The sequence below is a fragment of the Babylonia areolata genome, chromosome 4 (assembly GCF_041734735.1).
Source record: "Babylonia areolata isolate BAREFJ2019XMU chromosome 4, ASM4173473v1, whole genome shotgun sequence".
In the NCBI taxonomy this organism is placed as follows: domain Eukaryota; kingdom Metazoa; phylum Mollusca; class Gastropoda; order Neogastropoda; family Buccinidae; genus Babylonia; species Babylonia areolata.
Window position 1 is genome coordinate 17,642,208 of NC_134879.1, and position 66,528 is coordinate 17,708,735.

Sequence of the window (66,528 nt, forward strand, 5' to 3'; positions counted from 1 at the left end):
GTGCGCTTAAGAATACTCCAGCTCCTGTTTTCAGAATAATGATGGCAGTGTTTTCATAACTTACTCTGATAAACAGACACCAGACTTGTTTGTTACATTTATGACAACTATATCGTAGAGTTGGGATGAACAAGACTATTAGCCTATTCTTACGGATATTCCAGGTAAATTCAAATGAGGAGCTGCATAACGCCTATATTGAAGATTTTGCAGTTCATGACTGTGGATTCAGCTCAAGCTTTAGTCTTCAACGAAAAAAACATGAATCTCATTCGGTTTATACATTCTGTCTCTCAAGCCTGTTTCAACAACAAAAACAAAAATGTGTGTATATATATATATATATATATATATATATATTCCTCTTCAGATTCACACGCGTTTTCGATCAACAGTAATAGTATTAAATGTTCAGATTTAGTAACATTTAGTATTCAATGTTCAGATTTTGTAAAAGTTTTAAATAGAGAAATCCATTTCTCTAAAAAAAACAACAAAAAAACAAAAACAAACAAAACAAACAAACAAACAAAAAACAAATTTTATCAGTAATAAATGATTATCCAGACCACATCAGCAACCATAATATCAGTGTCAGGCGAAACTAATCAAGAAGAGAAGCGGAAATGCGGGATTATATTTCCCACTGGTGGAATACTGATCGCCCCAAGGGGCATCATTCACACAACGCGAGTCCCAGTCGATCGTTTCTGCTGTCCGGGTGTGTTCACGAGGACGGAACATTATCTTTGAAAAGCCTGAATGCTTTATTGAAGCTTCACGCAGCGGGAGACAGTGATGACAGAGGTATCATGATGGTGTTGACGATCAAGTGACGTGCTGCTCCTACGGATCTTGCCAGATCTAAGTAGATGATCAGTTTCCGTATTTCCCTGGAACAACAGCGCAACAATAGTTTTAAAAGAAGCTTGTAATTATTGATTGACTGATTTATTTATGTATACATATTCATGTATTTAACTATTTGTATATAAAAGATACCCCAAAACACAAGAGTTTTTTTTCCGAATAAACAAGCCGCGAACAAACAAAGACCCAGCATTCTAAGTAACTCCCTACACCCCCACCCCCACCCACCTCTTACCCTACAACCCCAAGTCAATGCAATTCCGCCGCTGTAAAAACAGCGAAAATCGGTTACTTTCAGCAACGTTAAAATTCTCATGACCATTTTTTCTTTCCGAAAGTAATGTCCTTGTTTTTGTGTGGGTGGGTGGTGGTGGGGGGGTGGGAGCTGGGGTGGGGGGTGGGGGGTTCTTTCGTGGGCTGCGACCTCCAACGTTCACTCGTATGCACGAGTGGGCTTTTACATGTTTGACCGTTTTTAACCCCGCCATATACGCACTCATACACCGTTTTAGGGGGGCGGGGGTGGTGGTGGGATGTGGGGGTTGGGTGGAATGTATGCCGGATATGTTCTTGTTTCCATAAACCCACCAAACCCTGACATGGATTACGGGATCTGTAACGTGCGCATTTGGTCTTCTGCACGACGGGCGCAATAGCCGAGTGGTTAAAGCGTTGGACTTTCAATCTGAGGGTCCTGGGTTCGAATCACTGTAACGGCGCCTGGTGGGTAAAGGGTGGATATTTTTCTGATCTCCCAGATCAACATATGTGCAGACCTGCTAGTGCCTGAACCCCCTTCGTGTGTACGCGCAAGCAGAAGATCGCACGTTAAAGATCCATGTCAGCGTTCGGTGGGTTTTGGAAACAAGAAGATACCCATCATGCACACCCCTGAAAGCAGAGTATGGCTGCCTATAAGGCCGGGTAAAAAACAACAACAACCGGTCATGCACGTAAAAGCCCACTCATGTGCATACGAGTGAACGAGGGAGTTGCAGCCCACGAACGCAGAAGAAGAAGAAGATCTTCTGCATGCGTACACACACGAAGGGGGTTCAGGCACTGGCAGGACTGCACATCTGTTGACCTGGAAGTTCGGGAAAAAAACCCTCCACTCTTTACCTTCCGGGGGCCGTCACCGGGACTCGAATCTGGGACCCTCAGATTGAAAGTCCAACGCTTTAACCACTCGGCTATTGCGCCCCGTCATGGTAAAGATGGGCGCTGCTTCATACGGACAAAAGAAACATGGACTGTAATGATGACTACGAGATCGAAGAGACGAAAGTCTACTCTCTCTCTCTCTCTCTCTCTCTCTCTCTCTCTCTCTCTCTCTCTCAGTCTCCGCCATCATCGCAATCGTCGTTGTTGCCTTCGTCGTCCTCCTCCTCCTCGTCATCCTCCTCCTCGTCGTCATCATCCTCACTACTGATATTATTAATTAATGTTTAAGCAACCACAAGAAAAAAGAAAGAAAAAAGAAGAAGAAGAAGAAAAAAAAAAAGCTAATGTCTTGTTCGATAGTTCGCTGGAAACAGATTCAGGGAGATGACCTACTCAGCTGAACCCGTAAGCCTATCAGGCCAATTCCATCCGTCCGGGGATTCTGTGCACTGATGATGGAATCATTGTAGGCTTTTGGGTCAGCCCTGTGGTCGCTATATCCGAACAAGACGGACAAAGAAAACGATCGTCTTTTTTTCGGAACCTTTTTTTTTTCCTCCTTTAAATTAAAAAAAAAATTATCTGAAGGAACCAGGTAATGAGCTGTGGAGTTTATGGTCAATATATATTAGCGCCATGGAGCGCGTATTCTGTCTGTTTGTCTGTCTGTCTCTGTCTTTCTCAACGACTCTCTCAAAGTCTGTGTGTCTGTCTGTCACACACACACACACACACACGCACACACACACACACACACACACACACACAGAGACAGAGAGAGATGTATACTGGTCTATTTTTAAGATTTAGCCTACCCACGTACACAGTCTGATGGTATTTGCCCCTGTCTCATGGATATAATACAAGTTGGAGGAACCGGAATTATACAATTTCATCACAACGTTTTCGAAAGAATCTCTAAGAAGCTGGTGGGAAATAATATAAACATTACTGTTTAACATTACTGTTTAAATTCATCCCCATTTATTTTGGGATAACAGCTTTTGTTCAAAATGCGCCGAAGAATACATTGTTTTTGTAAATGTTTAAATCATAAAGGCCTGTTGCAATTCCCGACTTGCTGAACGGCATTACTGACTCAACACTAAATGTTGAACACATATAAACGAAAAAAAAAAGGCACATCAGTAACTGAAAAACCAGCAAAAGATGGCTTATTCTACTTTACAACCATGACCAACAACAAGAAGAAGAAAGGATTTTTTTCGACACCCTGCCTCACCCCCAACAACAACAAATATACAAACAACACCAAAAGCAATGCAAAAGAATAAAAAGAAACTATCAACAACAACCAACAAACAAAACAAACAAACAACAAACAAACAAAAACAAAAGAAGCAGAAGAAAAAATTACTTACACAAGCACACACACACACACACACACACACGCATGCGTGTGCGTGCGTGTGTGCGTCACACACACACACACACACACACAAACACACACTAGCGAAATGATATTAAATAAAGTGAGGTAACACAGTGTGTTTTGTGTTTGAATGTCTCATTTCGAATAACAGAAATATAGCTTACAGGAAAACAGTCAATCGATATTTTTTTCTGCTCGTCATAAAATAATCATTCCCAGCAAGAACACGTTGATTCCATATAATGGACAGGCCTGGAGATCCCAGTCAATGTCAAGTTTAGGTGAAATGAACGGAATGTGCGTACAAGCCAGAGAATGGCATCTCAGCCTGCTGGTATATCACTCGAAATACAGTACAATACAGTAGCCATTTACTGTCTGCCATTTTTAATGCTATTTTGAATAATTACAGGAAATGTCATCTTGAAAGATACTCCAGAGAAGGACCGCTTACAGCCGATAATTGGTGGGTGTTTTGCTTTTGTTTTTCTTATACGCAATAGATATTACATGGAACTAGCTGCAATTTTCGCCTGATAATAATATGAACAAAAATATGCACAACATGCAAGTTTAGATGAGTCATTCCTCTTCATAATCACTATTAGTTCAAGTGAGAATCTTATGCTGAGAGTGAAGACCTGCTATTTTTAGTAACAGAATTACTAGAGAGATAGACAGAGGAGAAGGAAGCGGGGGGGGGGGGGGAGGGGGGGAGGGGGGGAGGGGGGGGGGGGGGGGGGGGGGGAACAGGAATAACACAGTAGGTATACACGAACTGTAATTCAGCTGAAAAAAAAAAAGGAAGGAAGGAGGGTGGCAGGATGGTTAAGATGCTCATCTGCCAATATTGTGTCCGTGGTGGTCTGGGTTCGATTCCCGTTCTCGCCCTTTCTCTCAAGTTCGACTGGAAAAATAAAACTGAGCATCTAGTGGAGTGATGGCCTAGAGGTAACGCGTCCGCCTAGGAAGCGAGAGAATCTGAGCGCGCTGGTTCGAATCACGGCTCAGCCGCCGATATTTTCTCCCCCTCCACTAGACCTTGAGTGGTGGTCTGGACGCTAGTCATTCGGATGAGACGATAAACCGAGGTCCTGTGTGCAGCACGCACTTAGCGCACGTAAAAGAACCCACGGCAACAAAAGGGTTATTCCTGGCAAAATTCTGTAGAAAAATCCACGCCAATAGGAAAAACAAATAAAACTGCACGCAGGAAAAATACAAAAAAAAAATGGGTGGCGCTGTAGTATAGCGACGCGCTCTCCCTGGGGAGAGCAGCCCGAATTTCACACAGAGAAATCTGTTGTGATAAAAAGAAATACAAAATACAAATAGTCATTCGGATGAGACGCTAAACCGAGGCCCCCGTGTGCAGCAATCACTTGGCGTACTTGAAATAACCCACAGCAACAAAAGGGTCGTCCTTTGGCAAAATTCTGTAGGTCAAATCCACTGTGACTGGCGCACAATATGTCAGTGCATGCACTCGAGGCCTGACTAAGCACCTTGGGTTGTGCTGGTAGTCAGGAATCTGCCTAGCAGATGTGGTGTAGCGAATATGGATTTGTCTGAACGCAGTGACGCCTCTTAAAGAAAGTGGGACAAGAATAGATTGATAATGGGACACTTCTGACGTACACTTCTATACAATTCTATTCTGTACTCTTACTATTCAACATTGTTGTATTATCATTATTGTCGCTGTTGGTTTCTGTTGAACAATATACCTTGGACATCAAAGCGTGCCGATAAGTATAGTAACAACCTGTATAAGAGTAGAATACTGTGCGTTTAGAACAAGGTATAATAATTTATGTAAGGTAATTGACTGTCATATGTGTTTCGAATTTTTACAGAAGAAGAAAACACGTAGAAGAAGGAGAAGAAGATGGTGATGATAATGAAGATGATGATGATGATGATGATGATGAAAAAAGAAGAAGAAGAAGAAGAGAGGAAGAACATTCATGTTAATGTTAGAAAGAAGAAGAAAAAAGAATGATTTTAATGTTAATGCTAATATTATGTCTTATTTCGATATATCTCAGTTTTTCGTCAGTTGTAATAAATATTAGTGATCGGAGTTAGGATGAAAAACAAAACAAAATGGAGTTCAAACAACGGAGAGAAAACCCACATGAAAACGAATGGAAAACATTAAAAAAGAAAAAGAAAAGAAAAAAAAAAGAAAAAAGAAGAAGTCTGCATCGGACAACACACCCAGGAAGAAGAAGGAGAGAAGAAGACGATGAAGAACAACAACAACAACAAGAACAAGAATATTGTTAATGTTGTGTCTTATTTTTTCGATATGTCTCGATTTCTCGTCCCACGGTTGTAATGAGGTATTATTGATCGAGTTAGTGTGAAGAAGAAAAGAAAGAAAAAACCCACCAAAACAACAACAACATGGACGTCAAAGAAACGAGAGAAAACCCACAAGGAAAACGATTGGAAACAGTTACAATAAATAAATAAATGAATGAATGTAATAATAATAATAATAATAGTAATAATAATAATAAAAAGAAAAACCACGACTGCATTGGAGAACACGTTTTATAGGTAGGAACTTAGAACAGAAATAGTACGCAGGCCTACGTGTAACAAATTAAAATTGTAATTACACCAGAACAAAACAACAACAACGACAATCAGCAACAATTGTAGACGCGCGCGCGCGCTGTGTGTGTGTGTGTGTGTGTGTGTGTGTGTGTTGCCTTCCAGTTCCATTTATATTATTTCAAGTGTTTCTTTGTCATTTGGGGGCCAATTTTGTGCACATACTATTCTGTTTTAATAGTACGACTCATAACATCTGCTTATTGTGCTCACAATCAGTGTTTCAATGCAGTTTATTGGTGCATTGTCTTCTGCTTGTTGTGCTCATAATGTTTTGATGTTAGTGGCTGCAATGTATTGTCCTTAAACGAATCACATTTGTTTTCGCTCAACAATCAGTAAACCAACAACAACAAAAAATAACCACTCACTGTCCGAGGCACTACAGCTGGTGGCATTGATGATACAGCAGCCAGCAGCAGAGGCAGCAGACAGCCATCAGTGCCTAGCGAGGATGGACGATCGATCTCTAAGTGGCCTTTGTCGCACATACGCCAGGGTTTTGTGTGACTGGCCCACCGTCGCAAAAGGCCGCCGGCGGCACCAGCTTCCATCTCATCCATCCATCAGTGTCACATTCCGCACAGCTTATCCGCACGTGCTGTCAGTCACGTGCTGTTGGTCCAAGCACTGACATGTTGAGTAGGATAATGCACACACACACACACACACACACACACACACAGAGACACAGACACACACACACACACACACACACACATACACACACGAAAATTGTAAAAGCAAAATGAATGTATTTTCCTGCGGCTCACTGCACACATTACGGTAAGACTATCATCCAAGCAGCTGAACTGGTTGAATTATTTCACAATCAGTAATAAAGTGACTGCATGAACCGGGCTAGGCGATAGATTAGTTTTGGGGAAAAAAATGTCCAAAGGGCCAGATTCAAGTAACCTGCCAGCCAGTTAATCTGTTCAGCCATCCACTGCACAGTCAACATACCTAGCTGACTAGTAACTACCAGTCAATAAGCCAGTCAAGCAACTTGTCAATCAACTGACTGCGCAGACTGTTCAACAAATGAACTGTCCATCAGAACCCTACCTACCAACCGGCCAGCCAAACAACAGAAGCGGCTGCAACCAGTCAAGCTGCTAAACAGCAGCAACAACAAAAACAAAAACAAAACAAAAACAAACAAACAACGACAACAACAACAACAAACATTATTTCCAAACTACCAATGAACCTGCCATATATCACATCAAATCAGTAAAAAATGCAGCCGGGTTTCAGCTTAGCTAACTTCAAGAGCGATCGTAGGATTTTCAAAGTATCAGTATCGGTATCAGTTGCTCAAGGAGGCGTCACTGCGTTCGGTCAAATCCATATACGCTACACCACATCTGCCAAGCAGATGCCTGACCAGCAGCGTAACCCAACGCGCTTAGTCAGGGCTTGAGAAAAAAACAACAAGAACAACAACAAAAATAATAATAATAAATAAATAAATAAATAAATAAATAAAATAAAATAAAATATTTTTTTTAATGAAAATAAAAAATAAAACAAGTCTCGTTCTAGGTAAAACACACCATTCCGTGTTCGAGTGGACCATCAATGATGAAAACAACAAAAAAACAACAGCAACACAAAGAACAGCAACAACAACAAAAAACCCAACAACAAAGAAACAATCAAAAACAAACAAACAAACAAATCGCGACAATTCTTCATTAAATTGGAACATCACTCAAAACAAATCCCTCAACACATGATCGGTTGAATCGAACTACCATCCATCCAATCAACAAACCCAACTGACCGAGCACGATGTCCGAGTGGTCAGAGCGTTAGACATGCATTCAAACTCAGTGAGGGTCTTGGATTTGAATCCCGGAAGTACATGATGTGGCGGACCTGCCAGTGTCTATATCCGTCAGTCTTTGCGTGCATGTGCATGTGCATGCAGAAAATCAAACGAGCGATTTAGAATTGTGGTTCATACAAATAGGTAGGCAAATACTTAGCCAGCGTGAACTAGAACTATTCTTGACACGACTACGCCTACCACTACTGCCACTCAGCAAAATTGATGTCCTGTTACAATAACAAAAATGATGGTAATAAAATAGTTATCAAACCATTATGATTATAGTAATCATAATATAAATCATAATAATAATAAGTTGTCATAATGAAAATGTAATAAACAGAAAGAAGAAGTTGTACGAATCTTGAGCAGTAACAGTGTCTGCAAGTTCTACCAGCGATACTTCACTTGGCCATTCTCACTCAGGGCCGTACGGTGACATCCTCCTAATCATTCACGGAACCAGCTCCGAAAGAGGTTGTCACCCTAATGGACTGCGTGCATTTCTTAGTTCAGTCACCGGAAACTTGACATGGGGCTTCGGTGACTGAGAGGCTGGGGTGGAGAGAGTAATGGAGGGATGGGTGGATGGAGAGAGAGAGAGAGAGAGAGAGAGAGAGAGAGAGAGGGGGGGGGTGGGGGGGTGGGGGCGGCAGAGACAGAGAAGAGGCAGAGAGATAGACATACTGACAGACCCTCTACCCCCCCCCCCCCTTACCTCCCCCCTCCCCCACACACATACACATACACAGAGCAAGAAATAACCAACTCGGGCACAACGCGGAATCCAGCAGTTGTATGGGTTGTGTGCCGTGTGTGTGTGTGTGTATGTGTGTGTGTGTGTGTGTGTGTGTGTGTGATGTGCGCGCGCGCGCGCATTGTGCTGTATAAACCATCAATGTTGATCGATGGAACAGGACGACCAGACAAGGAAGCTGAGGGGGAAGACAAAAGCGAGACAACCTTGATTAATTGGTTCAACATCAAGTTAGGCTGCTGTGCCACAATGACGAAATCCGGTGGTAATTCCGTCCACTTTGCCGAGTCAACAGCACTGCTTTTAATCCTTGTTTCCATTCTTTTTGTGCGTTTATCGTATGGTTTTGTCGGCACAGTTGTGGCTCAGCTCATGATGTGAAAAATCATTTCTCTGTCCATGTCTCTCTCTGTCTTTTACGTGCACACACACACACACACACACACACACACACACACACACACACACACAGACACTGTCTGTTGACTTTATCTCTCTCACTCAGTGTGTGTGTGTGTGTGTGTGTGTGTGTGTGTATTGTTGTGTACAGACCATCAGGTGATGGATGGAACTGAACGCCGAGACAGAGTGGGAAAGGGAGGAGGGCCGGGGTGGGTGGGTGGGGGACAAAGGGAGGCAACCTTTGGGTGTTGATTAGCTGGTCCACTTTACTTAGTGCAATGACGAATCCGCTGCTAATTCCGTCCACCTTCGTTAAGTCAACAGCCGCATGCATTGCTTTGATCTTTTTGTCTCTTTTGTCTTATTGTGCTATCATCGTATGATTTTATTGGCAGACTTGTGGTTTCTGATGGGTCATTGTGACGGATGCATGCGGTCAAGGCGCGTTTGTGTGTGTGTGTGTGTGTGTGTGTGTGTGTGTGTGTGTGTTGTGTTGGCTAGTCATCAATTTAATGTCTGTTCACAAAAGTGATATCAGACGGGGGAGAAAGGGTGTGTGGTGTACTGATGTGTTTATGTGTGGGGGAACGTGTTCGAACTGTGTACAATTACAAATGTGACAGAAATAGAAATTTAGAATGGAGAAGGAAATCAGGGGATTGTCACGGCTCGTGACGGTTGCTATGCTCGTGTTCATGTGCAACTCTTTTCCATCCCTTCTCCCCCTTTCTCTCCTTCCCTCTCCTCTCTCTCTCTCCCTTCTCCCCCTCTTTCCATCCCTCTCCTTCACCCCCCTCTGTCCCCCTTCATGCTTTTACACGTGCATATCTGAAGATATGTGTATGTCATGTCCCTTCTCCTGAACGTTTTGTGAACTCTGAGTGAGTTCAAAGTCTATATGGTGGGGGAGAGAAAGATTTCTCTGGGCTTTTGATGCCAAGCTCTGTCAAGAGACGGATCACCGTTCCAGCGAGGGAGCTGTTGGGTGTCGTCTTACAGAAGTAGTGGGGTGTGTTCGTTGTCACCCCCTTCTTTCTGTGTGTGTGTGTGGGTCTGTGTTTCAACCTGGGCCAGCAGTGTGGCCCATTTACCTGGTGACAGGTGAGGGAGGTCTGTGTTTGTCTGCGTAATATTAATGTAGTGTTGTGAATTGTGATATTGGTTGACATTAAAGTGAGGTTTAGGTTACTTGCAAGGTCGGGGTGATTTGTGTTTTTTAGTAGAAATCTTTTAAATCCAGCATTCTTTTATCTTCTAAATATTATTAATTAGTAAATTTGTTGTGTTTGGGGTGTATCATTTTGCCATAATTATATTCAGCTCGGATTGGTTCAGGTCTGTAATGGTGATTGTCTAAGTGCAGTCTGTAAACTTTCCCAAACTTTCCCAAACATTTTTGTGAGGATGGAAATGTGATGTAATTGTAATGTAGCCCGGCTGGTGCTGTTTATATTATTCGGAACTAGCATGATGGAAAATGAATATTATTGCCATTTGTGGTTAGTCGTAATGTACGTTTGGGGTTGTGTGTTGGTTTAACCCTTTTATTATTTGGAAAGCGAAAACAGACGATCAAATACTTTTCAAGGCGATAGTTTTGTACGCCGAGGCTGATAGTTCATGTAAAGTAAAAATATCCACTTGCTTTGTTTAGCGTAATATATATTGCTTAAGGAAGAGATAAGTGGGGAGGGGTGGGAATGTACTCTTTTACAACTAGTAAAAAAGAACATAGTCTACAGAGCCAGCGAGGTGTTACAGGTTTCCTGTTTCCCTCCCTTCCGTGCCACTGCCTTCGACGGGACAAGTCTGGAATGGTACCTCGTCCCCCTTCTAACGTGTCACCCCGAAACTCCCTCGTTCCCGTTCCCGCTCCCGCTCCACTTTCCCCACTGTCCCTCTTGCCCGACCAGCTCCAGCCAGCAACTACCATCGTGGTCCGTCTTTGGCTGTCAGCAAATGACTGAACTCTGGCTTCGTGTTTGAGCAGAACTGGCGCTGCAGTTGACAGCAAGTTGTGTTGTGCAGTAGTTAGAGGTTATTTTATTTTATTTTGTGTGTGTGTGTGTGTGTGTGTGTGTGTGTGTGTGTGAGTAATGCTTGGGTTTGAGGCGTTCATTTATTTATGTATGTTTACATGACCATAGTAAAACGAGCTGAACTTTTTCTGTGTCTCCGTGTTTGTGTTGTTGGGACGTTAGTTAGTCTGGAAGGGGCGGGGGTTCATGGCCAACCCCTTACGGGTTGTGACAGGGATGGAAAAAAGAACGAAAGGTATCCAGTGAAATAGTCCATCTGAAGAATGAAAAGAAAAACCATAAATCAACTAGATAGTAGAAACAGGTAGAATAAATGTCAGAAACTTACAAGCAACTGAATTGGCTAATTATTTCTGTCTCTTGCTTTCTTTCTCTTTCTCTGTGTGTGTTGTGTGTGTGTGGTGTGTGTGTGTGCGCGCGCGCGCGTGTGTGTGTATGTGCGCGCGTGCCAGTGCGCGCGTGCAGTGTGTGCGTGTGTGTGTGTGTGTGTGTGTGTGAGAGAGAGAGAGAGAGAGAGAGAGAGTGAGAGTATGTACACGTGCACACGTCTCTTTCTCGCTCTCTCTCGGCTCATCACCATAGGAGAGTACTGATCAAAAAGATTCAATAGGTCATCGAAATCCTAGTTGTAATGGCCAGAGTAGGAACAAAAGAAAATCGTGCATTAGGGTTTGTTCACAAATATCAGTTAATGCCTGTTTGTCAGGCTTCGTGTTTGAAGCGAATCAGTTTTGACAAAATCACCATCAACTGAAGTTAAAGTCGACTGAAGAGACTGCAAGCATGGCTGTCTATCTGTTTCTGTATCTTGCCGCTTTTTCTGTGTTAGCTCCTTCATCTGCGCACACACACACACACACACACACACACAGAGGAAGGGGTTGGGGGTGGGGCCAGTAAACAGAGACATTCAGCCGGCCAGCCAGGGATGAAGATTTCCACCTTGCTGTTCGTGGCAAGTTCACATGCACTGGCACACAGTACAAATTAAACAAGGCTGTTGTTATGGCCGACAGCCATTTCCTATCAGTCAGTCGCAGAGACATAGCAATACAATCAGTTCACACAGTCTGGGTCCAGTCGAAATGACAACTTTTTGTCACCCGTGTGCCGTGGTGCACCTGTGTCCTTCAGAGAGGACAACTAGTGCTTCAGTGGTCTATCATCTGTAATTATTTTCACAGATAAATACCACGTGCTTCAGTGGTCTATCATCCGTAAATTATTTTCACAGTAAATACCACGTGCTTCAGTGGGTCTATCATCCGTAATTATTTTCACAGATAAATACCACATCCTTTTTTTCCGGCAGTATGACGTGGCCAGTCATTGCCGGTACGCTCCGTTGTGATCTGGCGTGCATAGTGACAGCAGTTCCCCTTGCAATTATCATGAGAGTTGGCTGCTATCAGTCAAGTGTCCACAACGTTGCGGCCGGATTCACGGTTGGGAGGACACGGGTTCGAACTCCAATCAGAGGTGGGTTTTTCGGCCCGCGGCCGGCTCCTACCCAAAGTTGAGTGTGCTATGGGCTTAAATGGGTAGACTGGGACCACATAGTCAAGTATCGTCCATTTCACGGACGCGTTTTTGGGTGTGTTGCTCTAATTTCCTGACCAACACTGCAAGTGTCTGTCTCTCTCGGGCCTGGTAGACGCCGGGATGTCATTATGACAGGAAGCGTAGAGTATAGCCTTGTCACGTTGTCCCAAACCTAAATGGATCTCCATCGCAGAATCGACGAACGCGGGTGTGGCTGTGTAAGGGGGATCCGGAATGAGCGGCGTTGGAGTGATGCTACTGAAACGATGCAGATCATGGGGCAGCACCTAAAAAAAAAAAGAATTATTAAAAAAAGAAAATAAAACAACAACAAAAACAAAAACCACCAAAAAAAAAAAAGTTTCAACAAAGTTACACATTGCAAATGTGCGATTCTGACAATGAATCACACAAATTTTGCCGGCGTTGTAATTCAGTTGAGTCCTTGATCCCCCCCACTTTCCTCAGAGTCAAACTGAAAAGGTTTGATCTATTCTCTTCCGGCAAGATTTATTGTGATGAAAAAAGAAAAAGAAAAAAAAAGAAAGCAGTAAATCAATACAAAATATGCCGGTGTTAGACTGATGCCAACGTTGGTACTCGTGTAAAGTTTAAGAAATCGAATCCCAGAAATTGACGTACTCTGTTATCATAATTATTTATCATTATAAACCTGATTCAAATTCTTGAAGAAAGTCGCCGAAATAATTACTGAAGCCCATGTCGTACGGAATTGTGTTTGTTTTTATTCGGTGCGGTGGTAATGACCCTGTAAATCATCAGTCAGAAACTGAACAATTTGGAGAAAAAAAAGAAGAAAAGAAAAAAAAAAGGGGTGGGGGTGGGGGTGGGGGGGGGGGAGACACTGAAAAATCTAACATTCGACCAACAGGCCTACTCAAACACACACACGCCCACACAGTAGTAGTAGGCCTCCTTCGGTCATGGCTGACCATGGATAGAGTATACCCGACCTAATGTCTAACTGGGCTGTCTGCTTGGACCATGCAGCGTCGCCTGTGACTTTAGAGACCGATGCGAAGAGAGACAGTATCTGTCGCAGCGGTCACATGTGTAAGCTGATGCTGGTCTGTCGGCTGCCGTCCCTTTTCTGCGAGCTCGCTTTTCTGCTGCAGCAGCTGACAGTTTGTCCTCACCAATCCGTAGCTGATTCCTGAGAGTGCTTCTCCATCTGTTGCGGACATCTGCAAGGCCCTCCCAGGAATCAGTGTTGATCTCAAGTGCCTTCATGTCACGTTTGTAAACGTCTTTGTATCTCAGCTGTGGGCGGCCGATGCTTCTCTGCCCCGTGGCGAGCTCTCCATAAAGGGTGTCTTTTGGGATGCGACCATCTTTCATGCGGCGAACGTGGCCAGCCAGCGCAGCCGACGCTGTCTCAGCATGGTATACATGGTCGGGAGGCCAGCGCGAGTCAGGACTTCGGTGTTTGTCACCTTGTCTTGCCAGGAGATGCCGAGAATGCGCCGTAGGCTTCTCAGGTGGAAGGTACTGAGACTTTTCTCCTGACGAGCATGTGTGGTCCATGCCTCACTGCCATACAGCAAGGTGCTGAGGACGCAGGCCTTGTCTACAGCCATCCTTGTCTTCGTGGTCAGCTTGGGATTTGTCCACACTCTTTGTGTGAGGCGGGCTAGCGTTGTGGCTGCCTTCCCGATCCTCTTGTCGATCTCGGTATCAAGGGAGAGGTTGTCGGTGATGGTGGACCCAAGGTAAGTGAATTGATGGATGGCTTCAAGCTCGTAGTCATCAATGGTGATGGCTGGCGGAGGTGGCGTGTCTTGGCCTAGGACATTTGTCTTCTTGAGACTGATGGTCAGACCGAAATCTTTGTAGGCCTGGAGAAGCGGTCCATTAGTGACTACAAGTCCCGCTGGGTGTGGGTCACAACTGCGGCATCGTCAGCAAAGAGCATGTCTCTGATGAGGGCTTCGCGGACTTTTGTCCTTGCTCTGAGACGGGCGAGATTGAAGAGCCTGCCTTCTGATCTGGTCCGCAGGTAGATCCCTTCTTGCGCTGTGCTGAACGCATGTCTCAGGAGAAGAGCAAAGAAGATTCCAAACAGGGTGGGGCGAGGACACAGCCTTGTTTGACACCGCTGCGTACGTCGAAGGGCTTGGAAAGGTTGCCATTAAACTGCACCGTCCCTTTCATATTAGAGTGGAATGACTCAATCAAGCTGTGCAGTTTGGGGGGCAGCCGATCTTTCGAAGAGCCCTGAAAAGGCTGTCTCTGCTGACTAGGTCAAAGGCCTTGGTGAGGTCAATGAATGCGACATACGGGGGCATCCTCTTGCTCTCTGCACTTCTCCTGGATTTGGCGAAGGGAGAAGATCATGTCTACCGTGGGATCTCTCTGCTCGAAAACCGCACTGTGATTCCGGGTAAACGCGTTCGGCCAGTTTCTGCAGGCGAATTTGGAGGACCCGAGCGTAGACTTTGCCTACAATGCTGAGAAGTGAGATGCCTCTGTAGCTGTTGCAGTCGCTCCTTTCACCCTTGTTTTTGCAGAGAGTGATAATCTTGGCGTCCCTCATGTCCTGCGGTACAGCTCCCTCATTCCAGCACTGACAGAGGACTGTGTACAGAGGATGCAGAAGAATAGTCTTGCAGTGTTTAATGAGGTCTGGGGGAATTCCGTCACTGCCAGGTGCCTTGCCTGATGTCAGGCTGTTAATGGCCTTGCTGAGTTTGTCCTCAGTTGGCTCTGCGTCGAGTTCTTCCATGACCGGCATGCACTTGATGGCATCGAGGGCCGAGTTGGACACTATATTTTCTGTCGAGTAGAGGTCGGAGTAGTGTTCTGCCCATCTCTCCATCTGCTGGCTAGGATCGTTGATTACTTCCCCCGTGGATGATTTGAGGGGGGCAGTCTTGCTCTGTGTTGGTCCCAGTGCCTTCTTGATACCATCATACATCCCTCGGATGTTGCCTCTTTAGCAGCATTCTGTATCTCTTCGCTGAGCTCTGTCCAGTACTCATTTGCACATCGCCTGGCGTTAAACTGAACCTTACTCCTGGCGGCCCTGAGGATTTGCAGGTTCTCACTGGGTGACCGTTTGTACTCAGTGAGTGCAGCGCGCTTGGCCTCAATACTGGGAGTCATCTCTGATGATTTGGCCTCAAACCAGTCGTGGGACTTCGCGGTTTTCTTCCCAAAGGTGGCCATAGCAATGCGGTGCATGGTGTCTCGTTGCGTTTCCCATCTTTCTGTGGCAGAGTCTCTGGGCTGCAATGCATCGAATCCTCTCTCAAAGGCCTCTGCAAACTGTTCTACAAGGTCTGGCTGAGACATCTTGCTGACGTCAATGCGAGAGTTCCCTTGTTTCTTTGAGCAGTGGAACTTCTTTGGTTGCAGTCTGTGTTTGTGGATGGATGGACGGATATAAGCCTGGGCAATGTAATATGGAAGACAGGCTGTTGCCCATGCAGCTTGTCCCCCCTCTCCACCTCGCTGACAGATCCAAAGGAACAGCAAGGCTGTTACGTTTTGGTGCCAACGCGGCCGCAGGAGCTGCCGGAAAGTGACAAAGTTTGCCATCCAACCGCCTTAGGAGCCCCACACCGGATTTTCTGTCAGGGTTTACTCCTTTAGCTAGGTGGCCGCAGGTAGCTCTCCAGAGCTGGCGCCCTTTGATGGGTCATTTAATTCCACCAGGGTGTCTAGCCACCCTCCCTCACCATCCTCATGAGAGGACTGGTGGGGGTGCTGGTTTAGGTCGCCAGCAATTTGACCCTGTGACAGGTAGTACTGGGATCCAGGTTACCAGTAGCAGATATATCTATCTGACCTGACCATTGCGCCCACACACACACACACACAAAGAAAAAAAAGGGGGTGTGTGGGGTGTGTGTGTGTGTGCGTGTGTGTGTGGGGGAGGGGGGGGGGGGGACATAAGCTGCAGTTAGTACCCAGGTCAAATTAGTCTAAAGGTCGATAGGCAAGATCCAGGTTCAACTGGAAGATTTTAAAGCTCTCCGGCTTTAAACGTCTTTTCAAACCGTACTACAGACAGTAAAAGATCGACAAAACCTTGCAGTCGACAATGTGATTATGCAGATGATGGAACGGTGATAACTGTGTGCTCCATTGAGCCGATCGAGTTTGTGATGTTATATATAGATCTATCTATGTCTATCTATCTATATATTATAGCTCCCGAGGCATGCATGTATGATATTGATAAACTGATGTTTGTGCTGATGATCATGGGGCTTTTAATAGTCTGTGGGTGCCGCCGTGTCAGTGCTGAGAACTTGAGGAAGGGTTCGCCGGGTGGGCATGAGATATTCCTGACTCGTCATTAACTGCAAGACGTCAGCCTTTGTTTCATTCCATATTCATCCACATGCTTCCCGGCACGGCAGTGTTTTATAAACCCATTGCTGTCAGGCCGTGTGGAAGGGACCTTATGAAATCTTCACTGAATAGGCGAGTTTATCTCAGTGAGATACCGCCATGTTCGTGAGATATCCAAGCTCCAACTTACCTACTGCTAGATGTAGCTGCGATCAGGATTTCTTGTCATTGGCAGCTGTTTCAACCATAATGCTGTTGCGATTGAACATGCAAATCTGCCCTTTTCAGTTATTAATAAATCGGCGAGGCCCCCACCTTCAGGCCTACGTACGTCACTGGTGCGTGCCAGTGCGTCGTGTGTGCGCATGTATTGGTGTGTTTACATTTTAAGCGTATCTGAATGTGCACGGCAAACCGTCCATGTATTGAGTTTTGCGCATGTACAAGTGGGTCCCGCACGTTTAACTACGCAGTTGAACGTTTTTTCAACTGAAGTTCATCATTTGATTCGCAAATCCGCGAAATCGTTCTATACACTCATAACGCGTCATCTGAAAGATAAACGCGTGCAGAATAAGTGCTGTGAGTGTCATTCCTCAAATGAAACCACAGCGTTGGTTTGATGGGTCAAAGTGTCATATTGTTTCAGAGAAACCTTCCGGAAGTGACCCCGTGACAAGGGCGATAACAATCGTTACAAAACAACCCTGACCTTTCTTGCCATCATCATTACACAACCTTGGTGCAGATGTGAGCAGTTCGTTTCGTTTGATTTAACGTGAGTATGTGAAGGTAAACTATATGGGAAGATGATGTCGGTATATATTCCGGTAGTCACAGGAATGCGAGCTCGGAAACTACGGCTGACGGGAGTCGCTGTAATGGTGAACGACAGTATCACTATCAGGCCAGCTGTCTACAGCCCGTTCGAGTGTCATTGGTCACTGAACTTCGACAACTTAAAAAGGCCAACGAACTGCACATGAAGTCCTCAACTTGAAGTATCAGAAACAATGTATAACCTAACTGATTTATGGAAGATGACAACATTGAGTTTTGATATAAAGTTTCCCAACACTCCCAGCAAGACTAAAATTTCAGAAATATTCTTTTGTGTTGTTGTAGTCATGATCACAAACACATAATGTAGTAGTCCTTTCCAGCTAATGAAAACGTATCACCATTTATGTGTGAACTATCTGCACATAGAATATATTTACTGCCCTCACAAATAATCAGCCCATAGTCATGTGCAGAAGGAATATGACAGGGTCATTCTTCTGTGCTGTTCACACAAAGTTAGAATTAGAAGCAAAAATTTAAACTGGTTGAATACAGTTTAGACTTATTAAAAGTCTAAATCCTCTATATATTTTAAGGCACAATTGGAAGAAAACAACAAAAGCAATATGTCCATGTTGTGTATGGATAATGTAGTAGGTAGGACCACTAATTTTTAAATTTGATGTGATCCGACAGGAACAGAACTTTACAGGCACATCTGTATCTATATCTGTTGAGTACATCGCTGTCGCCAAGATTATGGCATTATCACGATGGGTGGGGGGTGTGCACAGCTTGGCAAGTTCACTGTTGGATGTTAATAGCTTTTTGAAGATCTGAGGAGTTGGTGCTCTTACTATGTTTTCAGGCACATAAATATTGATGAGAAAAAAAAGTGCAAAGTTTCAAGGCTGCATCCTTAGAAGTTGAGATATAGCTTCTTGAATTTTCCAAAAGCATATTTTTACAAATCGCAAGATATGCTACATTTCAGAGAGCATGAAATTGAAACTACTTGTACTACAAATAAAATTTGATAAATTATTTATTTATGATAAATGCTTTTAGCTTATTTTTTTTATTTTCTTTAGCTCCATCAGTATTCATAATCTGTAGATAAATGCATTAAAAAATGGCCCATTTTGCAGTTATCACAACAGAAAAATGGGTAACGAACAAAAATTATTGATAAGATGATATTTCATCTGTAAATGGTTCAAATCGCATTTTCCTGTTGGAAAGTTAAAAAAAAAAAAAAAAAAAAAAAAAGTATCAAATGATTATAAGTGTGTTATTCAGCTGTTTTCGTGCCATTGAAAGTTTGTGTGTGTGTGCACTTGAGTGTGTGCATGTATGTTGGGAGATCTATATTTATGTGTACGCGTGCATGTGTGTGTGTGTGTGTGTGGTAGCAAGGAGGGGGTGGGGGGAGGGGGGGGGGGTTGTGTGTGTGCGTGTGTGTGTGTGTGTTTGTGTGCATGTGCGTGGGTATGCATGCAAGGTTACGTGAATTATATAATTGTGGATGGATTTTAAATACTGTTGAATAACAACTGTTTTTTTTTAATCATGTATGTCATTGTTTTAACTATGGTATGATATTTTCATAATTTCTCTTACAGTGCTTATCTCACTGGTTGATTTGTGATTACTGTATGAGACTGATTAGTATTAACTTTGTATCTATGCATTGTATGTTCCTTATGTATTTATGATGAATGACTGTGAAAGTGTGTAATCATTACATGTGTGTGATAGTGATAATTGTACAAAAGATCCTTATCAAATTAGCATTTCAGCATTTTTTGGTCTTTTATGTGTTTACTTTGAGTGACTGTGATTTTCGTGTATTGTTTACGTAGAATGCATCACACATGAATTTCTCATTGAGATAATAAAGTATTCTGTATTCTATGTACATGTAAATTACTTTTACTTCTAGCTCTCCTTGAGAAAAGTGCTGAATAATGTGTTCATTATATAAGGCGGTTGAGGAGGAAGGAGGTGGAGAGGATAAATACTAAGGGGCTACTCCCTTATCATTTGTCTTATTCATTTTATCTATTTATTTTATTGCTCTTTATATATATCTTTGAGGAGTCTTTTTTTGTAATGATGGAAGAGTTGTTACTTGCACTTATTTTCCCCTGCTTTACTACTGTATTTCAGAAATAGGATGGCAGCCCTTCTGTTTATCATAATATGGTCCATTTTGCTTGCTAGGAATAGAAGAATGATCACTAAGTTAATGTCTGCTGTTAATAGAAATATTGTGATGAAGTATTGGTGTAATTGTTGAATTATATCCTCCTTGCTGCTCCTAAGCTAGAGCCATTGTGTTGCAAATTTAAGCATTGTATTTGTAGTACCGGTAACAGGTTTCCTTTTTACTTCCTGTCAGAATGGATGCTCCTTGAGGCAGATAAAAAAAAAAAGTCAGAGAGACAAACATCAGCATTGGAGGGGAACACTGTCAGAGCATCAGTGAGCAGAATGCTGAATGCTGTGTTGGCTCAGGCCCTGGTCTCTGGTCGACTGCTGTGTCCCCAGTGCCAGTCCTGTCTGGTGGCTGTTGGTTTGAGGTGAGGCAGCTCAAGGGAATTCTTTAATTGTTTATGTTGGTGTGTATCTATACACTTCTTTGTGCTATGCCAACTGTTTGTGTGATTGGCTGTGAGTGGTTTTGAGGGATTATGAAAAAGAGAAAGAATAAAGTGAGCAGTCCAAATTCCATGCCAGTATGATCATATTGTAAGCAATGTCTACAAATTTAAAAAACTGATTACAAACGAGGCAAAAGCATCACTGAGGACTGTGTGAAACCAGTTTGTGAAAGATAGCTACAAAGAGCATCAGTATATATGGATATATGCAGATCTTAAGCTGGCCAAGAAATGGTAGGAGTGGAAGGCATATATTGATGTCGGTTGAGCTCCCTCAACTTTCCAATGTGAGGTCTGCGACAGAGACTGCTGCTACAGGATTGAACTGTTCAGCCATTGCTAATATCATTCAGTCTTCACAGTGCAAACATCAATCTTCATAGTGCAGACATCAGTTGGCACAGTTCATTGTCTTGCGAGACGGACAGAGGCCATAACTATTAAGAATAATAGAAGGTTTTTAAGTAGAAAGAAGTATTTTTTTAAAATGCTTTCTTACCAAGGAAAACTGCAGTATGCAGATTCTGTTCATACAGATATGCCTCTTCACAGAGCCATTACGACACCTTGGGAATTGGAAAGTCAGCATCCCAAGCTGAGGTCAGATCTGCTTTCCTCACAAAATCTAAAAAGGTAAAGTATGGACACAGTGTGTGAGTGTTTGTGTGTGTGTGTGTGTGTGTGTGTGCGCGCGCGGGGGCGCGTATGTGTGTGTGTGTGTGTGTATGCAGTGAGTGCATGTGTGAGTATGCACAAGTTTTTATATTGATTTGCACTTGTATGTATTCTAATTTCTACTGTATCTGTGTTAGTGTATTATTTTCGATTTGTGTTCGTACGTTGTTATGTACTATCCCCCCCCCCCCCCCCCCCCCAATATTCCTTGTGACACCGGTACACTTGGTAATAAAGACATATTCTATTCTGTTCTATACTGCAAAGGTGTGAACATGAGAAGCATGCTGTGTTCTTCCTGGTTTGGCTAGTTGACTCGAAAGAGCATGATTTTCAGTTATTGGAAATTATAATTCAGTATTGATTTAACTGGCTATAACAGCTGCTATGGCAAAATGGTTAGCGTTGTGAATTGATGAAGGGAAGATTAGGTTTGGACCTTAATGGAGACGTTTGAATTTGCAATTTTTTGGCCCTCTGTTTGGCTCCTACCCAGAGCTGAGTGGTTTTGTGGGATCAAAAGGTTACAGACTAAATGGAAGAGTTGAATGTCATCCACTTTCTTGACGTGTCTTTGTTAGTGTGACACTAAATTCCAGTCCAGCATTGCAGGTGTAAGTATTTTGCAGCCCCATTTGATGTTGGGATGCAGTATGAAATGAAACATTCAGTTCAGCTTTGTCATACAGTCTGTTAACTAAATGGAACTCCATTGAACAGTGTCATCATCTTCATCCTCATCCAACATATAAAGAGTACTCTTAATTCTGTGATCATGTTGTCATGGTGACTTCTAGTATAATTTTTCCTCCACTTTCACCCATGTGGTGATTTTGTGTCAAAGTTTACAACGTTGGCAGATTTGTCAGACATTCATTGAAGGGATAGGGATGGTGGTCTCCACTCCGTGAGACATGTTCACTCACTCCACCTCTGCAATTATGTGATAATTATCAGTTGGGAGCTTAGTAAGCGCTGTCCTGTGTATTTTGAGTCAGAACAGTTAGTCCCAAACGTGACTACTCACCAGTGCTGGGTCTCTTTTAGTGTGTTGAATCTTATAGTGATCTAAGATTGATAGTTTCCTGTGGGTGTCTGGCAGAATGAGGTGGGGTTTGTCTTATGCATCAGAATCAGATGAGCAACATGTGGGTATTGCCACTGAAAGAATGGATCAGCTGTAGGAAAAAAAAGTTCACTACAAAAGCAAACTAAAATAATTTCTGATGATACACCTGTGGAGAGTTCATGGCTATCTTGGATCTTGCACATGCGCATCTAACTTTCATTCCAAATGCCAGCAATGCCAAAGGTGATCGACTTCGACAAAAGAAGCAAACATGTTCGACCTTAACACTTTGTCTCTTCAGTCCCCACATTTGTGAACCCCAGAAGCATTGAATTTGTTTTTACACATGGGGGAAAAGGCAGTGGAGGGTCCCTTTGATGAACATGTCATCAGATAGATATTTTTTGTGTTTTTTGTCATCGGAACACAAGAATGATTTCCGCTTTGCATTTGATCATACCTGGCTGCTTTCATTGTCTCATCAGTCAACAGGATATGACGTTTTGACTGCAGCTGGTGCATGATAAGCACACTTTTCTCCCCAAAGTTCGCACCAGGTGAAACTTACAGATTGTGGATGTATGATGTAATATGTGAATCTGTTATGAGTGTTTCACCCCTAAACAGGCAACTAAAAGTCATTTCATCTTCCACATCTGGATAATATCTGTTCACTCTTTATTTTTTACTGTTTTTACAGACGATTTCTTAAAGGTATATCGAGCAAGCACTCTGGAGTTCTGTGCAAAACGTCATGGATTTCACAGTTTGCTGTCCTCCATTTCTTCAGTTGATAAACTGCATTTCTACTAACAAGCATTGTACAATGAAGAGCCATCATATGCGCAATAAGAAAACTAAAATATGAAGCAAAAACTAAAAAAAACAACCCACAGCCTGCTGCTTGCACATTCTGCCTTTCTTGATTGCCATTGTTGTTTGCAAAATTTGCAAAGCCAATCAACTTGAAGAGTACAAATCATGTGACACGCCTCTATAAGTCATGTAGGCGTGAACTCTCCAGGGTCCATTCCAAAATTTCAGGATGCGGCTCAATTTTTTTTTTTTTTAAATAGATTTTATTTAAGGAAAGAAAAGTTGAAATTGATGATGCTTTTCACTTTTGTTGCAACTGTTTCTCTGTATGGAGCACATGCTCATGCTTACATGCACACACACGAACATGTGCTCACACATTCATGCATGCATCCAGAGGAACACTCAATAGTTCACTCACACGCGCGCACACACACACACACACACACACACACACACACACACACCACTTGCACACATACCATATAGATATATACACATACACATAGATATATTATTTTTTAATAAACAGATAACATCAAGAATGCACTGATAACATCAAAAATGCACAGGTAGCATCATGAATGCACAGATAACACACATAATTTTCTTTTTAACACACACTATGATCCTTTTAGTGATAATAGAATTTTAAAAAAATCTTTATGGTGTTGTTGTCATTTCAGTTGCATCCAGATGTGAACCGGAAAGACCCCCAGAACACGAGAAGTTTGTGAAGCTGAACGAAGCGTACATGGTGCTGAGCAAACCCGTGGCCAGGAGAGAGTATGACATGAACCTGGCTGTCCGCCTGCAGATGCAGCACCAGGCTCGCAATGCCTCCTCTTCACATGGCTATGGGTCCTCTGAGTGGCCCGGGAACCAGTATAACAAACAGTGAGTTTCAATTTCAGTCCTCAGAGTGGCCCGGGAACCAGTATAACAAACAGTGAGTTTCAGTTTCAGTCCTCAGAGTGGCCCAGGAACCAGTATAACAAACAGTGTGTTTCATTTTCAGTCCTCTGAGTGTCTTGGGAACCAGTACAACAAACAGTGAGTTTCAGTTTCAGTCCTCCGAAGGGCCCAAACTAAGCGCGTTGGGTTACGCTGCTGGTCAGGCATCTGCTTGGCTTGGTAGATGTGGTGTAGCGTATATGGCTTTGTCCGAACGCAGTGACGCCTCCTTGAGCTACTGAAACTGAAACTGAAACTGCCCAGGAGCCTTCTTCTTCTTCTACTTCTGCGTTCACTCGTATGCACACGAGTGGGCTTTTACGTATATGACCGTTTTTACCCCGCCATGTAGGCAGCCATACTCCGTTTTCAGGGGTGTGCATGCTGGGTATGTTTCTTGTTTCCATAACCCACCGAACGCTGACATGGATTACAGGATCTTTAACGTGCGTATTTGATCTTCTGCTTGCATATACACATGAAGGGGGTTCAGGCACTAGCAGGTCTGCACATATGTTGACCTGGGAGATCGTAAAAATCTCCACCCTTTACCCACCAGGCGCCGTCACCGTAATTCGAACCCGGGACCCTCAGATTGAAAGTCCAACGCTTTAACCACTCGGCTATTGCGCCCGTCGCCCAGGAACCAATATAACAAACAGTGAGTTTCAGTTTCAATCATAGTCTTCATCTCATGTGTGCTAGTTTCCGTGCCTGAGACGTTGTTCCTGTCCTATGCCAGTCACTCCAGCTGTTCCCAGGTGCAGCCTGTCTTCTTCATATCTGCCTCCAGGTCTTGGCACCACATATTTCTTGGACATCCTCTTCTCCTGTTCTCTCGCAGGTTCCAGCTGAGGGTTTGCCTTGTAGTGCTGGAAGCAGGCTTGCAGAGTAGGTGGCCAGTCCATCTCTAGCGTCTTTGGAGAGTCACTTCTTCAGCAGGCTGCTGTCTTGTTTCTCACTCACTCAGTTTCAAGGAGGTGTCAGAGCATGTGTACTGATCCATGTATGATGCACCACATCTGTTGAAAAAAAAAAAAGGGGGGGGGGGATGGTTAAAAAAAAAAATGCAGATGCCTGACCTTTGCATGAACCCAACGCGCTGGTCAGGCCTTGATACCGTGAGAACATTGATGAGTGTGTATGTGAGTGTCTGTTAAAAAAAAAAAAGAAGAAAAATTATGTGTTAAAAAAAAAGAAGAAGAATTATGTGTTTATTTTCCCAGAGATACAGAAAGGTTGGAAGGTGTCAGCATTTGAAATTGTGGATGAAGTTTATGTTAAGTGTTAATATGTTAATATGTTAATATCTCTCAAAAAAGGTTGATCCTGATGTTGTGGATTGATGGCATTTGATTGTGCTTTTTTTTTCCAGGTTTCATGGGATCATTATTCAGTTTTTCAACCGGTGTAGATGGGTGGGCAGTAAGTAACAAAGATGAATAGATAAATCTTTAAGATGGCACCATAGAAAAGCATACACTGACCATTTCTACAGCTAGTTATTTTGATGTATAGTTTCTATTTTTGTCTCTTTTTTAAAAATTAATTATTTACTGTCCCATTGTCCGCACCATTTCAGTGGCATTGCCCCCATAACACAACCACACCTATCCTTATAACTGTCCTCTATGTATCTAAAGATGCCAAAGACTTTGACAGAAACACGTGCCATGAGAGTAGAGCTTGAAAGGCCACAGAATTTGGGACTTTTTCCTGATGTAATGATGAGTTAAGATGCTGCTGCTGCTGCTGTAGGGGTCCATTTAGGTTCAGACTGTGTGACAAGACTACTTTATACTTCCTTTAATGTTTCTTGTCCTGAGGAGTACAGACATCTGCAGTGTGGGTCAGGAAATTCCCTGTCTTCCCATTTAAGCACATAGCACACTCATCTCTGGGTAGCAGCTGGCCAGGGCAAAAAACTCCCCACCTGCCTCTGATGGGATTATAGCCTGCATCCTTGCAGTCGTCTGTCTGCAGTGTCAACCACTTCACCATGTCAGCTGTAAAGTTTCCAGTGTCACTGAAATGTCAGGCATTGATAAATGTTTGTGTGTCATTAGGGTCAGATCCATCTGTAGTGAAGCACTTGCTTGGAATTTCACAATTCAGCGCTTGCAGTATCTTTTATAAAGGAGACATTGGCTCCTGTTGTTAGTATTTTTTTTCCATTCTTTGTATTCAAATGTATATATTCATTCTTTGCATCAAAATGCATTTGTTGTTGAGTCCCTTTATTTCATGGATGGTCTGTTCTTTTTGTCTCAGGTATGATGCAGAATACCAGCGGTTCTGGGATGAAACGTTGTGGCACATGCGTGACAAGACCAAAGACAAAGAGTACGAAGGAAAGCCCTACTATGGGTTCACCACCATTCAACGGGTGTCCAACAGATACATTCTGCTGGGGTGCTTTGCCCTCATTCTGTTTGGGTCCTTGCTGCAGTATGCTGCATTGAAGTGAGTCTGCACAGTGCTTTGACATGCTGTTTGTGTGTTGTAAATTGTCCAACTTTGTGATTGTGTGTCGGGTTTCATTTCCTTTTCATGGAATGTCTTTTTTGGTAGTAAGAGATTTACTGAACAACTTCAATTTTAATCTTTAAAAATGCATTTATCTTACTGAATCCTCATCAGATTTTGTTACCTTTCCTGTACATTTATACATGGTTTCATGTGTAGCAGATAAGATTAAGAATTGTGGTTTTAAATCTGGTGTACCTGAAACATCACTGAGGAAAGTTTGGTTTTTAACATCAGTTTATCTGAAATGGGGGTGCCATGGACAAGATCTGGAGGAGCAGGAGCATTTCCCTTGCCATCAAACTCAAACTGAACAGATCCTTAGTGCTCGCCATTCTCCTGTATGGATGTGAAAGCTGGACACTGTCAGCCGAGCTTGAGAAGAGGATCCAAGCATTTGAGATGTTACCGAAAGCTGCTCCGCATCTCATGGGTGGAACACAAGACCAACGACTATGTCCGGAGCAAAGTCGAAGCCTTCGCCGCACATCAAGAACCCCTCCTGGCCACCATCAAAAGGAGGAAGCTGACGTGGTTTGGCCACATGACCCGCCATAACACCCTGTGCAAGACCATCCTGCAGGGCACCATTGAGGGCGGAAGAAAGAGGGGAAGACCAAGGAGAAGCTGGACAGATGACGTCAAGACCTGGACTCATCTGAAGATGCCAGAGCTGGTGTCAGAGGCTGAGAGCAGACCAGGCTGGGGGAGAGTGACGTCCGCTGCATCCCTTGTGTCCCCCCCCCACGACCTGGTGGGTCACGGGACAAAAAGAGAGAGAGTTCAGTGGTGAGGGTTTGAGGCCTTGTTTCAGTATGGTGTTGTGTCAGTGGTAAAAGTGCTTTAATATTGATTTAATTACACATACTTAACCGTGACCCAACTAGTGCAGACTCTGGCAGGGGTCTGACATTCCTGTCCTGTGCAAACTACTATCCGCCTATGCGGAGAAAACGAAACTACGGCCGATAACCTCCCGGAAGTAGGTAACCTCCCCTTTGTCCCGCTGGCTAGCACCCTCTTTTTCCGGCAGCCATCATGACTCCTGTTCCTGTGCTCTTCATACGGCTAAGTTTTTTCGTATTTTCTGTCTGTCTGTTGAATCTCTGGCGTTCTTGTTTGTTGTCAAATTATGTCTCCAACCAGGTCACATAATTATGTAGCTCGATTGGGGAATCGTGCTAAAATTAAGGCGCGATCGCAATCGATTCGCTGACACTCTGGGCCCTCTACTCCTGGCCCTCTCAACAACGCCAACCCGCCGCCTTCTCCACTTCCTCCGCTCCCTCCGGTCGACTCCAGACCTCTGCCACCTCCTATGGTGACTTCTAGAGGTTTGTGGTCACACACTCAGGTCAGTGTTACCTTTAATGTCATTTTTATCGATCCATGAACTCACTCGACGCGATCCACGTTTTCTCGGCCCTGCCAGTCGGCAGTGTACGAGTCGACCTCCTCTATCTCTTTACCCATACCCACAGTTGCACCAATGGAATGGCCACAATCCCTTTGGAAAAAAAAAAGAAAAAAGAAAAAAAAAAGGCAGCTTGTTTTGGATCCGCACGTTAGACTGGGCCCTATGTGCGATGCATCCGTGGTGGTGGCCGTGACATTGGATCACGCGATCCCCCACGCGGCATGCCTCGACCGTCTCGGATCCAGTGGCGACCGAGGCGCGTAGGGATGCCCTCCCCTGGTGTAGGGAGGAAGGTGGACCACTAGGGGACACGCTTGCCCATACACATGCACCCCCCTCCTTGTCCGTATCACCCGATCCAAGGGAGGCAACCCCTGCTTCGGCACCCTTGCCGGTGACCGCCGCAGTTAGTTCCCTTGCACCGGCACTGCTCCTCGCCTTCAGTGCGAGTGTGTGCACGTTCCTACCAAACTATGCGGTGATGACCCCATCTGCCACACCGCCGAGTGCTGCTGTTTCCCATCCACTAATGGTGTCTCAGCAAGCTACTCAACCAAACAATCAGCAACTCATCGCTAACTTGCTGCAGCAATTATGCATCACTCTGCCTTCCGGTGCCGCACCTTGCGCCTGCACTGCCCCTCGCCCACAGAGCAGGTACGTGCACGCCCCATTGGAACTTCGGCAGTGTTGGATTCTTCTGCCCCATTGCCTAACTCTGCTGTTACCCAGACTAATATTGGCACTTCCACGTTGGAGTACCTCTTATATCAATATCAAGGCGTGCAGGCCTGACAAGGCCTTTTACCCGCTTGAAGTGGGGAAGAAAAAGAGAGTCCCCACGTATGTCTGATGCATTTTTCAACATTGAGTGCGCAGTGCTTGAAAAATCAGTAAATATGTAAATGAGTTTTGTATTTAAAGTTTTTAAAATGAATATCAAGATAATTTTTAAATGTATTAATAACTGGAGCCTGCCTCTTGGCAGTGCTCGGGCCGATCTTGTCTATCACTTTATCCGTCAACACACAACAACTGACAACTGAACGTCGGTCCTCTCGCAGGAGCTATTCGCGAGACTGGACCGCCGTTCAGCAACAGGGGGATGCACATCCCACGGCAAGCCGACGGACTTGTCACCCCCTCGTCCACGACGCCCATAACACTGGATTATGGCGCCGTCATGCCACATGCTCCGACCGTCTCGCATCCGATGGTGACCGATTCGGGTTGGGATGCCCACGGCACTAAGGGACATTATAATTATTCCCCTTGCGGTCGTTTTCACCTGTGTCGGTTACAGTGGCATCGAACCACGGACTCTCACACACAACATGGCACTCCTCCCTCTACAGCGAGGACACGTCGCACCAGGGGGATATGTGCTCTAAAGACACCTTCCTTTTCGACGATTTTCAGCGCCAAGGGAGGCAACTCCACATTTGTAACCTAGGTGCATGAAGTTGTAGTTAGTTTCACCAACACAGCACATCACTCCTGCCCCCCGTGCTGTCCACCAACGATGTTTTCTTTCGGTTTCTCATTGGGTCCTCATGCCCAGTCATGGACTTTACACATCTTTGCATAGCAACTGCGCTTTTCTTGCTGTTTCTCAGGCTATTGGCCACAGGAAATACATCACAATATTTCCCCTTCTATCCATTTGATTTATTATCACGAGCAACAATCACGAAATATATATATAAATATTAAAAAAAAAAAAAAAAAAAAAAAAAAAAAAAAAATATATATATATATATGTGTGTGTGTATATATATATATATATATATATATATATATATATATATACACACACACATATATATATATATATGAGATATATTGCTACATTCATACACATTTCTGCTTTAACTTATAGATGTGTACTTATCCCTCGGTATACACATGTGTATGTGCTTATGGGATAGGTTCAGACGAATTTCATATTAACATGTACAATTATATTTCTATCTCTATTCATTGAAATTCCCTACATAGCAATATAGGCACACTTGCATTTGCGGCCTTCTGTTCACAATGCCCAGAACTCTCTGACTCTACGTACTGGCACTTTATTCATATGCGTATGTACATCTCATATGTAGGTGCATGGACAGATTCCTTTCCATTGATGATTATGCACACTTACCCATTTACTTGGGTATATCTGTGCACGCTACACGTATGCTTATACAGCCGCTTATTTCTTGTGTCTTGATCTCTTGTCATTGGCATATTTCTGACATCATCACTTGAGCTGATGGAAGTTTTTATTCCCTTTGCACATGTATGTATTCATTTTCATAAATTCATCCCTACCTTGCTTTTGGAGGACGACTGCACTCACAAAAAAAAAAAAGAAAAAAAAAAAGCCTCATTCACGCCTGAATGTAGTGGCTGGTCCTTAGGGATCCACACACACCCCCTTCACACCCACAGGGCTAAGAATGCCCTCTCGGACAAGGCAACCCAACTCATTTGCCTGCAACAATCACCCATAAGGCTGGAGATGCACAAGGAGGGATGAGGCAGTCCAACTTAGAGGTGCCACTCTGGAGACACATGCCCTTCATTCCTTCCAAGTTTGTAAGGCATCCCTTCTTTCTCCCCTTGCCTACAACAACCCTTGGTTTGCACCACTGTGATTGTGACAAAAGCTCCACACGGGCCCTACATCCTAGCCAGCCTTCCCATGAAGAGGTGTCTATCTTGCCTTCCAAGTTTTAGCGGACCCAAAAACTGCCCACTGGGCAGGAGACAATCACCTAAGCCCATCTCTTCCACTCCTCTCTAGTAGCAGAAGGCCTGGGACATAATTGTTTTCCTCTACATTTGGGAGAAAGGCATATTGACGAGGACGGATGCGTCCTACAAAGCACAACGAACCGTCCATTAGCCACAGGGGTGTACCTTTCTGCCCACTCATACCAGCATGGCAGATGCTGCATTCAAGCACATCAGTTCACCCCATCACCTTGCTTGAACACAAATCCAGCATCCATGTCTCAAACAATTGGCGTTTGAAAGTACTTTCTGTGCTTGGTCTTCCCTGCCCGATCCTTTCGGCCTCTACACACAACCACTGCTGTGGTTACAGATGGGCATTCCTCCTCAAGCACTGTCTTTCCAATGAGACACTTCCAGGGATTTCTAGCATAGGCAGGCTATCCCATCATGGAGCCCCAGCCTTCGGTCAAGGGCCTGTCAGGATGACTTTGTTGTCACTTCGGAAGCAAGCACCATGTCTTTCAGACACACGGTTGCACCACAAGACCCCGTCAACTCTTTCCGGCTTCCTTACATTGCAACATAACCTGCATGGTGAACACCTTCGTCCCTGAAGCACACAGCAGCTGTTTCCTGATATACCCATGCTGATTGGTGTCCTCCTAGGAACAATATATGATAATCAGTCGTGTACGACAGTCTCCATCAGAACAGCAGAGGAGGCAACTGCTGTCCAGTCTATTCGGGCTGGAATTCGATTATACAACTTATAGTAGAGAGTGTTTTGCCCAAGTTGCATCCCCGGTCCCTCAATCAAGAGGGCCTTAGGACTCATCATTGGGACGGTTCCCAAAGGCTACTTAGGCCTAAGGCTACAGCACTGAGTCCCAGTGCAATTTGACTTCTAGTCTGAGAGACATAGTTATTCATGAAAGACTAAACTGCAAATGATTTCCCTTTGCAATTAAGAAACCACTGATAATACAGCTCTCACCTTGCAGTTGGCCATACTAAAAACGTATGTCAGATCAGTGCTTTGATGTCAATAGCCAGTACAACACATCTTGAGCCACTTACCTCCCTGCCCCGCCCTGCTCCATCCCAGACTCAGTGCGCACCACACACAGCCAGAGGCCTGTCATGGATCCGGTCCCCTTTCTCACTAAAGAACCTTCAGCAAAAATTTTCCCCATGGAAACCCTCTTCCATTTGGGAATTCCACCACAGAATGAGACTCAGTGACCTGTGGGCACATGAAATGCACTTCCACAGCCTGATCCAACCCAGCCATTGACTGCCAACAACTTTCTGCAGGTTACTCCAACATGCCACACTCAGGTAGAGAAGCCACCAAGCCTTCCGTATGCCCCTTCGTGATGGTACCTACCTGGGCAGTTACACAACCCTGTCCCAGAGACACCAGGGACATCAAGTCTTTTGTTGCCAAATGTCTGCCATTCTATGCATAGGCAACATACCAGTGCTGTCAAAAAAAAAAAGGGGGGGGGGGGGGGGGGGAGTGCCCTCGCCTGTCAGCTCGCATGGAGAAGCTCTACAGATCTGGCTGTCATGCCTGAGGCAAGCCCAACATGATGACCTACCTCTGTCTCGTGCCACAGTTTCCTTCAAACAAAAATCACTTCCACTATCAGCCCACATCCGTTGTGGAATCATCAGGTCAAACCACATGCGCACCTCCTTGCATTGACGCTCATCCGCACAGCTGTGGTCCACAGACCTCCCCCACAATACAGCTGTGGACCTCTGTCTTCTTTACCCGCACCAATGTCCTTAGGCAACACAGTACACTCTACTTTCGTCAAATTCTACTTGAGGGACACCTATCGCTTTAGGGATGATGGCTCATCGACTTCTACCAGAGAGACGTCGCACGCCTGCGGGTTGATGGCGCAAGAGGCATCGCTTCTGTGGTAGTTGCACAACAGACCATCACAGCACACAGACAGTAGAACAGGCGAGCCCTCCACCTTGTCGCACTATTCTGCACTAGTTGGGTCACGGTTAAGTATGTGTAATTAAAAGGAAATTTTCTATCTAAAATTACGTTTAAATAACATACTTACCGTGACCCAAATTTAAGACCCTCCCGTCCTCCCCGCTTCCTGTTCTCCCTGCTTGCTGCGCTGGTGATGGCATATTGCCATCAAAAGAGGGCGCTAGCCAGCGGGACAAAGGGGAGGTTACCTACTTCCGGGAGGTTATCGGCCGTAGTTTCGTTTTCTCCACATAGGTGGATAGTAGTTTGCACAGGACAGGAATGTCAGACCCCTGCTGGAGTCTGCACTAGTTGGGTCACGGTAAGTATGTTATTTAAACGTAATTTTAGATAGAAAATTTCCTTTTTCCTCACTCCACTCGGGTGTGAATGGGTATCTGATCTAATTGGGAAAGGTTGGGAATGGGCCACACTTTCCAGTGTTGAGACCCAGACACAGTGAACATGCAGTCAATGCCTGAATGGCCGTTTAACTGTTGCCTGCCCAGGGATGTGAAACTGGCATCCTTTTGTTGCACTGTTGTATGCCGACAGAATGTGACTTTTTTGTCCAATTTTCATCAGTAATTCATGGTTGATAGTTAAAGGGAAACAACCTACTTTGTTTCTCCCTTTCTTTTGGAATGTTTGAAGATTGTTTACATCCCTTCATCCGTCGGGATCAACGAGGACCATCTAGTCATCCTGGGGGTGGGTGGGTTGGGCTGTGTGGGTGCGCAGATGACTGGTCAGGCCAATCCGCGCCCGGAAAGTTCTGACGCAGTGTGGACAGGGGATGGTGGCAACTGTCGGGGACTTGCTGGCACTGCTTTTCCTGGCCTGTTTGTGTTGCTCTGCTGCAGCGATTCTGTTGGCCTCACAGGATTTGGCGCCTTTGTGGACAGCTGAATGCCACTTTGGTCTGTCCATTGCATTCAGCTTCCATGTGTCGTGGCTGATGTTGAAGCCTCCATGGGAGCGCTTGCCATGTTGGAGTTGGCCGTACAGCAGTTTCTTGGGGAGCCGGTGGTCTGGCATGCGAACTACATGGCCTGCCCAGCGCAGCTGGGCCTGCATCAAGATGGTGTAGATGCTGGGCAAGTTTGCACGCGTGAGCACCTCTGTGTCAGGGATCTTCTCTTGCCACTTTATGCCAAGAAGTTTTCTGAGGCTGGTGGTGTGGAAGTGGTTCAGCTTTTTGGTGTGGCGTTTGTATACCGTCCATGATTCACATCCATAGAGCAGCGTGGTGAGAACTATGGCCTTGTATACTTTGAGCTTCGTTTCCAGGGTGATGCCTCTCCTGTTCCAAACGTTCTTATGGAGTCTGCCAAAGGCAGCGCTGGCTTTGGCGAGTCTGGCATTCACCTTAAGTGACTTAAGAATTTTCCACTGCCCATGAGTCATACAATATATATATATTTGGCAAATGATGATAATTCATGACACAGAGTGAAAGTAACACTAACAGTGATGTAAGTTTTGTGCCTGAGACTGGTCAGTCTTTGTGGTACGCCAGGTGTAAAGTAACAGTGAACATGAACCAGTAGCCAGTACAAGTACTGTCGCTTCCGCATGTGTGTAGCTTGAAAGGGGAGGGTGAGAGGGGTGGTCAGTCCAGTTTGCCACCACGACCACCACCAGGTGGAGAGAGGGAAGGATGATATTTGTATTTCTCTTTTTTGTCATAACTGATTTCTCAGTGTGAAATTCAGACTGCTCTCCCCAGGGAGAGGGTGTCGCTACATTGAGAGCACCACCCTTTTTTTTTTTTTTTTTTGTATTTTTTCCTGCATGCAGTTTTTTTTTTTTTTCCTATGGAAGTGGATTTTTCTACAGAATTTTGCCAGGGACAACTCTTTTGTTGCGGTGGGTTCTTTTACGTGCGCTAAATTCATCATGCAGCACACAGGACCTCGGTTTATTGTCTCATCCAAATGACTAGTGTTCAGACCACCACTCAAGGTCCAGTGGAGGGGGAGAAAATATTGGCGAATGTACCGTGATTCGAAGCAGTGTGCTCAAATTCTCTTGCCTCCTAGGCGGACGCATTACCTCTAGGCCCTCACTCCACCTATCTGTTGGCTGGGTGCTAACACACAGCTGGGTGGCCCATTTACTTGTCACCACACTGTGGTGTAATGGCCACAATCAACCCAACAAAAACAAACTCGACTGGAAATCCTGGAAATAATTGTGATGTAGAGGATTTTGAATGACTTTATTTCATGGAAATTTTCTTTGAGACTTTAAATAATAAGAGTTACAAAAAGGAATTAAGATAACTCCGTCACCTACTTAAAGTACATTGTATGAGCAACCATGATGCAGAATTTCAAGGATATATCTTTGTATTTGAGGAATAAGTGCACTATTTTTATTTTTTTGTAATTTATTTATTAATTAGATGGAAACCACTATTTTTTCCTTGGCACACAGGAATGACAACATTGCAAAAACGTTCAGCAGGCAAGGGGTTAAGGGTTAAAAAAAAATGTATAGAATTAATAAGAGACTGTTATTTGTATGAATTTCTTTTTCATGATAAATGAGAAGCTAACGATCTTTGGATTAAATTCCAACATGCCTGAAATTCAATGGGGAAAATGTGTCATGACGTCACAGTTGCCTCTCGTGTCTTTCCTGTGCTTGCTATTCTCTGTTCTTCAGAAATATCGTTCATTGCTAAGAGTCTTTGTCTTGAGGATGTACAAAATAAAATTATCATTCCAAGAGAAAGGGACAAATTCAACAAATCTTGAACATATTTGCTGAAGACTTATATATATATATATATATATATATATATATGCAGGTGACTCCAAAGGAGAACTGAAGGGGAGCAACTCAAATAGTGAAAAACACTTGGAGGTTCAGGATTGCTTCCGATTTTCTCAGATTGTACAGTGTCTGTATTTCCTTAATATATATATATATATATTTTTTATTCCTTTTTTTTTTTTTTTAAACAGCCATCCATTATTGTTTGGTCTGTGATCTTACGATATAAAGGAAACCTTTCAAGGCTGACTTAGTTAAGCTGTGGAAACATCTGTCTGTGTCTGTTGCTCGCAGGAAATCAAGCCAGATGCATAGGGCTGTGTTGGACGAGAAAGACAAGCAGCACTTTAATAACCTTGCAAAGGCTAGATACAATGCACGGTGAGTTGTTCTCATTCTCATCTCATAATGCTTTTTAATCTTAACATTGCTGAAGTTATTTGTCAAATGTTAACAGGTAAATAGTTCATGCTGAAAACTTCAAGAAACCTAAGAATTTGGCACTCTTGTCTCCAGCCGGCTGCATTGTTTTTCAGAGTAAAATTTTCTTTGACAGTGAGTAATTTGACATTTTGCAAGAGTCCAATACTTATGTTTGATATTTTCATTTTCAATTGTTTGAAGATCAGCCATTTTTGTGCATGTGATAGGAGTGAACTATTATTATTTTTACAAGCGCCGTCTCATATTTTCTCGAATAATTATATATTCATTTAAAGTTTTCTGGCAGGTCTGAAGAATTTTTTTTTCTTTGGAGGAGGCTGGGGGGTGGGAGATGGAGGTAACAGGAATAGCAAGGAAGGGGGGGACTACCTCATCATGCAGTTTCAGTGGAATAATTCCCACACCATATATCCCGAGTCCCCCATACAATATTGATGTGATATTTCCAGGTGGCTGAAGAACAAGATCTGTATTTTATCTGGTTTTGAGACCACATCCTCAAAGTTTCCAGTCTATGATGATGTTAACCACTTCATTGCAGATTTGTCTTCATCACACTTTAAAACTTTTGGACCATACACATTGCCAGTATGTTTTTTTTCCATGGTGACAGTGTGGGGGGGGGGTGAAGGATTGAAGATGTATGTTCATCCACAGTCCTTGAGGTGTGTCATTTTGTTTGCTCGAGACAGATACTGACCTCGGTCTTTGCCTCTATTATTATTTGATGAATTTTCCTGTTCTGTAGGAAACATGGGACTGCTCTTCAACTGCAGATCTTGAAAGCGAAAGTGACCAACACTCCACTGGAAGGTGTGCCAGAAGAAATAATCAAGGACACATTCAGTGATGTAAGGAAGTGACAATAGTGTGTGTAGCCTAAGTGACAGCAGAGGAATTGGATGCTGTACTGATGAGCAAATGGATTTTAAAGAACTGTCATTGTAAACAGTGTGCCACCAGTTTGGACTTAAGAGGTTCGTTTTTAAGTGGAGTATCTGAAGCTGCTTGTGATATTTTCAACTCCACTTTGGGAACAGTTCCTTAGCTTTGTGCCTGAATGAGTTCTAGGATGTCTGCAGTTAATTGCAGAAGTGGATGTGATACAAGAATTTGTTTTAGTGAAGTGCATAAGGTGTGTGAGAGAGTGTACATAGGTGTGATTGTGTAGAACATGCAAGAAAATCTACATCCTAAGTCTGTGAGTGGCAAGTCAGGAATACACTTGTATGATATGTTTTTTAAGAGTGGGAAGGAGGTCTGTTGACTAAATCCATGTGTTTTTCAGCTGGTTTTAAAGATGGGTTTCTAATTTGTCATGTTTGAATTTGCATGGAGAAAGAGATGGGACAGTTGAGTGAGAAGTTTTGTGAAGGTGAAATTGTTTTGCGAGCAGTGTGTGACACTGGTCAGTTGTTCTCTGGGAGTGGGCATCCCAATGATACTGCATTTACTGTACCTCACCCGTTATGAAAAATATTTTATTTGTGCAGTGAGTTTTTATGACCAGTTTTAATTTGTGAGAGAATGCATGGAGAAAAATCCGTCCCTGGCATATCTTATAGTCTTAGTTGAATATCTTTAGATAAAGGATGTAGCCCAACAGTTAATGCTGATAGTGTTGGCAGGCAGTTTTTAACTGGCTGTTGCGTTCTGAGTAGTAAAGATGAAGGGGATTTTGGTTCACACACGGAAAAGGGAGGATTTGGGTTGAGAGGCCCCTGATAAACAGTTGTTACAAAACTCTAGTACAAAGCCTCTTTTCACAGGTACAATCAACTGTTTGGTGTCATATACTGTACCATGTCAAACTGATGCAAACTAGGCCTATGGTTTGCTCTGTTTGGCCAAATTTCGTGCGGCTAACAGTGAAAAGACGCCCCTCTTAGTCTGGCCCGCTCTTAGCCAATCAAACGCCTCTAACAGCTATAAGCGCTGAATCATTCCTTTGGCCAAGGCTCTCCACGCCATCTTGTCAGGTTTTCGCTCTGTCTCGTCTAACGCTTTTTTTGGCTATTAAGTGTTTTCATTTGGCCTTATTTTGTTGTATGCGGCTTGCATGTATATTGTTCTTACATTCTGTGTACTCGTTTCGACTCGGCCCCCTCGATTACTTCGTATTTTTCTACCTCTGAGTCGATCCTGTCTTTCCTTTCTCTGTTGGGGATCGAATTGTTCGCTGGGTGCTTACGCGGGTACCATGCCTCGTATGCCATCCTACGAAGGCAGGAATCATGATGCAGGGAGAGATACTCGGCAAGAGACTCTCCCAGGCCTGGAGCTCATGATTTCTCCCGATAGGGACCGCGGCGATGCGTCTGCAGACGCAGATCGCGGAGGGGACGCTCGTCCCGATAAAACGGTCATGAAGGGGACCGGGGGGAAAGGGATACGAGCGTCGCCTCCCGAAGTGTCCCAGCGCGAGGCAGGTGGAGGGGGGAGTAGCACGTCCTCTCTTGGTGGTGGGAACTCGCGGCCGGGTGCAGACTCCCAAGGGGAGGCCGCCCCTCGCCGTTACCCGGGTCCCCACACGGAGACGGCCCTCAGGGGCCCCAGTGCTGTTCCCCCTCCTCCCTTCTCGGTCGACCCCCCTCCCCCACCTCCTTCTGGGGGAGAAAAACATTTGGTTCCGGGGGGGGACCTCCACTTTGCCCACCCCAGGCCAAGCCACCCCAGTCTCCCCACGGGAGCGGATTCGGGGCGCGTGGCAACCTGCTCTGCAGGTCTTCCCGCTATCCGGCCGGTCTCCCCCGCGCGTGTCAGGCAGTTCTGGGCAGTCAGACTGCCGGCCTTTCGGCCTGTCTGACACCCAAGTCGGACCTGACCTCCCTCCGACTTGGCCAGGTTTTTCCCTTCAGCGAGGTCAAGGCACCAGTGACCCTTGGGGCTGGGGTCACGGGATGGCTGGTGCCCACGGGTGGTATCCCCCATTCTACCCGTACTGGGGTGCACCTATGGGTGCATGCTGGGTTCCCGGGAGGACCAGGGACTAACCCCTGGTCTGGTCCGCTCCCCACCGGACCCAACCCAGCACAGACCACAGAGTGACACACACAGCCCCGACAAGAGGGATTGACTCCTCGTTGGGCAGGTCGAGCTCCTCGACCAGTATTAACACTACAGCCTAGAATCGGTCCTCTGTCAGCACACAGGTGACCTCCACGGTCACTACGGCTTCCTTTTCAGGACCGACGGCAGCTGAGGGGCCCCGCTCAGCCCGTGGGAGCCTGCTGTTCCCACCTACCCAGCCCTCGGTCCTAAAAGGAGATGAGTGGGTGTTCGTCCCCTCACAGCACTCGTGGGTCCCTCTGGCGTCCAGGGACGCTCTCTCTGAGAAGGTGTGGCACCCACCATCCCAAGCATGGTTGGACCTACGGTCCACACACTCCCCACCCTCTTTAGGTGTCAAGGACATAACAGAGGAGACCAGGGTCCCTGCTCGGGATCGCCCCAGCTCATCCCGCTGGGCTGACCACAGCCCACAGGACGCCCCCGTGGGTACATCCACTTGGGATGGCACCCAGCAGGGGATGGACTGTGAACAAGAGGGACAGCCCCTGTCTTCGGATGAGGACGAACAAGCGGATGAGCACTCTTCGCCCCCATCCCAGTGCGACAGATGGAGCCCATGCCTCCCTAGGGACCAGCCTGAACCAAACTCTGACTTTGCCGAGCTCGAACTGACCCTCCCCAATAGGGTCACGCATGCTGAATCAGTTCCTCAGGCAACTTTCCTTAACCCTCCTACGGTCAGGTGACTCTAACTCCAGAACCACAAGGCGACTCAGAGTGCCAGAAATGGCTCAGGAGTGGCTTAATAAGCCAGCCCGCACCGTCAGGGGTGCTGCTTCCATCCCTCCTCCAGGCAGGGAGTCCCTCTCTGCCCCGGGCGCTTTTGCCCCAGGCAAGTTCCTTAAAGATCCCTCCAAGGGAGGAGTGTGGTCCTGGTACACACAGGACCACCCTGCCTACAGGGAAGCAGAGCCCTCCGCGCAGGACAGGATGTTGGTCTCACAGCGCACCACCTTCCCCACCTCAGCTACTCTTCCCTTTAAGACATTTGCAGAGTGGGACAAATTGGCCCGCCGCTGCCTCCTCGAGGTTTCCACGGCTTATACCTTCTTTGACGCGTTCCTCCACAGAGCCAATGAGCTGTGGGAACAACGTCCAGTTCAGCAGGACACGGAGTCTCCTTCCTCTGGCCTGCCTGGCCTCTTCTCAGACCCGAGGTTAAACACTTTTGGCAATCGAGTAGCGTCTGGTCTCACGGCAGCTGCAGACGCAGCTACCAGCCTTCACTTCAATACTGTGCTAGCGCGGTGGGATGCTGTTCTCCGCCTCTCTAACATTCCAGTAGAGGAGAGGGCTGCCCTGCAGTCCATCCCAGCACAGCAGCACTCCCTCTTCAGCCAGTATGCGCCGCATTTTGTCAGCCACAGGGCAGAGACAAACAGGGAGGTGGCCTCATATTTAGCCCACTCCTCCCAGGGGCGCCAGGGTTCTATGCCATTGAAGAGACCCGCCACCAGGGCTCCTCCATATACCTCGCCTCCTAAGTCAAAGCAGCGTGCTCAGAATCAGCGGCAGAGGAACAAACCACCTCATGGCTGTCCAAGCCGTCCGACCATGCCCAAGGCCAGAAGGCAGCACCCCCAATGACTGGATTGTTTCGGTGCTAGAGTCGGGGTACATGCTCCCTTGGGTGGGGGACCGCCCCCCTCTAAGATCCACTCCTCCTCCTTATGTGCCCAGCTCGATGGAGCAGGAGAGCGTCTTAGAGAAAGAGATATCGCACCTACTCCTCATAGGGGCGATATCTCAACTCTCGGACCCGGGCCCCGGTTTTTACGGCCGGTTGTTCGTGATTCCAAAGGTCTCCGGAGGGTGGAGACCAGTCCTGGACTTGTCCCCCCTCAACAGATTCCTCCCCAAGATGAAATTCAAGATGGACACACAGGCACAGATTCGGAAGACCATGCAACGGGGCGATTGGGCGACGTCCATCGATCTGAAAGATGCTTATTTCCATATCCTCATCCACCCGGCATCCCGCCGGTACCTGAGGTTCGTGTGGAGGGACAGAGTGTTCCAGTCCTCTGTCCTCCCATTTGGTCTGTCCCTTGCCCCTTTCCTGTTTACCAAGGTGGTGCGGGAATTGGTGTCAGTCGTCCAGTCGGAGTCCATTCGGCTCTGTGTGTACCTGGACGATTGGCTTATTCTGGCCCAGTCACAGGCATACAGCCAGACTTCTAGACCTGTGCTCCCAACTGGGCTTCATCACGAACCAGGAGAAATGCGATCTGTCCCCGAGCCAGTCCTTCGACTTCTTAGGGATGAGATTAGACACGTGGTCTGTGCAACAGCGCGGACACTTTCTTCCCTCCTGGGCATGATGGAGTCCATGGCACCTCTCATCCCTCTGGGCAGGGTTCTCAAGCGCCCTCTTCAGAGGGCACTCAGGCTACAGTGGTCCCAGAGCACTCAGCCATGGGATACCCGGATATGTCTGGGCGAGTGGTTCCTCGAGGTGACATCAGAGTGGTTAACCACCCCTCTTCTGACACAGGGGGTGCCCATAGCCCCACCTACTCTTCAGGTGGCACTATTCACAGACGCCTCCTCCCTGGGCTGGGGAGCCCACATGGAGCAGGGACTTGGTCCCCGGAGGAGCGCCTATGCCACATCAATGTTCTGGAACTGGAGGCAGTTCGCAGGGCTCTCCAGCACTTCATGGCGGAGGCCAACGGCAAGACCATTCGCTTGTTCACGGACAATACAACAGTCGCATGTTACGTGAACAAAGGGGGGGGGAGCGCACTCGGCAGACCTCTCTCTGCGGACCGAGGCTCTCCTCCGTTGGTGCCACAGCAAGGGCATTGCACTTTCAGCGAGACACATAGCAGGGAAAGACAACATTTTGGCAGATGCTCTCAGCAGGTCCAAGAGTGTCATACACACAGAGTGGACCCTGGACAAGGACACCCTGCAAGGAGTGTGGGAACAGTGGTTCCAGCCGATGGTGGACCTGTTTGCGACAAGGTTCAGCAAGAGACTTCCCACTTACGTCTCTCCGGTCGCCGACCCAGAAGCATGGGCAGTGGATGCTCTCTCTCTAGACTGGAGCAGTCTGATTGCCTACGCGTTTCCTCCCTTTCCAATCCTGTCCAAGGTGATACGGAAAGCCAGGTTGGAACGCCCGCAGCTGATCCTCATTGCGCCGAAATGGCCAGCCCAGCCCTGGTTTCCGGTCCTTCAGTCCCTGACACATGTTCCACCACTGGAACTGGAAACCAAACCTCATCTGCTGAGGCAGCCTCGTTCGGGCATTCCTCACTCCAATCCTCAAATGCTCCACGTGCACGAGTGGCTGCTGTGCGGGCGGAACTGTCAGCATCACCATTGAAGTCTTCCACCCCTCGGTCAGCCTCTGTGTCGGCCGCGCTGACCAAGGGGGGTGCCTCCTCCGACCTCCTCTCTATAGTCTCCAAAGCCAGGAGGGAGGGAACAGAGACCTTGTATGACTTTCGCTGGAAGAAATGGCTGAGTTGGTGTACAGCTCAGAACATTCCCCCTACTAACCCTACGAGCATGCAGCTGGCCAACTTTCTGGCTCACTGCTCCTCGGTTCTCAACCTGTCTGCTAGTTCTGTGAGAGGGTACAGGTCTGCCATTTGTACCACTATCAAACAGCTAGGTGGTCCCGCTTTTGAAGCTGATTTCCTGCTCAGAGAGGTGGCTAGGGGCGCCTCTCTGAAGGAAGCTAGGAATCCCAGAAGAGTGCCCCTCTGGGACTTGTTCCTGGTGCTGGATTTCATTCGAAAACAGCCCTTTGAGCCATTGGGGACTATTCCTTTTGACCTGCTCACTCTCAAGACCACTTTCCTTCTGTTGCTGGCCACAGGCCGTCGTAGAAGTGAGATTCATGGTCTTAGTGGTATGCCACAAGATCTAGCATTCCACAGAGATGGTTCCATCACTCTTCGTTTCCTTCCAGAGTTTCTGGCTAAGAACCAAGACCCCGAGGTCCCTTCCCCCTCTCTGAGGGTCAGACCTTTGTCTGATATTCTTGCCCAAGATGATGAAGATAGGCATCTCTGCCCCGTTCGGTGCCGCAAATACTATTGGGATAGGTCTCGCCATAGGCGCTCTTCTCAGAGGCGCCTTCTCATCTCCCTCAATGAGAATTACAAGAAAGATATCGCTGCAGGCACCATTTCCCGCTGGGTTTCCCAAGTCATTCGTAGAGCCTACTCTCATGCACACAAGGATATCAGTTGTCTTAATCCCAGAACACACGAAGTGCGGGCCATAGCTACTTCGGCTGCTTTCCAGCACTCGGTACCACTGCAGCATGTCTTGGAGGCAGCCTTCTGGCGGTCTGAGAATCCCTTCATCAATTTCTACCTCCGGGATTTCCGTATGACCAGGGCTGACGGTTCCAAGGGGATTTCCTTTGTCGCGGCTAACACTGCCGTCTCAGTTTCAAGGGCTCCCCATACGAACCAGTAGGCGTTGCCCTCCTCCATTTGCTTTAAATTCTGCATCTGTTTGACATGGTGTATATGACACCAAAAGGAGGAGTTTGTATTATACTCCATGTTTGGTGTTTACATATACTTACCATGTCAAACTCGAATGCCCGCCCGTCCGTCCCCGCGGTGGTTCTCATGGGGCATTTTCGTTCATGGCCACGGAATGATTCAGCGCTTATAGCTGTAAGAGGCGTTTGATTGGCTAAGAGCGGGCCAGACTAAGAGGGGCGTCTTTTCACTGTTAGCCGCGCGAAATTTGGCCAAACAGAGCAAACCATAGGCCTAGTTTGCATCAGTTTGACGTGGTAAGTATATGTAAACACCAAACATGGAGTATAATACAAACTCCTCCTTTTTGCATGACAAAAAAAAAAAGATGATGTTGAGCACTGTAAATTGTGACTTTCTTTCCACCTGTTTGAAGGCTTTCTGGGATATAGGTCCATCGGCTTGTTGGGGACCTTTCAAACCAAATTCCTCGCCTTCTGATGCATGAACCAGAACACCCATCATGTATACCGCTATTCCATTTTGTGTTTGAAAGTGGTCAACCACAGCATTGAGGTTTTTAATGTTTACGATTTGGGTATTTGAGTGGGGTTCAAGAAGAAGTGTTCAGACAGGGGTTGATAGTGACTGTGGGCCATTACAATGCATGAATTGAGCTCTGGCCTGCGAGTGTTTGTTTATAGATGCATGATACAGGCACCATATGCATACAAATGTACTAAAAACTAAAGTGGTTAGCAAAAAAGAGAAAAAAAAAGGAAGTTTTTATCCCACCTTTGGCTGTCGCAGGTAAGAGTGCTTGGGTGTGTGCACCCGTATATTTGCACACAAGTGTACAAACACACGCACACATACCCTGTCACCACACACACATACATACGCACACCAAATACATGCACACACATATGCAAACACATGCATCGGCACACAAGCATATAACTATGATGGACATACTGTCGCCGGCATACACTGTCATTAATGCTGCTGATTTTTTTTGTAGTGACACCCCCAGCATATGCTGTCACTGGTAACAATATGTGCAGAGATGGTCAGCACAAATTAGTTCCAGCTCTACGCCGCAACACATAGGATTCGAGCCCCATCAGAGGTGTGTTTCTGTATCAGCCTGTGACTGGCTCCTAACCAGAGTTGAGTGTGCTGTTGGTCAATTGAAAATGACTGTTACCACACACACAAGGGTCATCCAATTCACAGATGCGTCTTTGGGAGTGATGATCAAATTTCCTGACAAACACTTCAGTTTAAACTACCACCACCAAAATCCACACCCCTGTACATTAAGAAGTAATCCCAGTAGCTGAATCTTGATAGTAAAACCATATCAATATGATGCTGTGCTAGCTAATGCCATGTTCAGAAATAAAGGCAGAAAAAGTGGCAAGACAGGCACTGTTGACAGCCTAGACAGCGTTAAAAGTGGAGGCATTCCAGGGTCCAAACATTCCATCAATTCCAGTTAAAAAAAACAAAAAATCCCTCAAAGGTGAACTACAGTCCTAGACCATTATTCCCGATTTTGTCATTTGTCAAAAGGGATTACAAAATAACCTTATGCTGAGTGTGTGCGTGTACATTCATGTATGTATGTGACTGATTAACACTGATATGGACCATTTCCTGAATTCTCATTGCGGATTTAAAATTCAGTTCAATTCGACTTCAAGCCAAGCCAAACCATTTTCTGAGTGCCTCAAAATACATCGTCATAGAAGTGCCCCCAATTATCAAGAGAGACAAAGTGGATGGAGTTCTGTAATAGACCTATAAAGTAAGTGAGACTACAAGGATAAGAAAAAGACCACAACAAATTAACAAAAGCAAAAACTACCCTCCCCAAAAAACAACAACGAACAAAAAAAACAAACAAAAAACCCCCACAAAATTTCAAAGAAATATATGTTCCAACATTTCACAATGTAGAGCTTTAAACTGCTACAAAGAACAAGGCAAAGATTTTTTTCTTTTTGTCTGCATTAACACAAAGAGACCTAAAGAACGCTTCCAACAACAGTCTCCAATCAGGGCTACGGTGACAGATGGTGTTGAAAAATCAACTGGGTCCGAGGAATGTCCACTTCAGCGCACACCATGTTTGTTTCATACCAAAGATACTTGAAATGGGCTTCATAAACTGTTTGATATAAACCAGATCATTTTCAGTGCAGTTGAAAAATACACAGATTTAGCAGTGAGTAGGTGATCAGAGTGAAGAACAGTAACGAAGCAAAAATGAAAGTGGCAGAGATCTTTGTCCTATCGGTGCTGTGAACATTCAAAGTCAAAATGACAGTAATCAGAATCATTTTAAAAGCTGCTTTCAAAGACTATTAGTGAAAGACCTAAATGAAAGTGGCAGAGATCTTTGTCCTATCGGTGCTGTGAACATTCAAAGTCAAAATGACAGTACTCAGAATCATTTCAAAGGCTGCTTTCAAAGATTGTTAGTGAAAGACCTCTTTACTGGAGAAATATTTCTCTTAACAGTGAAAAATATCTTTGCCACTAACAGTGAAATATTCTGTATTACTTTCAGCACTGTGAAAACCAAACAACTTTGTTGACAAAAAAACCACCACCACCACCAAGCAGCAGCACTGGCCTATGTTATGCAACACTGATCTAGCCTTCTGAAAATTGTGAAATTTACGTATTACTTGGAATCACTTCAAAGGCTGCTTTCAAAGATTGTTAGTAAAAGCCCTCTTCATTAGAGAAATATTATTTAACAGTGAAAAACTTCTTCGCCATTAACAGTGAAAGATTCTGGATTACTTTCAGCACTATAAAAAAAACAAACAACTTTGTTGACAAAAAAACAAACAAACAATGAAGCAGCAGCATTGGCCTATGTTATGCAACAATGATCTAGCCTTCTGAAAATTATGTAATTTACATATTTTGATCTAGGTATGCGAGAGGGACTGAATCAAAAAAGTATACTGTAGGGGTGGGGGGAAGGAAAAGCCCTTGGTGTGATGGAAAGGTGACACCTCACTGGGGAACCCCCTGAAGCTGACCAAGAAAAAAAAAAGATTACAAAACTATAAACGATGCAGGAATCACCAATGTTTCATTGTTCTGCATGGGTCAATATTATCATTTTTTCCCCCAAAAATGGCTCATAAACACACACAAAAGAAGAAGTTTCCAGTAAGCCTAAAATCAAATATAAAACATAACATTTTCTGCTCATAATGGAGATGAATCTTATGTACTTTTGTCCACAGATCCCAGATCTAGTTAACCCTTTCACCGCCAAACTCACATTTATGCACAAGCTAGGTAGAGGACACATGTCACAGAAAGGTGACCAGATCATGGGTCTGTTATCCATGAACCTAATGCTCTTATTTTCCACACATCGCAGGGGGTAATCCCCAGCTATTCTTAGACGCCATATTTTCTGTGTTCATAGCACAAGTGAATTTTGCTCTCTAAATTGACTGGTGGTGAAAGGGTTAACATATATACCAACTGCAGCCATCATTCAAGTGCATCATTACAACATCGGCTGACATAGTTTCAGCACACAAAAAAGCATTGTCAAATGCGGTTATTGTTGCACTGAGTGAAGAATGACTCCAAAAGCTAGACAGGGACAGAGATTGTGCATGCGTGAGCACATTTGTGTGTGTGTGTGTGTGTGTGTGTGTGTGGGGTGGGGGTCTACATGTACTGATCACCTGTATACCAGTGTCACTGGTATACAGGCGATCAGTACACGTAGACCCCCTGTGTGTGTGTGTGTGAGTGTGTGTGTGATCCTAGACCATGGGAACATCAGTATGCTCCCAGGGACAGGAGTGAATCATTTTTTGTTTGTTGTTTTTAATTCGAAGTGCATTTGTTTGTTCATTTGTTAGTTTTTAATTCAAAGTGTGTTAGATTTCATCAAAATGACTCGAAACGGACTCTCAGCCAGATCAAAGTAACGCATAATGTTTGTTCAAGAGTTCGTACCATTAACACTGAACAGATTAGAACGGGCCTTTCATAATCGGGACAGATGAAAAGAGAGTGGCTTTTTTCTCATTTCAAATTTGTTGTCAAATACATTAACAGATGCGTCACAAAAGCTGCTGTCAATGACATTGTACCCAACTTTCACCATCCTCATTTTCTCTCTTGATTTGCTCAGATCTAAGGAATGGCCTCTGGGGCTTTTCTGCAGCAGTCACGCCCAACTGACAAACATTTTGTTTTTTTGTATTGTTTTGTTTTTGACTCACTTGTGTAAACAAAGTGAGTCTATGTTTTAACCCGGTGTTCGGTTGTCTGTGTGTGTGTGTGTGTGTGTCCGTGGTAAACTTTAACAGTGACATTTTCTCTGCAAATACTTTGTCAGTTGACACCAAATTAGGCATAAAAATAGGAAAAATTCAGTTCTTTCCACTCATCTTGTTTAAAATAATATTGCATCTCTGGGATGGGCACAAAAAATAAATAATGAAGCCTAATTATATGCAAACTGCATTTACTGTTATATTTTTTGTATTCTCTAAACTTGGCACTTTGATCTGATATTCTGACACAACAACAAGAGCAGTCATTATTATCATTTTTTGTTCGAACAGGAACTTCTTTTGCTAAGCATGGAAGTTTTATTTATTTTGCAAACGTTTTGGTGCAGATAGTAAAGAAGGGAAATTACTCTGTAATTAATGCTAGGGACTTAATTTGCTTTAAACTGATCTTTCTCATCTTCAACATTACATTTTGAAATTATACTCAATACATAAAAACCTTGTGTGTTTTACTCTCAGTCACAAGTGAGTCTTGAAGGCCTTGCCTCTCTTGTTTTTAAATGGAATGGTAAAACCTAATTACACTTCTGTGTAGCTCTCACATCCCTGTTAATCAAGCTAAACATTTATTTGTCAGGTTCACATGAGCTCTTTCAAGAATTAAAATTGGGGAAATCAAAATATGTCTCACCTTGTGGCAGGGTGTTCATGAAAAAAATATCAAAGCAACATTTCTCAAAAAGGCATCAATGAAATCATTGATAGGTGTGTGTGATCTTGGTCTCTCTCTGTGTAGTCGAAGGGCGCTCAACCCTGGGAAGAAGTCGGTCAGTGGTGATAAAACTCCACATTCATTAAGCTGGTGATGAGTTGAATCAAATCCACCACCTCATGTGCTGGGACCATGACATGAACCACTGCAACACAATCACTGGTCATGTCTTGGTTATTTGATTGTCACGCATTCTTTCCTCATCTTCGTCACGCATTCTTTCCCCATCGAACTTGAGGTATCATTCTCTGCAGTGTTTCTGCATCTTCCAGTGTATGATACCCCTCATCTGCTTGTCAAACCTCAGGTGCACATAAACACTGAGTCTGAACCTTTTTTTTGTTTTTTGTTTTTTTGCTCTCTTTATTTTTTCCACTCCGGAAAGCAATCTGTGCATGGTATATCAATCATAATACATAATTTCCGCAGAAGGTACACATCTGCGACCATTTCACACACAATAAGTCTGATACTTCTGAAAATAACGCGGATTAATAAATCAGAAAGTAACAAATAGTGCAAGTAACAAAAACAACCAAAAAAGAAAAAGAAAAAAGAAAGGAAAAATGTAAAATATATGAGAGGGGTACAGCAGAGAAACACAAATACTGTAGCAATATCATTTTTATCTGACCAGGAGAGGAAGGAAGGAGAACAAGGAATAATGGCACAATATGAGAACTGCAAGAAAAAGCATGTGAAGTTTTCATCAACAGTAAAAGTTTACAAAGATGCTGGCGCCATGGGAAGAAATTTGTATATTCTTTGCACTGCATGAATGTTAACTGAAATGTCCATGCTAAAGCAATCTGTTGTTGTGTGCACACACACATACATACTCAGTTAAATACAGATTTAGCTCCTTTTGATGGGAATACAAAGATTTTCTATGAATAAGAAATAAAAACACAAAACGTACTGTTTTGCTACAATGTACTGTCAAGCTCTAAAGTGTACAATTGTATTCATCTGCTAGTATACTAAGTAGGCACTTCTGAAAACAAGTGAAAAAAAAAAATTCAACAAAAGTTCTTTCCCGGTTATAAAAGTGTTATGTGCAATCTGTGTGCCAGTTCAATCCCTGTCAGAGGTTGCAGCAATGAGCCATGACATAATGTATTAAATGAAATGTAATTTTTGGGAAAAAAATCTCTTTATGACCAAGAGGCATGTTACTCAACATTATTGAGAATGATCTACCCAATACCCACCATATAAACACCCAGAATAATCTGATCCATGACCATGGCCAATGATCATGACAATCTTTACCATTTCATTACATTACTTGAATGTCAGACAGAAGCCAAGACTCTCTGGAAAGCACAGCACAGGTTAAAAAGAAATGCTGATTCTGTTGTCAAAATCACCTTTTCATATTCAAGCAGCATCATTTTGCTTTGCCACCTGTGGTCACATCAGAAATCCACTGTAGATATGGTGGGTTGCCATTGTCAATCTGGGGAAAGATATTCACAGGTACATTATTATTGATATAATCTAAGTCATAATCTCTCTCTCTCTCGCTCTCTCTCTCTGTGACACACTCTATTCACAGGTACATTATTACTGGTATAATCTAAGTCATGATCTTTCTCTCTCTCTCTGTCTCTTTCACACACACACACACGCACACACAATGCATGCTTTGTAATGCAATATTTCTTTGGCATTTGTTGAGTTGTTGCAGTTTGACATTACTGTGTCCAGATATGCTAAACAATTCAAATCAGATCTGAGCTACTGCCACTAACATATAATTACATAAACTTTACAAATACAAACTACGGGTTAACTTTGATTCATATACATGTTTTGTTTAGTAAAGCCATGTCCAGGAGGAACAGAAAAACACACATCACCCATTTTACAACACCACTACAGTTAGCACTCGATGTTTGTGAAATGTGTACGTTCATTCACTTGTGAAATATATGTATGTATTCATTCACTCACTTATTAAGTTAAATAAATATACACATAACTGTCTCCAAACTCCTCAAAAGAATATTCTGTCAAAAGTATATCAACAATATTTATTTAAATTTCTGTCACTGAAAGAAATTTTAATGTTAAAGTGAAATCATTGTTCTTAAAAAACAACAACAAAAATCCCCCCCCCCCCAACACACACACACACAAAAACCCACCACTACCACCACATGCACATTCAAGACACTTGAATGGGTTTACCTTTGAAGATATGACCTCAGCCACATCATAAGGATGGTTGTTCCTGCAGCAACAATAATCATACAACAGTTAACTTTAAGCAATATCAACATAACATAGTAATAATAACACATAGAAGTCATGCCAAACCATTTAATGGCACAAACAGACAGCCTGTTAAAAGTTCATATCTACAAAATCCATTGTTCATGTCTCATGTGAATGACAGATTAAACTTTCCTCCTTTACAAATTACACCTGGCTCACTCCACTGTTATCTGTAGACAATGATAACTAACATTCATGAACAATCTGAAACAAATTATCTTTTTCTACCCCTGCTTACAAAATGTGTTTATCTCTAATAGATGTATATGTTATTTACCATCCAAACATTGACTGTGTAGGTAATGAGGACAGCAATGTTGATATTACTAATAATACCTATTTTTGTTTTGTACATTTCCCTCAAAACAATTAAGTATATTTCAGGATGTAAACTGAAATCCTTTCCCCTTTGAGAACAAACAAGAGTGTTACTGCCTTGAACATCCTCCCACTGATCTACTATCATACTAAGCTGAACTCACCTGACATACTCTGATACTTCTGTTATTTTTGACGTCATCGTCTTCATCATCTGAAACAACAATATTCCGCACTAATTGGAGCCGCAAAAACGTTAAAGAACAGCCATATTTATTTCTAATAAAATGCTAGGAAGCTATTTTGCTTGTCATGACTTTTCCTCAATAAATTATGCATTCTTTGCAGTTACTGCCTAATACTCTCAAAAACGTCTGTCCCAGTTTCAGTATTTGTGCACTGGTTGTCAATGATTTTACATCCGTATACAAGAGTGACAGCATTTGTTTGTATGTGTTCATGAGCATGTGTGTATCTGAGTGAGTCTGTGTGAATGCACATGTACACACAATAATTTGCTCTACCTCTTCATTAAATCAACACAAATCCAATCAACTCTTATCAAGAACAATCAGTAGAAGTGTTTTATCATATCTTACCAGCAACAGTTCACCATCTTCTTCAACTTTATTTTCCCACTCGTACCTACACAGGGTAAAAAAAAAAATCTCATTAAGTTCAAACAGGAAATGCACATATTCACAAAATGAAATATTAACAGTCAACAACATGATAAAACCTGTAGTCTGAGTATTAAAGAAATTATGATGCCTTTTAGTTTTATCTAACACGGTACAAATGGGAAAATACTGTTTTGCATAATCCTTTGAGCTGTCTTCAGTGTTATGGCGCAGCCTTTTTTCCTCCGCTGAACTTTTGATCATTCATTCTGGATCTATGCTTTAGATGCTTTTTCCTTCTTTAGTCATTGTAATACACAACTATTCATCTGAACTGATAGCACACCATGTCTTTTTCAACAAGCATATAAAAGTTGGTGGTAATATGCTCATATATACACAATACTGATAAAGATTTGCACACACACATATACTTATATAAACTTGCTCAATATATTTAATTAAACTGGCCCACAATTTGCAAACACAAGGGTCTTTACTCTCACATCCTGCCTTTACTGCTAAGTTCAACATAAACATTGATTATATGGCTTATATTTATAATAGCTGTGTCCATTCCATAAAAAAAAATGTACAAAGTGAGTAACAAAGTATCAAAGATAATATTGCTTTTAATGTCACACTCCCAATGAAGATACTTTTTTTCATTCTTAAAAGGGTGTAGATAATGTTATGAGATTTTATCCAAAGATGAAAGATTGCCCAACAGTTGTCATAAATGGACAGAAAAACTATGTGTTAAAGAGTTGTGTCATTTTCCTAACTGTTTACATTCAGCTGACGGGTCAAAAACAGTTTGATGAATCGGGATTTGATGACTGAGCGCTACTTAGGCATGTGGTGAAATTATTTAAGGGCTCTGCCAAAGGGTTGTTAAACTCTACATGCAAGACAGGGAAACATTTTCCACACAACCAGACAGAGGATTCTAAATCATGTCTTTTTTTTTTTCTTTTTTTTTTTCCAGATAACCGTTACTTACACAGATGTGATCCCAGGAATGATGTTAACACAGGCCACCAGCTTATTCTGGACAAGTCCACTAAAAAAGAAGAAAAACACAATGAAAACAAGACTGACTACACAAAGAAAAAAAAACAAACCCAAAAAACACAACAAAATCATAATAATTAATATTCTCACAAGTGTGTATGAATCATATTCTCATACAGAACTCTGTTAATGTCTTCACAAGTATGTGCTGAAAAATCAAGGAATAAATATCATACAGCAATAATGTAAGCAGCATTCTAATCAATGCAGCACATCCAAGGATTTAACACAAAATCATGTGTACCAGTACCACTGCACCAGATTTGTGACTGAGAAACACACAAACTGAAAGATGCACACATCAATGTCAGATACAAATATACATACTGTGAAAGCTTCTTGGCCACCTCCATGTTGGGCACAGTGACGAAGGCCATGGAAGCAGAGCCGGATATGTAGCTGTCTGCCATTGTGGTCACTGCTCGTCGAAACACTCCAAACAAAGGAAGCATGTAATACAGACTCGTGCCAGCCTGAAGATAGGAAAATCAAATAAAATCAATGATTAAAAACAAGTAAAACAATACCAGTATATCAAACAACCTGAAGATAGGAAAATCAATGAAAATTAATGATTAAAAACAAATAAAACAATACCAGTATATCAAAGTTCAAACAAACACAGAAAAATTAGGAATTCTTGAAAAGCAGTCTGAACAAAAGTCACAAGTGCATAAAACACACACTGAAATATCGAATGTAATGAGATGGGCACAAAAAATATTACACAAAATGTGTGTCACTTAAAATACACATGCACATAGATTCTCTGACAGACAACTAAATCAAGGTAATTACACCAACTACTGCCATGCATGAACCAATAAAATCGTTTTTTCTTTTCTTTTCTTGTTTTTTTGTTTGTTTAGTTTTCATGTCTGACATGCTACTAGTATTATGATCATTTTTGGAAGGTATAAATCGTTTTCGTTTCATATTAATAGATAATGTACAAAATGATCATGCACAGCTCTATATGATTACAGACAGTATAATAGGTACAGCTACAGAATTTGGGCCTTTTTTAAGGCCTTTTTGGCTTTTCAACATCCCCTTCTTAATACAGAAACAGTTTAGGGTTGTGTACATGTGTATAAATTTTTTAAATGTTCATTCATCAAAATCGAATGGTTTTATTAATGATTTTGAGTCATTGTCTAGAAGATTCTTGAACTGGTCAATAGTTTCAGCTGTTTTTGTTGAATTATTCAGTGCATTCCATCCTTTAACTGCTCTAAAGCTAAAAGAAAACTTACGAATATTTGTTCTGCAAAATTTTGTGAAAAGGTTAGTATTTGAACTTCTGGTAACATGGAGTTTGTTAGTCGAAAAGAAGGTGCAGGGGTCAGTGTCAACCATTTTATTAATTATCTTGAATACTTGTATCATGTCTCCTCTATATCTTCTGTATTTTTGTGAATGCAAGTTTAGTTGTCTTAAACGGTTTTGGTAATAATGCACTGGGTCACATGTACTATTTTGTGTTTGTTATGAATCATTTTCCATGTGGAGCTGGTTTCAACCAACTTGTCAGAAAGATGCTTCTGGTCCTAACTCCGGTCGTCATTGCTTAATAAATGAGTAATACTTTGTTTTTTGTTCTCGGTTTCTATTTTAGAGGTATTCTCAATTTCTGTTTCCCTGACGTCGTCTTAAACTCTTTCCGTGTTGTGAGTTCTTTGGATTTGGGATTTTAATTCAATATTTGCAACACAAAATGTAGTACACCACACACACACAAAAGCGCACTGAACAGTCCCGTAGTGAGTGTTTGCCCGCCGGACCGATTTAACATCCAATGCTATCCGGTCTGTCAACGCAAAATGCAATTTTTTTACGTACGTTACAATATTTCAAGAATGTACTAGGTACAAATACAACCATTCTGTGAAATTAGCACTTAGCGGGTATGCAAACTGACCAAGATTAGAAACAAGAGAGGCAGAGTCCCACTGCAACGCACGTCCAACTGCGGCATCAGGTTATTTTGGAGTAGTTTCCCTTTGAATAATATGGTGGCAAAGTTTAGGGGGGAAAAAATCTATCATACTTCGAGAACTCCTTCATGAAGAGTTATTTACCTTATTCCACAATCGCGCTTCTCTCGCTGTGTGTCAAATCATTGCAAATGAAAAACAAGTTTTTATTTTGTTTTGTTTTGTTTTGTTTTTTGTCTAAGGCAACAATGATATCAAATTTCTATTTTGTGACGAGTATTGAGATGATAGTTATGCAATAACGATATTTTGATCAATTGTTTTATAATGCCAAGCCCATATACTATCAAGACTAACAATCTGAACGACCTTCAGCTGCTGGGGGTGATGGGGGCGAAGAAGAGGAGGAGGAGGAGGGAAGAAGAAGAAGAAGAAGAAGAAGAAGAAGAAGACGACGATGATGATGATGATGATGAGCTGGGAAGAAAGGGAGAAAATACGTTTTCGTGGAAACATTAACTGACTCAAGTTTGATTCAATATCAAACCCGGACAATTTATCTTAAAGCTTGATGTTGTTGATCACCTGCATCTATTCAGTCTCGCTATTCTGCTCAGCGCTGAGCGTACACATTTGTCAGTGTGTGATTGTGCACATATGTACACGGGTGTGTGTGTGGGATTGTGCACATATGTACAGTGTGTGTGTGTGTGTGTGTGTGTGTGTGTGTGTGTGTGTGTGTGTGTGTGTGTCAGTGTGTGCGCGCGCACAATAGAGCACGTGCACGCATACACGTGCGGACGGACACGGCATGTGAGCGCATGGAAGTTAGAATATGCATTCGCGCATGTCTGCGTGTGCACAGGATTGAAGCACTGAACTGCGTGTCAGTGTGTGTCAGTGTGTGTGTGTGTGTGTGTGTGTGTGTGTGTGTGTGTGTGTGTGTGTGTGTGTGTGTGTGTGTGTGTGGCTGAGTGGGTGTTTGTGGGCAGGGGAGGGACGGGGCCGGGGTGGGAGGCATGGTGCATGGTGCAGGTGTGCGTGTGTGTGTGTGCGCGCGCGCGACTGAGTGCGCGCGCGCACGTGCGCGCGTGTGTGTGTGCCGTTTGTGCGCGCGCTACTGTATGTGTATATTTGCTCATGCTCGCGCATGAACACGTGTGTGTACGTACCCTGTATGCACGTGATCGTTGTGCACTGCACGAACATGTGTGTGTGTAACTATGCATATATGCGATCGCGGAGGGGAAGCTTTTGGGGGTGGGGGAGGGGTTCAAACGCCGGCCGGTGCCGGTGCGCTACGTGCACAAACATATCAAAGCCGGTGTTTTGGGGCGCATCTGTATGGGCGAACACTACTTGCGCGCATGCATCTCCTCACTTACATATTGTTAGTTGGAACACTCACACACACACAGACACAGACACTGACACAGACACACACACACAGAACGACAGACAGATAACAGTCACGTGTCTGACAGACAGACACACACACAGACACAGACACTGACACAGACACACACACACAGAACGACAGACAGATAACAGTCACGTGTCTGACAGACAGACACACACGCAGACACAGACACGCACACACGCTGGCAGACAGACAGACACATACACACACGTGCGCGCACACACACATACACACACACACACTCTCTCTCTCTCTCTGACAGACGCTATCATTTCTCCATCAGCAAAATTCGTGACGTAATGCGGGTCATCCCACCCTCAGCAGTCATCATCCACTCCTCTCTTTCCACCGCCTCCTCCCCCACCTCCTCTCTTAGATCCCAACCCCCGCCCTCCCTCCCTCCCTCCCTGCGTCCTCCTCTTCCGGCGGACCTGCTCAGTCACACCATGATGCAGAAACTGAAGCCGGTGGGTTGCACTCCAGTATTACAGATGTCGGAGTGGTATGGTATGACATGGACCTGTGAAGTGCACGTATGCATGTAAGTGGCTTTTGGGATTAGGGCCCAGAGCTGGGCGGATCCGGAGCGGAAAGACAGTGCACTCTAGGAGGTCAAGGATGCCCGTGACTCCCGCCACGAACATCGTCAAGTGCTGGCCACGCTGTCCGTGCCGGCCGGGGCCCCGCCGCGACAGGGTGGCAATTGTGACTCGCGGCCGTGCATCTCTCTTGTTTCACGAGTGGTCCTGTTTCGCTTTGAAGTAGCGTCAGTTGAGAAGGCCCGGACACCTGCGTTAGGTCAAGTTCAGTTCCCGCGGCAGTGGCGTTCGTTCGTTGATTTTTATTTTTATTTTTTATTTTTATTTTTTTAATTCTGTGTTTTGTATTTGCTTGATTTGACCCGTCCAGACAGGCTCCAAAGGCGTTAGAAATGAACCGAGGTCCTGTGTACAGCCGGTATGCCACTTAGCGCACGTCAAAGAACCCACGGCAACGAAAGGGTTGTCCCTGGCTAAATTCTGTAGAAATTTTCCACTTGTATATTAAATCAAGAATAGTCGCATACAAGGGGGCAGAAAGTGTGTCGCAGCTCTGTGGCGACGCGCTCTCCCCGAACTTGAAAAGAGCGGCCCAAATTACACACACAAGAAATAAACAACCAATAAATGCTACACATCACAAAAAAGATAACTTTGCTCCAGTGCCTATTATCTTCGCCAAGAGTCCTTTGAACGCACAGAACAGCAGGGTGAGGGTGGGTGGGGACCGGTGGGGGCCCGGGGAAGGGGGTCGGGGGAGGGGAGGGGGGTGCTAAAGAAACGCGATTGGTTCAAACGTCAGCGAATCACATCAAAGTCTTCCTTCTAGTCACCCCGGCGGCACAACAACAATGAAAACCGAGTTCATGTCGGAAAGTGAGACAACGGGCTGTGTGAACTGAACGGAAACATCTGCACTGGTCAACGAAGTTCAAGAGCCGTGTGTGTGTGTGTGTGTGTGTGTAGCAGGAAAGAGGTTCTTTGGCGAGTCCTCCTCCACTGAAGCTGTTCAATGGAGAGACATTGTCAGCTCTGTCAGCCGGACTTCAGTTAAGACAGATGATGATGTCTGATACGGTTAGATCTCACATCAGCTTCCGGGAAGCGGGCAGTACTGGTCCCGTTGCACTCTTTTAAGTGTCTACGGGTGACTCTTCTTGTTCAAGGCCGGTGGTGAACGGGCGAGAGACAGGCAGATATAGGAGAGAGAGAGAGAGAGAGGGTGAAATCAGGGAGGAAGGGAGAAGAGAGAGAGAGGGGTGGGGTTTGGGACATGGGGCTGACCATCTGAAGCCGGACAAAGTGACTTCTGGGAGGAGATGAGTTTCACAGTTTCTTCATCGACTTCTGATCATCATGTCTATCGTTGTCGTCTACATCAATGTCACCATCCCCCCCCCCCCCCCCCCTTTTTTTTTTTTACATAGACGCCCATGCACTCCACCTATAGGCTGTATAGCTAGAAACAATATTACAAGTGCATACAACCTGGCGCAAACATTGTGATGGAGGCCTACTGAAGAGAGAAGGTGAGAAAAATGCGTGTAATACAAAGGCATATGATCATGCTCTTATCAAGACTGAATAACCTAGCACTGCCTGAAGATATCACTAGATCACACACACACACACACACACACACACACACACACACACACACACACACACACACACACACACATATATATATATATATATATATATATATATATATATAGGTCTATATTATAGTGCCTAAAAAGGTGACACGGTAGATGCGATTTAACCCTTCAAAGACATTCAATGTAACAGGCATCCTGTCAAATACCTATTTTCAGCTAACGGAAGTTGAGTTTTTGATTCACTTGCCGCCAGTGTTCACTGAACACTAAAATGCAGGACAAAACTGCAGCTGCATCCCCCCCCACACACACCTCCCCCCACCCCCATTCCTCTCTCTCTCTCTCTCTCTCTCTCTGTGTGTTCAGAAGACGATCGGACACAATGCCCCCGTTGTTGTTGTTGTTGTCCGCAATGAGTCAGCACGCAGCGTCAGGTCATCGCGGTACGGCCAGTTCAACAGAAGGTAATACTGAGCCTAGACATGCACGAATCCACATCCCGATCCTCAAAGGAAGTGATGCAGGATATGACTACGCATACTCACAGCATGCGTGCGTGTTCGCGCGCGCGCGTACACACACACACATAACACACACACACTCACATATACACACACATGCACACGCAGAGTGAGTGAGTGAGAGAGAGAGAGTTATAAAGAAAGAAAGGAGAGAGAGAGAAAAAGAGAGACAGAGACAGACAAACAGAAAGACGAAGAATCTCTCTCTCTCTCTCTCTCTCTCTCTCTCTCTCCACGCCCCCCTCCTGTCTCATACGTTGTTATGTTTACAACCATTCCCTGCCCCACCTCTCCATCTGTTTGCATACAACAGACCTGTGACCTATGCACAATAAACCATCTGTCTGTCTCCTCTCTTCCTCTATGTATCTCTCGTGGAAATATTTCTCACGCCCCTTGTTTGTTTATTCATGGTGAGAAAGAAAATGAAGAGGAGGAGTTTTGTTTAAATGTCCCGTCACACATATCAGTGATTGAAGAGAAAGAAAGAAAATGACATATGTAGTATTACATATATCTGATCACGGTTTGCAGCGAACCGTGAGCGAAGTCAGTGGTAGAACACGGGGACCTCGACCTAGCCTTGTTTCCCACCACTTGTGATGTTATCCGGTTTACTTTTTGAAGTTACTCTCTTGCAAAGTCAGACACTCACTGTTGGTCTAATCCTTAGTTTCGCTGGCAAGGCTCGATGTTGGGAAGAAGAATGACAACATTTGTCATTTGTTAAATGACACATTTATTATCATCATCATCATCATCATCATCATCATCATTATCATTATTATTATTGTTGTTATTGTCGTTGACGTAGCAGCAGCAGTAGTAGTAGTAGTAGTTTTATTTTCAGTTATACATTTCAAGGATCGTTTTGAGATGGGCAAACCAAAACTAATTCAATACACATTTTGCCATATTTGTGAGACAAACTGCAAATGCCTTGCCTCTTTAAACTTACTCTCAATATAATCATCAAACTGTACCAGACTTTAAACTCGTGTCTCTACATGTCTGTTGAACACAGAACAAGATTCATTAGGCCTGTCAAAGTTGTGGGCAGATCAAATCGTTTTAATTCGCAATTTTATAGAATCTGAGGCGATGCTCAGCACATAACGATGACCAGGCATCTAGCGTTTTCTGCTTGTTTTTGTTGTTATTCCGACAGTCTTGTCTTGGCCCTCTTCGTGCTCTGTGGCACATAGTACACCACCAGAAATATCCACTGCTGCCTACATTGTGTTGTCGTACGATACCTTGTGTTGCCACAGCTATAGCTTCCCCAAGGTATTGCCATTCGCTTTCAGTTCTTTTTCAATCGTTCTGCGCCATGTCTACCTTGCTCTTCTTCGCACCCTTTCCCCATCTGGTGACGAGCGAAGGTGTGCACTTGGAAGTACATATGGTGGCACTCTAAGGACGTGATCTATCCAGTGCCTTCTTCTTCATTTTATCTTGGTGGTGGTTAGGGTATGGAGGTTCTTTTCAGGAGCTGAGGTGGTGTTTGGCCGAAAACGTTTGAGAAATTTTGCGAAGGCAATGGTTCTGGAATGTTCCAGGTGTATGGCTGATGCTTTTCGTGACCACTCTGGTGCACGTGCTTCTTTTTCCTCCGAGTACGAGGGCTGCAATTTCCACGCTCACTCGTATATACGAGTGGGCGTTTAGGTGCATGACTGCTTTCTCTGCCATGTATGCAGTCATATTCCATTTTCTGGGGGTGCATGCTGGGCATGTTCCTGTTTCCATAACCCACCGAATGCTGACATATGAGATCTTTAACTTGCGCATTTTAAAAATCTTCCACTTGCATACACACTCGAAGGGGGTTCAGGCACTAATAGGTCTGCACATCTGTCGACATGGGAAAAAAGTATCCACCTTTAAAACACACCAGGCGCCGAATCTGGGATTCGAACCGGGAAGTCCAAGGTTATAAGTATTCCGACAGCTCTTGTGCCCGTCTCAATAATGCTATGAAGACATTGCTGCTAGACAGTAGGATCTTGGTTTTGGTGCTGATGGTTCCAGCCTTTCAGATGTTCCTGTGTAACACCAATACCTGCCTTGCCTAAGAAATTTTTATCCGAGTTTCCTTACCGCTATACGTTGTCATTCTAATCTGAGATAAATAAACTATTGTTCATAATACATTCTTGTTCTTCTCTTTTGACCGGCTCAAATGGCTTGGTTCATCATCAACTGTTTGGTCTTCTTTGTGCTGAACTGAAACCTAAGTTAACATGTACTGAACATAACTGGAGACACGATCTTCTGCCTTGGTCTAAGGGTTTCTGTGGTATTAGGAGAAGAGATTGATGCAGCTCGCAACGTCCGGGTTTTCAAGTAGACTTGTAAGAGTCCTCCAACTGATTCCTCTTCTGCCGGACTGCACTGCACCACATTTTCAGGGTCCAATCAATACATAGGGGTAAAAGAAATGGCGATGGTACACATCCTTGTTTAACTCCAGTTTTGATATCAAATGGATTAGTCTGGGTAGTTGCACATATCACTTGTGACTTTAAGGTTGGAGTCTGATGATGTTGATGATCTTGCTGGGGATGCCGCAGTGTCTGAGGATGTTCCACATTATATCTCTGTGGACGCTGTTGAAGGCCTTTTCTAAGACAGTATGACCGTCAGTTTAAAGCCTCAAACCACTCTCTCAATAGTTACACCTGTAAAATTCTCTCTGTCTCTCTGTGTTTCTCTGTCTCTCTGTCTCTGTCTTTCTGTTTCTACTCCCCTCTCTTTCTGAAACGCAATACACCTCTCATCGCATTAGGCTGATCCGACTAAAACAAATTCAAAATCATTCTTTCGATAGGTGTCATCTTACATCCAGTGCACCCATCCATATCCTTATCCGCCATCCATGCTACTTGGCAGGTCAAAGAACCTTATCCGGAAACTCGGCACACACAAAGAACCACTGATCACGTCTTTAACAATCCCTCCCTCCTACTCCCATCCCACCCTCCCACCCCACCCTCCTTCCCAGCATTAGTGCCAAGAGCAGCACGTGCCACACGCGATGCTTTCTGCAAGACATGACACCGATGTCAGCGCTCGCTCAATCTCGTCTGTCATCTCGTCAACTGAAGGGAAAAACTTAAGCTAGGCTAAGTAAATTCGTCTGCAGTTCGTGCCACGCACTCGTTTAGCCATCAGGATTCCTGTCAAGGCGCACCTGAGCTCTCGACCCCGCCTATAAGACGCTGGGGAAGAGAGAGAGAGACAGTGACAGAGACAGAGACACAGAGAGACAGACAGACAGACAGAGACAGACAGACAGACAGAGAGACAGAGAGAGACAGAGAGAGAGACAGAGACAGACAAACAGAGAGAGACTGAGAGAGAGAGAGACAGAGAGAGAGAGACAGACAGAGAGAGAGACAGACAGACAGACAGAGACAGAGAGAGAGACACAGAGAGAGAGAGACAGACGGACAGAGGAGACAGAGACAGGGAGACAGAGAGACAGAGACAGAGACGGACAGAGAGAGAGAGAGAGAGAGAGAGAGAATTATACTTCCCTGACTGTTCCTGAGGAAAGATTGCAGAACACAAGGAGACGGTCAGTATATCAATATGAATAATACAATATGATTGCAGGGAAAGAAGGAAAAAAAAGGTGTAACCCCCCCCCCCAAAAAAAAAAAAATAAAAAAAATAAAAAAAATCCACACCAAAACAACAGATGCTGCAGTCGTGATGTCATACAGTAACTGAATAAAAATGCCTTAACTCACTCAGTACGGCCAGTCCTCTCTTCTCCTCTACACAGACCCCTCGGATGTCCAGTGGGTGTCTGAATGACCCAACCTTTAGCTTCCGTCGTCAGAATTTTGTATTCTTTGTCAACATTCACCTCTTCAGTATAAGAGCCTTCCGCTTGCAATATTTTGATGATGGTAATTGGGGTGAAATGCTGTTAACGTCGTCTCTTTCGCCGTTCGTATGGAGAGAGTTAAATAATTTTGAAAATATAACCATAAAACCGAGAATGGGAGGGGGAAGGAAAGAGGGGGAGAGGGGGTGGGGGTTCAAATAATATATAGCAAATGCATGGAAGCCATTTCTATCCTCTCCAATGTATGTAGACAGCCCTGTGGGGCGCAACACATGACTGTGGTTTCTTCCTTTGTCGGTCGCTTATGTCTTAAGTGTGATTCCCAACGTAAATGAATAGGCTCAACGAACACCCTCCTTCGCTGTGAAAGTGCTGGAACATAACTCCAATGAAATCAATCCTCACACGAAGACACAATATCGCTCGTGAGACAGCCTTGCGTTACCAGTTCAAATCCAATCGGGAACTTTTTTTACTTGTTCCCGAGCAAAGAACAACCCAGTGTCATGACAACAAATTTACCCGAATTCTCCTGATTAATCGACAAATTGTATTACAAATCAGAGGAATATTGTTCAAGCTATTTTTCACTGAAGTCTCCATTGTGAAATTGAAGTTACCAGTTTTGGGATTTCGAAATAAACAAGCTCAATGTCAAAATGTCAAGATGAAACTTTCAACAGATTTAACATTCAGCACACATCATACTAAACTGAACAAGGAAAGAAAAAGAAAAAAGAAGAAAAAAAAAAGAAAGGCTCGACAGCTGTAAGCGTGGCTGTAAAGGGTGTTGTTACCGACTCATCATTTGTGCCTGCAAGCTCACACTTGGGGAGAATGAAAAAGAGAGAGAGAACTTCAATACTCTGGCGAACAACGGATACTTTGTGAGAGTGACAAGAAAGAAAACAACAACAACAAAACAACCGAACAAATACCAACACCACAAATCCTTCCCATAACATGGAATACCCAATATCAAATCACACAGTAGAATAGAATAGAATAGAATAGGTCCTTATTACCAAGTGCACCGGGGTCACAAGGAATATTTGGGGTGGTGGTCGGGGGGGGGGGGGGGGGGGGGGGATAGTACATAACAAGATACGAACATAAATCAAAAATCATACACAAATACAGATACAGTAGAAATTAGGATACATACAAGTGCATATCAATATAAAAACTTGTACATACCCACACATGCACGCACTGCACACACGCACACACACACACACACACACACGTTTGAACAGAAGCTGTCTATTACATGTGGATGGGGCTGATGACTAGATCTTTAGGTAGATGGTTGTTGATAACCGCACAATTAAGCTTATTACCAACTGATAAACACGCGCCAGCAGTCGCCAAGCCATTCCGCTTCATTGACACAAACTGATGAACAGTTTTAAAAAGCTGATGAAAAAAAAGAAAAGAAAAAAACCCCTAACACATAAAAAGTCGCTTTCTTGGTTCTGTTATGTTAAAAAGCATTAGGATATAGAAGAAAGGGGAAAAAAAAGAACAAAGAACAAAGCTCGAGTACTAAATTAAAGGGACGTCTGAAAATAAGAAACGATAACATAGATTAAAACATGATTACAAGAAAGACTGCCTCCAGGATCATATCATATCCAAATTCATCAAACGGGCATTCTGGTTTGCAGAAACCAGGAACCAATGCCTCCTTAGTTTAATTAGACACAAAACCAGTCGTTAATGATTACAAAACCATTTTTCTTCCAAAGCTGACTTTATGGCTGGGGAATGATGTTCGCCACAGAAAGAGGTTAGACATCCCCGACGACACCTGCAGTCAGTATCTATAATCACCTTTTAACATAACAACCATCCACCCCACCCCCTTTTCCACTCCCTAATCCCCCTCCACTCCCCTCCCTCGCCTCCGGATCCCCACCCCCCTCCCCCCCAAAAAAAAGAAGTCATGACTTGGTTTTCACAAGCACTTGATGTTGATTTTCGCCCCATGGTCCAGAGACTCCAGTGTTCACGAAAAGCAGGATCTTTATTCACCCTGTCCAATAAAGGACGGGGGGAAAAAAAAGAGGAGAAGAACCCACAACACCAACACGCCATCGCACGCAAGCTTATCCCATGACCTGCCGGCATAAATCAAGTCCCCCTAGGAATCCGTCGTCGTCATCCAGAGAGAAATGATTATATTTATAGACCCATCACTAACTAAAGCGGCTGCTGGCCCAGAACGGGGCAGCTAGCTTCTGCAGACAAAATGTCATCCGCCCCTTAACGACAGTGAAATCTCATGATTAAAGTCCGACACAAACCCTTGGCTGTGTTGCCCTTTGAAGTGGGGGACAAAACGGGTTTTTGATGATCGTTTTCAACGGTCGCTTAATTCGGGCGCCGACCCGACCCGACGGACGGGCTGTGATTCGACCGTGGCAGGGAAGTGGGTAAGCTTTGTTCCAACGGCCGCCTCGTCCTCTGTGGAAAATTGCAGAAATCTCCCTTGAGGGTCGATGAAATAATTGTGTTAAGGACAGTTTCGGATACAAGCAACGCGCGCGTTAGGCTGCACAGAGCTGATCTTTGAATTAATACGGGCACTGCTGATGTGCCCGAAGAAACGGCTTTTGAGAGACTGGGTGCATGGGAGAAAGGGGCAGGGAAGAAAAACAATATGGTGTGACCATGCACACAAATCTCTCTTTTTCTTCTTTTTTTTAATAACAGAGAGAGAGAGAGGGGGGGGAGAGCGAAAGGGAGGGTGAGAGAGAGAGGAAGGGAGAGAGAGAGAGGGGGGAGGGAGAGAGAAACGGGGGAGGGAGGGAGAGAGAGAGGAAGAGTGAGAGGGAGGGAGGGAGAGAGGGAGGGAGAGAGAGAGAGAGGGAGGGAGGGAGGGAGAGAGAGAGAGAGAGAGAGAGAGAGAGAGAGAGAGAGAGAGAGAGAGAGAGAGAGCGGGGAGGGAGGGAGAGAGGAGCGCAAACGCACTGGACCAGTGGTTGAGAATCTGCCGTCATGCGCCGTACTACTTCCGTGCGAGATCAAAAGTTATCAGTCAACAACAAGAAATATTTGCACCGTATCATTGTTTACTTTTTTCTTTTTCTTTTTTTTAATTAATGAAAACAAAATTGTTCTCCATACTCAATTCCGGTTTTTCTGGACATTTCACGTCATATACTGCTGAAGTTCCGGCTGTGATAAGTATGTAGATAATGCACAGTTTTGATAAATCAATCCAATTCATACACATGTATGAACAATTCAGAAAGAGAGGCTCGGCTACTTGCAGCCCCCATCTCTAACGCGATGTAATTCGTAAGCCACTGGTTTTATGTTACTTTCCCCGAGTTTCAGTTTCAGTTTCAGTAGCTCAAGGAGGCGTCACTGCGTTCGGACAAATCCATATACGCTACACCACATCTGCCAAGCAGATGCCTGACCAGCAGCGTAACCCAACGCGCTTAGTCAGGCCTTGAGAAAAAAAAAAAGAAAAAAAAAGATAAGCGTACATAATAAATAAATAAATAATAATTATAATATAAAAAAGGTAGTAGTAGTAATAATAATAATAATGATAATAATAGTAATAATAATAATAATAATAACAATAAAATAAATAAATAAATAAATAAGACAACAATGATGATAAATAAGCAAATAAATGTAAAACATGAAGACACACATTCACACATACACCCCACACATGCATAACAGACATGCACCAAACATGCAGTTTCCCCAAGACGGGATCGAAACGAAACCTCAGCTTTGTTTCCCCTTCAACTCTGCAGCTCCCTGCCTCCTTCAGAACATCATAATAATTACAGATCCCTACCTAGCTACCCGAATCATGGATACTTGCATCTGAATCCGCCCATTCTCAATCCCTAATCGCCTTACCTGTGTCATCAATCAGTTCACCCCCACCCACCCCCAAAGCCCTCCACCCACCCCCACCCCCACCCCCACCCCGATCCCCTTCATCAATCAAGCACACTTTGT

At 44.2% G+C, this 66,528-nt stretch overlaps 2 protein-coding genes across 3 annotated transcripts; one reads left to right on the plus strand and one right to left on the minus strand.

Moving 5' to 3' along the window:
* Positions 1-17,510: 17,510 nt before the first annotated feature.
* On the plus strand, positions 17,511-37,599 carry LOC143280906 (dnaJ homolog subfamily C member 4-like). Its single transcript, XM_076585684.1, is given in 8 exon segments — positions 17,511-17,721; positions 20,128-20,308; positions 20,926-21,022; positions 23,636-23,666; positions 23,669-23,846; positions 26,175-26,366; positions 35,645-35,731; positions 36,543-37,599. Coding segments are annotated over 7 exon segments (876 nt in total). The 5' UTR covers positions 17,511-17,721; positions 20,128-20,132; the 3' UTR covers positions 36,658-37,599.
* A 9,868-nt stretch (positions 37,600-47,467) lies between these two features.
* Positions 47,468-54,671, minus strand: LOC143280908 (protein CutA homolog). Of its 2 annotated transcripts, XM_076585686.1 has the most exons (8): positions 54,586-54,671; positions 52,992-53,137; positions 52,594-52,653; positions 51,570-51,615; positions 51,135-51,184; positions 50,566-50,608; positions 49,743-49,831; positions 47,468-48,517 (listed from the first exon to the last, which is right to left on the minus strand). In XM_076585686.1, exons 1-7 carry the CDS (start codon positions 54,640-54,642, stop codon positions 49,763-49,765), a joined length of 471 nt encoding a protein of 156 aa, XP_076441801.1. In that variant the 5' UTR covers positions 54,643-54,671; the 3' UTR covers positions 47,468-48,517; positions 49,743-49,762. The 2 variants fall into 2 exon arrangements, with proteins under 2 accessions (XP_076441801.1, XP_076441800.1); XM_076585685.1 differs by lacking the exon at positions 47,468-48,517 and having other exon boundaries at positions 48,702-49,831.
* Between the last annotated feature and the right edge of the window lie 11,857 nt (positions 54,672-66,528).

What these genes read in the sequence shown, in the direction of transcription:
- LOC143280908 (XM_076585686.1), bottom strand. Translation starts at nt 54,642, where the DNA reads ATGCCGCAGTTGGACGTGCGTTGCAGTGGGACTCTGCCTCTCTTGTTT. An exon ending in GTGGCCAAGAAGCTTTCACA is followed by an intron (nt 52,654 to 52,991) that starts GTATGTATATTT and finishes CTTCTTTTTTAG; the next exon opens with TGGACTTGTCCAGAATAAGC. An exon ending in CTGAGGTCATATCTTCAAAG is followed by an intron (nt 49,832 to 50,565) that starts GTAAACCCATTC and finishes ATCTTTCCCCAG; the next exon opens with ATTGACAATGGCAACCCACC.